This window comes from Homalodisca vitripennis, chromosome 4 (assembly GCF_021130785.1).
Source record: "Homalodisca vitripennis isolate AUS2020 chromosome 4, UT_GWSS_2.1, whole genome shotgun sequence".
In the NCBI taxonomy this organism is placed as follows: Eukaryota; Metazoa; Arthropoda; class Insecta; order Hemiptera; family Cicadellidae; genus Homalodisca; species Homalodisca vitripennis.
In genome coordinates, this window is record NC_060210.1 from 172,942,224 (window position 1) to 173,014,312 (window position 72,089).

The 72,089-nt window shown below is 33.4% G+C and overlaps 2 protein-coding genes across 6 annotated transcripts; one reads left to right on the plus strand and one right to left on the minus strand.

Moving 5' to 3' along the window:
- Positions 1–1,264: 1,264 nt before the first annotated feature.
- LOC124360657 (dnaJ homolog subfamily C member 21) lies at positions 1,265–3,542 on the minus strand. Its single transcript, XM_046814469.1, has one exon. It carries the CDS (start codon positions 3,252–3,254, stop codon positions 1,488–1,490), a length of 1,767 nt encoding a protein of 588 aa, XP_046670425.1. The 5' UTR covers positions 3,255–3,542; the 3' UTR covers positions 1,265–1,487.
- A 3,442-nt stretch (positions 3,543–6,984) lies between these two features.
- LOC124360658 (baculoviral IAP repeat-containing protein 2) lies at positions 6,985–58,445 on the plus strand. 5 transcript variants are annotated; one of them, XM_046814471.1, is made up of 10 exons: positions 6,985–7,124; positions 7,524–8,024; positions 15,048–15,231; positions 18,017–18,169; positions 18,487–18,665; positions 29,454–29,549; positions 33,177–33,337; positions 37,303–37,437; positions 45,600–45,694; positions 57,416–58,445. In XM_046814471.1, the coding sequence occupies exons 2-10, from the start codon at positions 7,545–7,547 to the stop codon at positions 57,604–57,606; spliced, it is 1,674 nt and encodes a 557-aa protein (XP_046670427.1). In that variant the 5' UTR covers positions 6,985–7,124; positions 7,524–7,544; the 3' UTR covers positions 57,607–58,445. The 5 variants fall into 5 exon arrangements, with proteins under 5 accessions (XP_046670427.1, XP_046670428.1, XP_046670426.1 ...); XM_046814472.1 differs by having other exon boundaries at positions 7,010–7,028; XM_046814473.1 differs by having other exon boundaries at positions 7,100–7,116.
- Positions 58,446–72,089: the final 13,644 nt, after the last annotated feature.

The window sequence follows — 72,089 nt, forward strand, 5'->3', positions numbered from 1 at the left end:
TTAAAAGCGTTTATTTGCGGTATGTGATAGTTCTGGTGCTATAAGTAAGACTGATTTTTACTCCGATCAAGAAAATATGTGCATATGTAAAAGCTCAAAAAGACCAATTAACTCAAAATACATCTATCTCCATTGCTTGTATTCTGCTTTTGATATAAGGAGAAAAGTATGCCATCCCTTTCCTTTTCCTTTAACTACAGTAAAATTGTTGAGGGAGGCTACCAGTTTAGATAACCTTATGTGCAAAACATTCACAGCTTTGGTCATCAAGCTTGGTTTTAGAACACTGTTTTAAATATTATTTTTAATGTATTAGATGGTTTATTCGTCACTGGTGCAATCTAAAATAAAAATTAGGTTCTTGCAATCTGCATAACATTACTGATCAAGCGCTGTATAATTATTCAATATTTACTAAAATGTAAATGTAGACAAATATTTCAGCCACTTGTGTGAACTTCAGCTGAAAGTGTTAACAGCTGTTTAGAGTCAGTTAACTTTGGATAACGTGTTGTAAATATTATAATTATTTTCCAGACTGATTAAATATTCTGAGAAATCTTTCCAATGTTTCTCACCATTTAAACCTTGGACTTCTACAAAAATTTCAAAATAAAATTAGACAAATCAGTCCAGCCGTTCTGGAATTTTAGTGAGACTAACACCACCTCATGTGTCATGTGGTGTTGACCAAATTCAACTCATTGAAAATTACACATTATCACTTTTGGATAGTAGCCTACCTAGCTAAAATATCCTTTAAACTTTTAACTAATATGTAAACACTTGTCTGATACTAATATGCATGAAATTCTTATGATTATTAATGCCCTGTAATAGCAAGGGAACGTTATGCCATCTTTGGTAGTATAGACAAGGGTGGTGAATTTTCCCAGAAGGATCTTATCGGTTGTTTCTGGCAGTTCTGCTGAAACTGGTGGACCTCATGGTATACTTTTAGTGTGTGAAAAAATGCCCTTGTGGCTTAATAATATATACATTAATAGGACCCCCTTAGAAGATTATTAAACATTAGTCTACAATTTAAATATATAAATAATATAGCTCCATTCATAGATTTAAAATATACAAAAATATATAGATATATATTTAAAGAACTATTTCAAGAGATAAACTCAAATTATTTTCAAGGATACAAGTTTTAGAAATTTTAAATTGTAAATTATTTTATTCTAGAACTTTAAAAATAAACATTAATTCAAATGTGAACCAATAATTTCATTGAAATAATTTAATGCACAAATAAAGTTGGATTATTTATTTTATACATGTTAATTTCTACTACTAAAATGCATAACAAACTTCCAGAATGTATTTCATAATTTATGAAAAATTGAAATACCATACCACAGCATGAAGTTCCATAATAAGACTACTTTTTCAATCAATCTTATATAGTTTTATTTCAGTAATAGACAATGGACTATTATTTACAGACTGTAGTGAATTTAAATACACTAAAAGTTTTACTTTTTGCTATTTTTTAACCGTTTCTTTGATTTTGTTGACACTTTCTCTTCACTTTTTGCTAAGCCAACAGCATGTCCTGATTTCTTCAAGTGATCGAATAGTTTGTTTTTAGATTTAAATGAACACCTACATGTGATACATATAGTTTCACTTTTAACCTTGTTTTCACTTTCTTTAAGTTGGTTTATCTTGCTGGCTGCAATATTTGATTTTTGTTCAGAAATACAATTACTTTTAGTGCTGTTTTCATGTTCTTCCAATTGGTTCTTATTTGTAAAATTTGCACATCCTGAGGCTGTCATTTCTCCTTCAATGTTTTCACACTGCATATCACTTTTAATTAAATTCATATTTTCTTCAATGTCTACTTCATTACATTTATTTTCTCTCTTTGAATTTAAAATAGTCTGTTGCTGAAGAATTTTCTTTCTATTTCTTTTGCTGTCATTTTGTATTAAATCTTCTAGATATGTTGCATCACTCAAGTCTTCATCAACATCTAGTAGAGACTGAGAAACCATTCTCTTATTCTTCTTTTTGGTCCTTTTATCTTTTTTCTTAGGAAGTTCTTCATTAATTTGTCTTTCCAGGGACTGTGAATCGCTGGATTCTGAAGTTCTATTTTTTTCCAATGGTGTGTGTTCAATTTCATTTAATACCCTTGAATCTTCATTATGGCTTTGTTCTGAACAACTATCAGATTCACTGAGTAAAATATCTTCATTTCCCTGATATAATTTTAAGATAGCAATGTTTTCTTTGTGTTTTTTTGAATTTTCATGATTTTGGAAAGCTTTTATGGTTTTAAATATTTTATTACATGCAATACAATGTAAGGTTTCATTTTTAATTGTTGGCCTAGGCCTATCTGTTTCTAATTCATCATATTCATCGTTAGATTCTTCAGTATCTGAAATATCACCAAACTGATGTGCTACATTTAATTCTATATTTTCTAATTCCTTTTTTAAATTTGAAAACTTGGACCACTCAGATTCTTGATAGCTAGCCAATTCCTCTTTTCTTTCTTTAAGTCTGTTTTGTCTTTGTTCTTCGGATTTTTTAAGATCACTACTCTTTTTTTCTTGCTTGTACTTCAAATGTGCTTGTACACGCTTATCTCTCTTTTTAACAAACGTAACCAAATTTCTTATTTCTTCATTTCGCTCTTTCTTGGCTTTATCACGAACCTTTTTATTTTCTTTCTCCATAACTTTTACAACTTTTCTATTAGGAGCTTCTGTAATATCATGAACATTTAACCAAGCGTATGATTTTTTAGTAGAATATCCCTGCCAGAAACTATAAAAAGGGTGCACAACTTCTTCATAGCTGCTGTCAGACTTTCCAAAGGTAGGTATTTCAAAATCACTGTCTGAACCAGAGTGAAATCCTGAGTCCTCAGCAGCAATTTTATTGAAAACTTCCCTATAAACACTATAAAAACCTTTTTCATCATCGTTGTAACCAGCAAAACAACTAGATGTAAAATATTGGAAAACATCCAACGCACTATCATCATAATTTGACCCAAGACCGCCTCTTAAAATTGATTCTCTATGTTTATCATACCAAGCCCTCTCATGAGAATCACTTAATACTTCATAAGCTTGTTGAACTAGTTGAAACTGAATTTTAGCTTCTTCAACATTGTTGGGATTTTTATCTGGATGCCATTGCAAAGCTAATTTTCTGTAAGATTTTTTTATCTCATCTTCACTAGAATCACGAGGGATTCCCAAAACATCGTAATAACACTTCATAATCTAGGAATTTTAAGTATTTGTTTAACTAGGCCTATTAGGCTTGTAATGTGACAGTCTGATTACTTACAATCCAGTTGTTCCAAATATTACTTCTTTGCTTTGAATATATAATAATTATGTTCCCATGTTATTTAATAACGAACTTAAGAACACAAATATTGAAATGAATACTAAATTATAGATAATTTCACACTAAATTAATTATATTTAAACTATTAATCACTAAGTTAATGTTTCTTCCTAACCAACAACAACCACACATAATACACATGCAATGGAACTAGTCACTAGTCTTTTTTTCGTCTTCTTTTAGGTTATGTCTTTATATCCATGAAGCCTCGTATTTCACTTCTGTGGTTGCTTCACCCTTAGATTGAATTGTTGATTATGATGATCTACAATTGGATACAACAAACATAAGTTAGTGTTACATAATGGTTATTGACTTATGAATTTTTGTTAATCAGTAGTCAATAGGTTGACTTTTAACATACATATATAACTCAACATAATTCCTAGTGTTTTTTTTTTATCTTTGTAGTGTTGTAAAAGATCAGGATATCTAAGATAAGAAGGGTTTTCAGGATGGAAAAGGTGGGTCACTTTTCTTTGCTAGGGGCCCATCAAGCTTTCCTATCCCAGAAAGACACACACTACATGAAAATAACATTTGACTCTGACGTACTACCAAAAGAAATAAAACTTAATCACGTATTGATGAGGATAGAACCTTACCAAATACCGGTAAGGCAATGCTACCGATGCTTCTCCTATGGGCACGTAGCAAATTCCCTTGTAACAACAAAAGATTATGTCGAAACTGTGCAGAGCCGTTCCATGACGGATATTGTAACAAAATACTGAAATGTGTTCCCTGCAGCGGAGAACACAGCAGTAATTCCAGAAACTGCCCAGAATTCATCCGGCAAAAAAACATTAAGAATCGCATGAGCCTACATAAAGAATCTTATTTTACAGCGATCCAGTTCTTCCCTATTGAATAGTTACTAGTCAAATAGTGATGCTGATCTGATGCGCGATTGCGAGAGGTTACAATCGAAAAGTATCGATTGTCAGAACCGTTCAAACGGTAAATAATTAATTGTTAAATGCAATGACTGAATTGATACGTTTGGTTATAAATTAAACACGGTAATTTTACAATAAAACTTTTAATGATAATATATCAGAAATTGCTTAAATACTTTTACACAATGTAAAAGCATAATAAGCATTTTTAATTCGGATAAAATTCGTAACATTTTTCTGTACTTTTAGTCTGCAATACAAAAGAATATCCCTACAGAATTAAGCCATATGAGATGCGTGATTGGAACAGTCCAAAGTATCATTTTATTAAATAAGATTATGTCTATCAATTTCTACAACTAAACACTTATTCTATAGATTTCCATTAGTAGTTTTTCAATTTGTTCTGACTAGATCAACTTAGAAATAATCTAGATTTTCAAAGGTTTTACTGACTGCACATCATTCATGGAAAAGCTCTATATGATCAGGGCCGAATTAAGCATAGGTGACATAAGCGCGCTTAGGGGCCTGCATCACAATACAATTACAAAATATTGTCATTGGTCACATATGTTATTATTGTAAATAGTAAGTCGTGCGTACATACTTGATACAAAACCTTGATTGTGAACGTACAAGGCTAGTGTATGGTGACATTAGGAGTAGAGCAGCGTGCGTTTGAAGTATATCACACCGGTGTGAGGAGAGGGTGCCACACCTGCGTGAGTGCGAGCAAGGATTCATGTTGGTACTTGACTGTGACTCACCCCTACACATCACCACTAATCCTCGTCCTCTAAACAAAATGTTAGCGGTAGCGGCGTAGAGCTGCATTGTCATTAAGTTACATTACGTTTATAACCATGTTATAAACACCGGATTAAAATGAAAGCTAGTGAGACTGTGATATAATTGATAATTCTTTTGACAATTTTATTTGATAGGTCAAAGAAACCACTCTCTTGATTACGAATGTTAAGCACGTGCGCCATAGTTCTTAAACAGCCACGTCTGTGATTTTGGCAAACTTCTATACCAGAAGACAGGTTAAACGTTTTGGCCTTGCTTAGTATAGACCACGATATTCTGAGACAAATCAACCATGACAACATCGTTGCGGAAACCAATCAGCAAGAGTGACTGAAGTGAATATGATTTGCAGTTCATTTAATTATGACTAAAGATTTATTTATAAGTACTTAAAATGTACTTGTACTTTACTTTTCTTGTTCGCTTACCAATGTGCATTATAGTCTTAAAGTTAATTTTACCTTCTTTTGTAGCTTATCTTTACCTAAAATAACCTGAGTTGTAAATTAAAGATTTTAAAGTTATCTAAAGCCTTACATTTTCTCATTCATATGGATAAAACATGTTATAACTGACGAAGCATTAATATTTTCAGGCTAAACAACACAAAATATACCATTCAAATTCCCTTAAAAACCACAATTTTGAACCTAATTTTTCAAATTTTCAGGGGGAGAACCCCCGGACTCCCTTTTATTGTAGGGTACCCCCCAAACCACGAACCCAGGGCCTGCACCACTGGTGGAGAATAGCCTGTATTTTCTAAATACGGCCCTGAATAGGAGGTTTTGGGATTTATCTGAACTAAAGCGCAACTTTTTAGAAGTAAACCAAGTCGTTGCTTCTAGTTGTACAGATTCAGATGGTGCATGTAAACCTAATGTGTTCCTCCCACTAGCAAACATTGAAGTATCATTTACAAAGAGGACTAAGTTTATGGTTAAATCCTAGGCAGATAATTTATTATTATAGAAAAGAAAATGGACCTAGTACGGCCTTTGAGGGATACAAATTTTAACACAAATAAAAGGGAGTTTTCCATATAAACATTTTGCTGCTTGCTTCCAAGATAAGACAAACCTATACTACAATCACTTTTAGAAATACCGTAAAGACTTAGTATGATGAAACTATAACTGATTGTATCAAACGCTTTCGTCAGATCTAGAAGTGACAAAGCAACTGATTCCCTATTATAAAAAGCTTTAAGGATATGGTTAAAAGCTTCTATGACAATATCAGTTGTAGAGCTTCCAACTCGTAAACCAAATTGTGAATCTGGTTTATCTAAGTATTGGGTATCTAAGTATTACAAAATACTACTACACACCACACCAAAACATTACTCTGCTTCTTGAGAGAGCTGGACAAAACTGCATAAATTTATATTCAATAAGTATTCTTTATGTTATTAAGTTAAATAGCAATGGCAAACATTTATTTATGCATAGTCCTTTATAATTAATTGTATAAATGCATTATAACAGATTTGTTGAATGACTACACATAAAAAGTTAAATGTTTAATGTAACATATAGCAATGTAGTACATTACTTTGTTAAAATACAAATATGTTTGATACAAACACCATATGACTAAGCTGGCATGTCAGTTCTCACTTCTCAGTTGGCTTGGCCAATGAAATGTGTACTGTTTTAGATACTGGCACCAATTCTGCATACACATTAGTATTATATTACATAATGGGCTAACCGAGGAATTTTCTTTAAATTGAATCAAAGCATTTGCAAAACTAAAACAATGCTATATCATAAACAAATTATTAGCTTTCAGAACTTTTTTTTGGAGTACTTTCTGTAAAAAAATTAGATTTAATACAGAAATATGTAATAGTTATGAAAAAAAATAGTAATACTGTAGTTCAAAAAAACAAAATATTTCAAAGCAAGAGCAGTAGGCGTAATCAAGGTTTGCGTATGTTTGTTATGTTCAATTGTTCAATGTTGATGATGATGATAGTATAGTGTTGTTAATTGAAGAGGAAAACAATACCGAAGTGCCTGGGTTAATTATTGTCTTTGGTTTAAGTGTTAAAGATCAGATTATTTATCAATCTATTATTTTAATTACAACATATTTATAATTCTGTAATTCGCTTTATATGTTCAAAATACGAACTAGTGTTTTATTATCATATCCTATAGATTAACTTAGAAGTAGGGTACGATAACCCAAATAACAAATTAATGTGTTGGTAATTTAGAATTTTTGATAAATTATCTCTTAATCATTTTCTAATTAATCAGTAATGTGTCTTAGCTTGCTTATGTTTTGTTAATATTGATTGACAGGGTATGTAAATGTTCATACTTATCCAATAATATACATCTGGCTTTTCAAAACTGCTAGGTATTACTTTCTTTAGATTTAACTAGTGATGAAGAGTGCAAAATTTTGATTTAGTTTTTAAATGGGCTGTCCAAAATGAATTATGAAGAAAGTCGTTTACGAACATTTAGAAGTTGGCCAACAAATGCTCCTGTGGATGCAAGAAGAATTGCTAAAGCTGGATTTTATTACATGGGGCAAGATTTAGAAGTACAGTGCTTCAGCTGTGGTGGAAGAATATCGGAATGGAATTATAATGATAAAGTTATGACCCGGCATAGAGCTTTGGATCCCAATTGTCCTTTTGTTTTAAGTCCTGCCCTTTCAGGAAATGTACCATTTACAAGTAGACCTAATGAAGGTCACAGTTCAAATACAGAAGAAATTACTTTGCACAATAGACCAGCAGGAGATGGTGTTCTTAATGCTGGAAGTATTGATGTAGAGTCTAACCAAGACCAAATGTATGATGAAGCAGCTCGTTTGAATACATATGTGAACTGGCCTATATCATTTATCGTCTCTCCTCAGAGTTTGTCTAAAGCGGGCTTTTATTACCTTCAGCAAGGAGATAAGGTAAGAATACCAATTAGGCTTTGAAAAAGAGATTTTTTTACGATAATAAAAGAATTTTAAATAAATGTATATTTTAGATACTTCACAATATTTGTTATTTTTTATAAAGGAAATTACAAGAAATTATATTAAAACAAGTCAGATGACAAGTACATTTTGGAAAGACCGAAAAATGTTTTCTATCACGTAAAATGCACTAGGCCTAGTACCTAGTTGAACAAGCTAACATTAATGCTTCCGGCCATCTCAGTCCCTACCTTGAGATACTACTGTTCAGTAAAATATAAAATTTCAAAGGACTGATCATTAATGTTCATTAAATATTACATTTACCTATCTATATTAAACCCATCTAAAAAAAAAAAAAACTAAACAACAGTGTATCCTAGAGGATATAATTTGTTGCACAAAGAAAAGAAATTTTGGTACTTTGGGATTATACCGACCACACCAGTATGAAGAACACAAAAATAGAAATTTATAGAAACAAACATGATAGAACGAAAAAACAACTCTTCAATTACAAAATTACAAACTTACAAGCATTTCCAGGTATTGTGATCGGTATTGTTGTCGCTGTTATCTTATCTTTCTCGAGAATCCTGATTACGGCAGGCCGCGCGGGCATCACGTGATTTGCACGGTACATCATTGCCTTTCCATTACAATTCAATTTATATTTCTGATTAGCCCCTCTAGAATTTGATATTTTACTGATAGGTACTATCTCGAGGGATGTTTTTCTTTCGTCGACATCAGCGCGAGGCAGCACCGAAGGTGCTGCCGAAGCCCGCGCTGATGGCCGGAGGCACTCGCATTTTGGGTGGCGGAATGTGATCAAGAATAAAAACAAGTTTTGAGTGTTTTTTTAATAAAAAGTTTAGTTTGGTAAATGTTTGTTTTTGTTGAATTTTTGTGTTTGGAGAAATGTAGAGGTAAAACACGGAAGTACAACAAAGCGATGCACCAGCTGAACGGGCGGCGAGACTCTGCAATCACGTTATCTACTAGACGCTCGACTTTGACCTCTGTCTGAGGATGGGGAGGTGTTTGCGATAAGACAATTCCTGTTTTATATTGACGAAATATTGTTCTACGCTAATCTAGTAATCAGTAGAAACGAAATGTGAAATAACGATTCATGTCTGGGTGTGGTCGGTATAATCCCAAAGTACCGAAATTTTAAAATTCCATGTCAAACTAAAAACACAATATAACATAACTTGATATAGCATCCACTACACATATTGTTCATAGATAAAACATTTTCTTCACATGTAGAAGGTAAATCCCTTCTCCAAGGTTCAAGAAGTTTACTACCAAACACAACACAACTTAAATACAAAATTAATGGTGACGAAAACACTCAAAAACAACACCTTTATTTATATAATGTACTAACTTAAGCAGCAAAATCTAACTAACTTAATCAAGAAACAGGGAAAAATAATTTAGTAACAAGATGTGTGAATAATATGCGTATTGGTAAACAAAGACTGAAAGCACATAGGAAAAAACGACAATCAAACCACTATAGAGGTAGAAACTGTTGCAAAATGATGAAAAGCACCAAAAAACTCATTAATCATGTAAAGTACATAGCCCTACTCTGACCTCTATAATTCCTTGTACTTTTATTGTGTGAATATTGGTACTCCAATTATACGCCCCACCTATACCTACCCCTCCTTAGCGTGTTATCTCTCCCACCCAGAAATACTGATTCCCACAGTTCCCTTATTTGGGATGTAACCTAACCTAATTTCAAATATGTTATCAGATACTTTGCAATATTGCGACCTCCTAATAATTCTTTCACGATATAGAAACATACTATTTTAGGAGAAGTGATTTTAGATTGTTATAGCTAACATAGCTAATGTAAATATTATAAGTACCGAAATACCTTTTAAATGATGACATTGCACAATAAAACCTAAAGGAAATAGATTAGAAAAATAAATAGGAAGATTTATTTACTCTTAAAACTAGAATCAAAGCATTACAAATTTGATGGATGACCTATAAAAAACAATGTCCTACTTTTAAATTAAGGCTAAACGTACCACTATTAGTTATTAGTTTAGTTCCTAACTGAGTCTTCACAGAGCAGCACCAAAATGAAGCAAAATTAATTTTTTTTGTTTTTCGTTCGATTTTTAACCGATATTAATTTTGAAAGCTGAATTGTAAACTAGATGATCAGAGAATTTGATGTATGAAGCAGAACAATTATTTTATTTATAATAACAAAATTACAGAATGAAACTCCTATATAAATTTTAAAATCATAATTTGTAGGACATTTTACGAGCAATATTTTTGTATGAATTTTGAAATTTTGACTTCTAAAGTTGGTTGAATAGTTAAATCTAAATCTTTTTTCCAGTATTTATCTCTATTTATTTACCGCTGGCCCGCTACGCCGCAGACCCTACCTGCCTTATAGCATCAACAGTCATAGACTCTCGCTCAAAAACTCAACTGCTAATAACTTCCATTGTACACCTGTCCAAGAAACTGGAAACTATCTCATTATTGCAATTACATTATTCATGTCATAATTATTTATTTTTAGCTATGGTGATTGAAACATTGCATGCTTACTGTGACATTTCTAAATAAAACTCTTCTATTAGATTAGTAAAGTTCCTGAAAACTGTTAGATGAACATATAAATGCCAATACTACTCTAACCATTTATGCAATGTTGTTTCTGCAACCAGCTTCTGATAATACGAGTCTCATCATCTTTGCCTCCAGCCTCTTTAGTAGTTAATGTATAAACCAAAATGTTATTTTAATAAAAAAAAATTCAAGAGTAAAAATTAAATAATAATAAATTTTAGTGTTTTTTATTTATACATTTTTGTTTAACCCTTAGAGTGCCACTGGCATTTTCCATTCTCATAGAATTTCGTTATTCAACCAAAGTTAACATTTGACTTCAAACTGCAAGAATTTAGGAAAAACATTATTTTAAAAAAGCTATTCATCAAATGATATATATATATATATATATATATATATATATATATATATATATATATACATTAAATTGTATAAATGGCAATAGCCTTATTTAATTTCAATAAACATTGAATCGCAAAAAGTACTTACTCCCGGCGGAGCAAGTACTTTTTGCGATTCAATGTTTATTGAAATTATATATATATATATATATATATATATATGTATATGATACTAGTAAACCAGGCAGTATTTTTGTGACCCCACTGTCAGTTGTTTTGATTTATCTTTATTGAGCACAAGGTTATTGTTTATGCAATTCATATACCATATGCATAGTAGGGTGGAACATTGGTATAGGGCACAAAATAGTTTTCTGTTTAACACATTCTAATAGTGAAAAAATTTGTCTTTTTATGTAAGATACCTACAAAGTTTTATTTTGTTAGAAACACATCTTGAGAGGTTGCAAAGACCTTAAAAATAGTTTTTTTGTCTATACATTTTTTATGGTAGGCCTATTTTATATTTATTATTTCAATGTAATTATTTAAAACTGAGCAATTTGCTGCTATCATTATTTTATAGGCCCACTTAGTAGGTGTTAATACTTAAAAAAACTAAGTTTATTTAAAAAATGTATTTTGGCTTTGCTTTAAGAAGATATTGGTAGATATAATATTGTAAAGGTCTTTGCCTAAAATTTATTAAAGAATATAACGAAATGAAAGAGTAGAAAAGGTATTAACCTCTGTAATAAAGTCACATTCTATTCATTAAACACATTTATATTCATAAAATACAAATAATAGGCAAATGAAACATTGTAACAAAGCTAAATCAATATTTAATGTTCTCAATTATACATTTTAGGTAAAGTGTCTCTTTGTTTCAAATTTTACCATCATCTTGTGTGAAGCAATTCTGGCTTTGACAATCCATTTCTTTCTTCGAGACCGCAAACAAAGAGTGATGATTCTGTTACAAGCTTGATTACTCTTTCCACTGCTTGGTGTGACAGGGAAAACGTGAAAAATCAATAGAATGCACAGGCCATTTTCTCTTGATTCACTTATGTACTTGGCTAAGTTCTCATCAGTCACGTGCTTTGTCATTGGTGGTTCTGTTATTGTTACGTCAGCCCAGTTGACAATGTCGATGTAATCTTCAGCTTAGTTTAGGTATCACAAACTTCCGTACCTTATTCTTCTGTTCTGACCTTGTCTTCAAAAGTCGTCAGAGGCCTTACTCTCTAATGTGTTTTCTCTCATCACTTAACATGTAGAGCAGCATGTTATCAGGGTGAGAGTAGTAGTCGTTTCTTTGAATAGCTGAGTTGATTATTTTGAGGTTCTCGTCGGAAAGGTAACGTGAACATGAAATCAGTCTCCATAAGTGTTTGGCTTCATTTACACAAAAGGGCTTCAGCTTAATGTGACACCAAATAGGAACGCACACCTTATCTGTTAAAGTTTTCAGGTTTTCTGAAGGATTCTCTGTTCCAACATATAACCGGAGAATGCGACTAGCAACCATCAGCCATCGTGAATGTCTAACTTTCCTGGTTTCTTCATAGCTAGATCAGGGAGGCAGATTCCACTTGAGATTGATATACACATTTCAAGTAAATACTTTTGATCGGTACTTAGATCTTGTTTCACTTCTAGGTCCGGAAGGTTGTCCTCAATTAGTGAGTACGTAACTACTGAAGCATAGCCCAATACTCCTCCGAACTCATTAGGTCCTTTTGTTTTTCTATCTAATGCACAAAACAGGTGGTGCAGTGTCAACTAGTTGCAATGAAACATATTATCCACTTTATTACACATTAACATATTATGCAAAGACTTGAGAATGTTCTTTTCTAATTAAGCGATAACACCATTTTTAGCTCCAGTGTTTGTAGCAGTGCCTTCACATCCAATTACAGTTACACTGTTGTTCCAGTTCAAATCATAGTTACATAGTACTCAATAATACTTTCTTTGATGCCTTCACCTGTACTGGAGGTAGGAGCAATGTGCGCCAATAAAGAACCAGGATCTTCAACTAACAAAACGTGTTCTTCGACAGTCTTTCTGTAAAATTTGTTCCCTTTTTTCTCTTTAACGTTTGTCTTATCCTTTCTGCCATCAAAAAAACAACCCTTTATTCTCTCCAACTTTATTGTTGACACTGGTTGCAACTGCCTTTTTTTTATTACTGGCTCTAGCTCTTCGAATTTTCATCCTGTCAATGATGTTACTATTGTTCTCTTCATAAATCATTCCCACATCTTTAAGAACCATACTTGCTAGAGAAGCCCTGAAATAGGAAAATACAGCAATTTTTAGTTCAGATAAGAATGTATTGAAATTCGATAAATTTCACGAAAAAAGTCACAATTTCTAACCCTTTGCGGTACCTCTTACCCTACTCCAATCATGTTTAAACTTTAAAATTGATTAAATAATAGCAAAAGGCAACTTTTTATCATTATTATATATTGAAATAAAAACTATATTTTTACGTTCTACACTAATGCATAGCTATGTAAGTCGATATCTCCAGTGCTTCAACTGATCTGTTATTGGAGATAACAGTGCCATCCACATGCATGGTAGGATGACAAAAAGCCTCTGTATTTACTAAAATCTTCAGTGTGTAGCACAAATATCACTGGATCCAGTACCAAACCCTGAGGAATGCCTTTATTTTTCATCAAGGGTGATAACCTGGTAGTTTTTTTATGAGTATTCTTTTATTGTTTCAGCTCCACTACTTATGTATGACCGTGCAAGTAGTCTAAAAGACAACACAGAGCAGTGTCTGTGATTCCCAGGGATATCACAGCCAGGCCATGATCAAGGCAATCTAAAACCTTGCTGAGATCGTGGAATACATTGGCCAAAACTTTTCCAGCTTCTAAATTGTCAATAATGCATTCAACTAGCTTTGTGAGCGCCGTTGTTGTTAAACTCCAACAGTATGCTCCATTTAGTAGATGGCTCTGAAGTCTAGATAGGACTACAGCTTCAAAGATTAATTTTACACACACCACAAGTATAATAGGAAGGTGATTCAGTTGAATTTAGCTCCATTTCATCTTCATCTAAGTGCAGCAAAGTATGGTTTCTAGGATTTTGATGGATGTTATTGTCAATATTTTCTAGTTTTAAAAAATGTTTCTGCAGCTCTCTCTAGGTCCTATTCAAGCCCACCTTATTGCTTTTTTACATTACCAGAATATTTTGGAGATTGCCACATGAAGAAGCACCCCAGACCGCTATTCCTTAACGGAGGTGGCTTTATGAAATAATTGTTACTGAAAAAAAAATATTTTTTAATAAATAAAAAGCAGAAGCGTTTTGATTAATTGGTTGATCATCAGTGAAGCCTATCAATCGTTATGTGGTAATTTCATTTTTGTATGTCTGCCTATGTGTCCTATGGATGATTTGAAAGGATAATATGATTACAGATGGTTGCAATCGTTATGTATACAACAGTACTGTACACATAATGTATACAACTCAACAGTAACATGAAGGTTTAAGAATTGATTTATATCCTCCTAAGGATGCTAAAACTGAAAAAAAACATGATGTTGAATCGTGGGTGTATGTAATGGAAGGTTCAGGGGGCTCAAGCCCAAAATTTTGAAAGAGCTTAAAAAGTTCTTAAGGAAATTAAATTTGTTTGCTGCAATACAATAAAAATACAGTTTATTTCCCAGTAATGGTACTAATCTGTCAATAATATGTCACCATTCAGCAGATCAAAAACAGAAAGAATTAGTTATTGTACTGATTGAATACTAAAGTTTGTGAATGGAAATAGTGTAAAATACTAAAAAAGCTGCAATATTTTATTTTTACTTATTCTAATAAATGTTGAGTAAATAAAAGAAATTCAATATTGTATTTTTAAACTTGTTCTTTTTATTATTATAACAAACATTGTTACTAATATAATCAGAAAAGGAACAGGATATTATCTTTTATTCACTCATGACTGTACCAGATCTGTATTTATTTAACTAGAACTACAGTGATTGTGAAAGGTCTGTTGTAGGTGAGCTGCCCATTTTGTTCTGTAATTATCGGTCGCTGGGAAACTGGAGACAACCCACTGGAGGAGCACAAACGCCACTCCCCAGGCTGCAGCTTTTTACAATCATATTCATGTAGAAGTGTACCAGACAGTGTAAATTCTTTAGGAATAACTTTCCGAGAAGGTTTAGGTGCTTGTTCAGATAGTAAGTATTGATAATATGTGTTCTTTTCAATGTTCATAATTTTGTTATATGACTAATATAATAACAGTTACATGACATCTTGTGATAAGTTTAGACATCCCAGCAATAATTAAATCAATAATGTCAATATAACGACTTGGATTGTAGATGTTAATATTCAGACTTCCAAGACGATACTAAATATTTTTTTATTAGTAAGCTCTGAGTGAATATTCAGTAAAATTTATTACTAAATTGTTAACTATTAAATATTACCTGGTTTGTCTAAAATAAAAATCACAGTTCTAAATAAAATAATGGATTTATTTTAAACTGGCAAATGTTTCAGAATTGTTTCATCATTCTATTTTCCACAAAGAATTGACAAACCGATTATTAGTACTAAAAAGGTCCTTTGGCAAGAAATATAAATTTCAGTCTAATATATCAAACTAAAAAAATCAGAGCTCTCTTCTGAAATAAAATAATAAAGCTTTCAAATAAAAATCAAATGCCACTTGGAAATAACTAAAATAAAAATGTTCACTTCTAAGTTCACTCAAAATTCAAAAATAAAAAAATCAAACTTCTCTTTCTACTAGTTCTACCTTAACTTTCATGTCTGCAATTCAGATACAACTCTCTCAAACAATTATTAAAGTTCAATTAATTTCCAATTAATAATTCACAATAAAACAGTTCCAATTAAATATTAAATTTCAATCAAAGTTATTAACAAAGTTCAATTTTAATTCACTTTTCTTGCAAGTTTGAACCAAATGTACCTTGTTTGATTCTATTGTGCTTTATTGTTCATCAAGAATCAGTTATGCAGATTGCTCTGTAGTTTCTATAAATTTAATTTTTCCTCAAAATCCCTCACGGAAAAAAATTTAGAAACATGGCGCACTGTAATCAACTTAATTCACGATAATAACAAAAAGAAGGGCGAAAATTATGAGCTGGTGGTTTTTATAGTTCCCCTTCCTCCCCTTCTGATGGACATACGCGACGTTCTCTCATTGGCCCAGCCGTATCCAACTTGAGAACAATAGCCTTCTCAGATCTAATGTAACTGCAGTACAAGACAAGTTCTGATCAATTCAAGGCAGTGAACCACCTTCCTAATAATTTAAAGTTACCAGAACTAACTTGCCAAAGGATTACATATTCGTTTTTATCCTAACTTCTCACAATCTAATTAAAATTAAATCCCAATATTTCTTTCCCAAAATGCTCATTTAATTTAAGTTTTAATTAAAAATAATCAACCAATGTAGCTTTAAAAACGCTACAGTTATCTAGTACACTAGGGACACGATTATTTGAAGTGGATTCTTTTTCTAAGGGTAGCCTATTGCCATGCACATGAGTCTCAAGGGCCTTTTGCATACCCCGGAAATATACCACGAGGTCAACTAGTTTACAGTTTCAGTAGTTCTACAAACTACCGAAAACACCTGATCAGGTCCTTCTGGGGAAATCCTGCACCTTTGTCCATACTATCAAAGATGGCGTAGCACTCCCTTGCTATTGAAGGAAAGTCAAAAAGCAGGTATTCAATAGTTTCTTCTTGCCCATCACATATTCTACTAAGGAAATCCTTCCAAAGAATGCCAACTCTGTGAAATTGGTTCCTCACGTGACCATGTCCTGTAATTAGACTGTGAGTAGATCCGTCACGGATCTACTTAAGGATAGAAGGTTAGATGCAACTGTGGGGGAAGGCGACTGTAAGACCATTCTGCTCATCCTCATACCTGGATGCAGTCTCCACCTTTTCTCATGTTTGGTGTGAACCCACTTTGAGACAGCCCCAAAGGATTCACATCTAGAAATACCAAACAACGGGTTAGGCTCCGTCATGTTGGACCCTGAGCCCAAGTTAGACAGTGCATCAGCTCTTTCGTTTCCAAAGACCTCTTCATGACCAGGAACCCAACAAACAGTTACATTGTTGATTCTGCTTAGGGAAGAGACAACTTGTCAGCAATCACAGACAAGTTTAGAGTTGAGCACACACGAGTAAACTCCTTTAATACTGCCTGGTTATTTGTGAAAATGCTAATCGTCCTACTTCTATACACAAATTCTCACAAGTACGTTCAAATAGTGGCTGTGACTTCTGCTTGAAAGACTGTGGACCCATAGGGACCATCAGCTCCCTACATGGTCTCATCCCCACCATTCCGGTGCCTGAGCCATTTTTTTGTTTTAGAGCCGTACTTTTAAACCAATCAAACTCTGCCAGTGGAATAGATTTCTTTCCCTCTGACCAAACCTCCCTAGAAGATGTCACAGTTCTGAAGGATTTGCTGAAGGAATATATTTTAAGCATCAGATCCGAGATTATGTGTAAAGTATTCTCCTGATTTATGTTGCTAATTTTGCAGCCTACTGAAGACAATAGGCACTCCTCCTGGCTTTAGCTCGAATGACAATGCTGAGGGGCAAGGTTGAGGCAGGAGTCTAAAGCTGCGCCTGGCATACTTGGAAAGGCCTCAGTGGTAGCAAGGCAAGCCATCCTTTGGATGCTAACCAGACTAGCTACCCCATCTTGGCCTCTGTTTTTGGCCAATTCAGACGACAGCCCCAAACATTAGTGCAGGTCTAACCACGGAGACATAAAGCCAATACAAATGCTATTAAATTATTTTGCATAACTTTTAAATGATAAAAATCATTTTTTAATGTAACTAAATAAATTATTATGTTACATTTCATTTATCCTTTGACATTATTATGAGATAAGAATTAATCATATTAAGGTAAATATGTGATTTTGTTATCCTTTGTTTATTTGCAGGTATCATGAAATCTTTGGGAGTTCAAAATCATAGAGTAGCAAAACATCCCAAATACACCAACAAAGATGCCAGACTGGCCACTTATCAGTCATGGCCACAGGACACTAAGCAGACTCCTGATGATTTAGCTGAGGCTGGATTTTACTATTTAGGTTCAGTACAAGTTCACATTAATTTTAAGTGTAATAAAGGTTTCTTTAGCTTCTTGTCCTAGAAAAATTTCTTTGTTGTTATGGACTTTGAAAGCATGCTACATTTCGTCTTGCTGAATAACAGATAATGGTTGTTGTGAATAAAAGCTGACAAATCTAATTTATAAAAATAATCCATTTGCACAATTTTAAAAGATTGTTGTGAATAAAAGCTGACAAATCTAATTTATAAAAATAATCCATTTGCACAATTTTAAAAGATCATGTTTTTTGGTCCCCCAACTCTGGATAGCTAATTATAGTAAATGTTTCTGCAGGCAGTGGTGATCAGGTGCGTTGTTTCCATTGTGATGGAGGGCTGGGCAAATGGGACCCAAATGATGATCCATGGGTAGAGCACGCTCGTTGGTTCCCTGATTGTGGTTTTGTTATGCTCATTAAGGGAGAGACTTTCATCAATGATTCTATCCACCAGCGTCCACCAGTGTTTCCTGAGGTACTTAACTTTATAATTACTGGAGTAGTTTGGCCTTTTATTTTTTTTTCGATCATAGGTTTATCTGCTGTAATCCTGTTAAATAGATGTGTAAATTGACTCTGTTAGTTAATTTTGGTTTTAAAAATAGGTAGACTAGTTATTGAAAATTATTCTGAACGAAAGTTTGGCACACTGCTATAATCTAAATATTTAGAGGCCGAATTTGAGTTGGTGATATTTGAATACATCATTCTCACATTGCCCAAACGTCTTCATGCTGTTCTCTATCAGAATGGGGAATAACTAAGAAGCATGTTTAGGTTGAGTACAGGATGTGTCAGTTCTATAATGTAAGAAACACCTATAGTTTGCTATGTCACTCATTTAATACAATTAGTCTAAGTAATTTGGAGCTCACATTAAATTTAACATACACTACACTGGGCTGACCAGGTGGCCTTCATCATTTTTTTGTAAAAGACCATGGACTAAATCGTAGGCCCAATGTAGTTTTCATGTATAAGACCTAGAATTTGTACAAACCGCCCAATTTGATTAAACAAGTTGAAAAAGATTAAACAATGACTTAAGATCTCTTTATTAAATTAGACTATTAAAAAAAATGTTATAAGTTACATATCCAAATTAAATAAAAACATTGTATCTTTAAGACTAGGTCCAATGCTCACAGTTTAGTGATAACTACCAGCAGAGAAACTAATGTGTTGCCGCCTTACAATGTTTTTGTAGTTGTTTCCAATTAAGATTGTGATACCCTATGGTAGGATAAGATTTAGATCAGGAAACAGGAAATGTATGGAAAGTAATCACCCACTTTGCTTTCCACATTACATGTGCTGTACTTAAAATAGATTAAACTCTTGTAATTGGTGTACTATTAAGTCAAGCCATTTCAACAAATAATTAAAGTTTTTTCAAACCTAGCTTGATATAACTGATTTTTAAAATATAGTATTGTAAAATATGAAATAATTGAAGTGATAACTTTTTTGGGTTAATTGTTCTTGTTTGATGTTCAAATTTTCAAAATAAGATGTTTTTGAACATTTTTATATCATAATATAAGAAATAAAAAGTTAAAATAGAACTTAATTTCAAGCCTAATAATAATTTTAATATAATCTGTAATTATTTTTTGAGATTTATATTAATAAATAAAGTTAGCAAGTAGAGTAACGGTTAAATCAGGTAGGGATAGTTTATAATATTATATAACCCTAAGACACCAGGTAGAACAGTCGATAGGGGTAAAACCAGGGTTCGAAAGGGAGAGGGAGTTTCCAAGTTCAGCTCAGACCCGTGCTTGGAAACTCCAGACTCAAAACTTGGAAAACCAGATAAGTGCTCTAAGCTCAACTCTGTATTGTTTTCCTTAAGGTGTCTTTCCAATTTCCTGAAAAGTAGTGCACTGAAAATGGTATATGATGGTTACTTTTCCTCTGTGATGTCATATGGCATAATGTCATGGGGAACTGCTTCATCTTCTCTGTTACAAAGAGTATTCAAATTGCAAAAGAGGGCTATTCGTTTAGTGTTTGGGTTGAGGGGCCTGGAGAGCTGTAGGCAAGTGTTTCACCAAGAACGTATACTAACCCTCTCCTCCATTTTTATTTATTCCGTTTCAATTTACACTTTTAAACACATTACTGATTTTCCTACCCACAATCATTATTTATCCCACCAGAAATAAAAATAGTTTAACAGTACCCCACCATAGTAATAATATGTTCCGCAAATCAATAGAATATTTAGGACCTACAATTTATAATAGATTGCCAGATTATTTAAAAGCCAGCACTTCACTTGAATCTTTCAAAAACAAGCTAAAAGACTTTCTTGTAAAAAACTGTTTTTACTCACTCTCTGAATTTTTGTGCCCCACCCAACCTTACAAGTAAAAATATCAATAGTACTGTTTTTCAATAATATATTTCTTAATTTGTAGTTTTACCAGATATAACAATAACTTTGACAAGAATATTTTTAGTATTTAGTTATTTATACTTATTGACCATTCTCGATACATGTTAATGTCAATGAGAAATAAATTATTTTGATTTGATTTTTTTATTTTGACCCGAATTAATATAAAAACAAAAGCCGAAGCAAATATAACACCGATGATCAACGGATCAACAGGCATTCATCATCTCAGACTCAGAAATGAAAGGAAACAAAGGGAAGGTGTCGGCAATTTCTTTAGGATGACTGTCCTCCTACATAAATGTTCCCTAAAACGATAGTTGCTAGTTAAACTCAAGCTTGAAACTAAGGAACACTGGTGCCAACTTGCGAAAAGAAACGATAAGATAAATAAAAACTAAACTAAATCCAAACTCCTCGTTACTAGTAATAAAATTTAACCCTATTCGTACTGATTTATTTTCTTGCTATATTTTATTAGCAGTTTAAGTACATAATCTTATTTTCTGATCATATCATTAGTGACTAGGAAAGTATAGGCAAAAGCGTGTAGCGGCAAGCAAAATATGTACCAACTATGGCTAGGACTTACTTGCACCTATCGCGTTGTATTGTGATGCGGTGATTCGATGACTGCTCGAGTTAGCCAGGCACAACGTACTTACATACTGTAGTACCTGAACCGTCCGCTTTAAGGCACTACAGCCCTTGAAGCGATCTCCAGTAGACTTATTCCGAAACTCCATGGTGATCGCCACTTGATCAAGCCGGACCCTGCGAGCCGTCATCTTTTGCGTTGATGTTGTGCTACCATAGTATAATTGTAGGTGGAAGAAATAAAGATCTTAACATGTCATTAAACTAAAAATATTTTCCTTTCCAAATAAAAAAAATTCATCCTTATTTAAGCCACTGTAAAAAATGACATGTTACAGTGCATATATTTATGCAACCTTTTCATATGAGATATTAAATATTTTTTATACAAGGGTCACTTGAAGGTTTTGAAATACCGGTAGGCAGTGGATATTTCAATAATCTTCTCATTCTTATCTATGCCATGATGCAAGAGGAAAGACACTGGTACTTTTTAATAATTGTAGCTTCCGTAGGTATTGGATCCACAGCAGTGTGAATAATCTTACATGGGTTTTTTATTAAAAGGCAGGAAATTGTTTCTTGATAGATACCTCATAATTTAACTCATGAGTAAAAAGCTGAGCATGTGAGAATCAGGTAGCAGATCTTCCAACTGATAAAAAATGGTGATCATTGAATTATTTCCAAAATAGTCTCTGTTGATGAGACGTACATACCAGTTTATAATGTTAGATCTCGAAGAGAGAGTCGCGTGTGGGTGTCTAAATGTTTTATGCCTTTTTCGTAAATTGGAATAATAGAAAATGTACACTTTACTTTTTACAAAACAAAACATTTTTAACCAATCATTAAAGTTTATTGATTCAAAAAGTAATTTTTGTTTTACACAATTCTGATATATTGTGTACTAAGAAACCACATGTTTTGGCTACAGAATAATTTTGATGGAATCAAGCAATATTTCTGACAAGAAAATCAAAATTAAAGAAACACTTTAATGCACAGAAATCTAGTGTAATCAGTACAGTAATTGGGGACCATAAAATACTTTTGTGCAAATAAATAGCCAATGTTGATAGGAACAAACATACTACAGTAGTTAATGAAAGAAAGATAGGCTTGGTTAACACCTGTGTAAACTTGTAGTGTACATTAAGTAAGTTGATGTAACTTAACTTATCATGGTTGGACTGACTTTGGAACATAGATGATATATAGTATTATAGATAATAGTTTTCTTCTCAATTGTAAACTGCCTGAAAACTTCAGTTTTATTTTGTGAATTTGAGAATGACTGTTTCGTTATATTATATGGCTAAAAAATAAATTGTTTTCTGTTACAAGCATATACCAAAAAGATTTAAGAAATTATCTAAATAGGAAATAAGTTTAATAAGAGATCATGGCAAACAAAATTAACACAGGCGCTTATGTGCTTCCATTCATTTGTGGATATCCTTCTTGGCCTGCTATAATAAACGACATTGAAAACAAAAACAAAACTAAGTTGTTTAATGTTACTTTTACGGTAAAAATAAAACAGAAAAAATCTAGACAAGGTAATATTTTCCCTTATAAGGAATTTTAAAATAAACTTGGAAATCCAAGAGAAAAAAATCAAACTGAGTCCTAGAAGAAATCGAAAAAGCTATTAAAATAAGTGAGAAGTCTACTCCTAAAAAGGCCCCAAAAACTAAAGTAACTTATAAACTCTGTTACCGAGATTCAACAAACTCCAGAATTGGGCCGTCTGTCCATCAGTGTTCTGGACACTTCAAACAAAACCTCTACTCTAAAAATGGGTGAACACTGCTCCATGTTATCAGAAAACTCTCTTCCTAGGAATAACTCAGTAGACCTGTCTAATGATCTATGGCAGATGTGTCAAATAACATGCCATTGATCACTTTAAATGAGAAATCAAAGGAAACTGGAGCTCATATTCTAAACGCAGATGTGAAAGAAAATATACCAATATCTCTTATGGAAACAGAGTGTGTTACAGATTATACAGTTGTTGATGTTTATTCTTACATCTTGAATAATAAAGTACTCCATAAAGATGTTTGTTTCCTGAACCCCGTTATCCCACTGGCAATAAAGATAATTGGTGACTATGACAGTATTATCAAACCCTTACTGCTACATAATAAAAAAGTAATATTTTTCCCAGTCAATGACTCATCTGAATTTTAAAAAATTGGAGGCTCTGGATCCCACTGGAGTTTGTTGTTGTGGGATAAAATTGACAACAAAATTTGTCATTTTGATTCCCTAGGCGTCTACAACCTGCAACATGCAGAGAGCATTGCCTTTAAAATACAAAAATATTTTAATTTTGCTACAGAAACACCAGTAATCAATATTAAGACCCCAAAACAAAACGATAGTAATGACTGTCATTTACATGCTCTTAATAACTTATGTTATCATTTCAAAAACATCTGATGGATTCATTTTTTTGTCAGCAAGCCTCTTCGAGGACATTCTCTATCCTCTGTCTGAAGCTGATATATTACAAAAAGGGCACAGCTGGCCTTATTGGTCTGTAAAAATCAGTATGTAAATTTCAATGCAAACACAATAAAACAACTTATTAGCTATAACAGGACAGTGAATCATGCAACAACTTCAGACAAACAGGAATGGACAAAATGTGGTGAAATTAGAAAACAGAGTGCAAACCATCCTATTAAAAAACCTAATAATATTGGCCAACTTCCTCCAAAAATCAACCATCTATGGTAATATCAAATCAGTACATTGTGCTATCTGGCAATCAATTAGAGCAACAAGAATCTGAAGATAAAGTGTAGTTGCCTAATTTGCGGAAACCCTGTGAAAATAAAAAAATCTACCAGTAAAAGGCTATTCAATCCCAAACAAAAAATGGGAAGGAAACTGAAACTTGCATTATACAGAGATAATCAGGGTGGGGGACTGTCACGGAAAATTGAGTGGATTAATTAATCAAAACGATCTCCTTGTAGTAGGCTCAGCCATGCCAAATGCCTGGCTCCTTCAAATAGCTGAGGCTGCTTCACAATCAAGGTATGATGTCATCTGTGTGATGGGTGAAACTAATGACATTCTACGTGGAAACCTATTTCCAATATATTCATCTTTGGAAAAAGAATTAGTTCAGTTAAGCAAGAAAATGGCTGTACTGTTAACGGCAGTCCCAATGAGATGTGACTTATCTATCACAGACAATTACCACATCGTCATAGACAAAGCTAATAACTACATAAGAGAGTTGGTAAGTCGTCTTTAGTCTGTGTATTTGGTGGACCTGGATTCGGTACTCAAGCGTTTTCACTTCACTCAACCAGGGTTGCACATAAACAATAGAGGAAAAACCAAGTTATCATTTTTAATTACTGATAAATTAAGTGCTATCTTTCAGCAGTGTGCAGAAAAGAAAAAAAGGTATTGATCTACCAATTTGTGTTGTTGAAAGAAGTATGGTTTCATTGCATTTCAGCTGACTTACAAAGTGCAAAGAACATGAGTCAGGGGGTGGCAGTGATTTTTAGACAAAAGTTTAATAGACCGCAACTCAAAGGACTTTGTTAACTGTCACCTGACTTGTCAAAATAGCAACCATCTATGGTCTAGTGACTAAAAACAAGTACTACCAAAAGCTTAACTTGGTGGACTATGATGCAAGCTTTGACAGTTTCTACAAGATTTAAAATAAAAAAATCTGAAAAATCTCATTTGCTTGCCAATGGGTTGTGTGCGGGACAATGTTCCAATTGAACATATTGCATATGATTTTTGGAGGAAGTTGGCCAATATTATTAGGTTTTTTAATAGGATGGTTTGCACTCTGCTTTCTAATTGCTCAAAATTTTGTCCATTCCTGTTTGTCTGAAGATGTTGCATTATTCACTGTCCTGTTATAGCCAATAAGAGTTTTAGATTTTCAACACCATACTGGAGCATCAATTAAGGTCATATCTGTTGACAGAAAAGCATAAAGAAATTTAAGGAAATCGTATACTATATCCCGAGTTTTTAAAACAGCTAGAACTGTCAATCCCTCTACAATATCGGAATCTGCAAGGATCATTGGGAAGCCAGGTTAAGGGCTCATCCACACGGGGGACACCAGCGATGGCACTGATTTACCTTTCCTCAGCCTCCATCAACATCAACAACTATGCCATGAATGTGATGTTTTTGAATATTCAGGGGATAAAAAATAAGGTTTTTGTTTTGGAAAGTTTCCTGACATATTTAAATCTGTCAGTGGTCTGCCTAACTGAACATTGGTTGTTGGGAGATGAGATCAGTTGTTCATATCTGAATGGGTTTTACTGTGCTGTTGATTTTTCTAGAGTGAACTGAATAAGAGGTGGAATCTGTGTATTCGTTAACAATAAATACAATTCTAGAGATTGCAATATATCAAAACTTTGCGAAGAAATGAACTTTGAAGCAGCGGCTATAATTTTGGATGAATTTAGAACTGTTGTGGTTTCAGTTTATCATTTTCTTAATGGTAATCCACAGCAATTTTTGTGTGTGCTGAAAAACTGTTTGGCATTCATTATGAATTAGAAATTTTACAATATTATCATAGGGAGGGGATTTTAATAGTAAATTTGATATTACAAAAAATAGTAAAACAGCAAAATATTTTCTTAATGTTTGAAGAGAGTTTAACTTTTTTCCATGAACAAAAACACAACTAGATAAAAATTGTTTGGATAATGTGTATATTGTCAATCATTGTTTGAATGTTTCTTTGGTAACAATTTTCTCATTCCCCTACTCGGATTATGATGGGATATTAGTTAAGACATTCTTAAAAAGTACCTGTGTTGACTCAAGAGATGTATCTTGGTGTAATAATCAAAGCAAACTGATATTGCCTAAAAAGAATTTTGAACCTCTTACCTTATTGTTGGCTTCGTACAATTGGTCATCCTTGTTAAACGAGTGTAGCAAAAAAGTTCTCCTTAGGGTTAATCTTCTCCTTCATAATAAAAAGGACACTTCAGATAGACAAATAAAAATTATGGGACTGAGGAAAAAAAAATTTTACTACACACTAAAAGAAGTCCTTTGTTTTGCTAAATGAATTTGAGAACTTCAAAACAGCGTGAATATTTTTACTGAACAGCTTAAAACCTAGAATGTTACACACATTTTTAACAGAAACTGTAAAAAAAATATAATTGTTTAGATCCAACAGAACTAAGTTTATTTTCAAATCGGAGCACTTAATTTTTCACAAAAAATTAACTGTACATACTTTGCAGTAAATAAAATAAAAATATGTAAAGGAATTGCATATAAAAAATGTTTTACAAATGAAGTAAGTGATAACATTCTACAACATACAAAATACCAAATAAATAAATATTTTTTATTTGACTTGATGTAACAGATTTAAAAAAAAACTTTTAATTATATATTGTAATTAACTGTCGCTTTTAGTCATAAGTGATTCTACATTTGTTGAATTCATCACCATGTTAAGATTGTAGATATTAGTACAATCACAGAACTTATTGCTAAAACAAATAATCAGGTTTACATGTATTCTTCAACTAGTAAATGAAATTAAATTTGCACACATTTTACTATATACAGTCTATCTTTTGCTTTAACATAGATCATTAACATGGTTAATAAAACATGTTTTCTAACTCAATTGGAGTGTGTTCCAGTTCATGTTTCAATATCAGGAATTAATCACATATGCATTCAGTCTACTTTGTTAAAACAATACAGAGCCGTGTATTGCAATTGTTTGAATCTACCACAAAGAAGTTGAATACACATGAATACAGCCATTTTTCTAAGTTGGAAGTCCATACTCCACTGTGTTGTCTTCAAATAAGTAGATTGGAAATACCTGGAAAATCTGCTCAAATATGTTAGAAAAATGTATATTTTATTTACTTGCACCTAGAGCAAGATCTCATATCAATAGTCGAATCATCACTAAAATTGCTTGTTTAAATAGAGCACATCAAAACAAAAACCCAAACACTTCATGAATTCCTCAAGGAAAAATTATGTGCCCAGTTTTTATTCACTCCATTCAATGAATCTTATACTTTCTGGAAAGTTTAATCTTTTAGAGTGAGCTGAGATATTCATCAACAGAATTTAAGTTAAATTAACTAATAGTCCTTTATATCGATTATTGTATGTTTAGCTAATGCACGAGTGCTGTTCAAAAAGTATAGGACTTTTGTTAATTAAAAGTGCATTTATTGAACTAGAACTACAAACTTCTAATCCCCTTCAAAGTAGTCTCCTTGGTGATGCACACACTTCTCCCAGCGTTTCTGCCACTTTAATGTCTTCTATTTCTTGAAATCGATTTCCTTTCAGGGGCATTTTAAGCTTAGAAAATAGCCAGAAGTCAGGGAGCCATGTTGGGGGAGTACAGAGCTTGGCGAACCAGAGATGTTTTGATAGCGAGAAAACTCTGAACTAAATGTGGAGAGTGGGCAGGTGCATTGTCGTGATCGAGCTGCCAAGTTTTTGTTTCCCACAGATTCGGTCGTTTGCGCCGCACAGCATCACGTAGGCGATAAAGAACCTCAAGATAGTATTCTTTTGTGATGGTTTGGCCGTGTGGTGCATACTCATGATGCACCACTCTAATGGAGTCAAAGAAGGCTGTCAACATGACCTTGACTTTGCTGTGAACTTGCCATGCTTTTTTGGTCTTGGAGATGTTATGTTTCCACTGCGATGGTTGCATCTTGGTTTCCTGGTTGTATCCATAAATACAGGATTCATCACCAGTGATCACTGTGTTCAGGAAGTCAGGGTTACTGTTTGCACTGTCCATCATGTCTTTTGCAATTTCAAGGTGAAGTTGTTGTTTTTGCTCCATTGTCAGCAACTTTGGAACACATTTTGCAGGCACTCTTCTTATTTTCAAATCCTACAAATGAGGACAAAAGGAGTAAAAGTACTTTGATACTATCTGATAGTCAGGCTGCACTAAAGGCACTTGATACCTGTTCGTTTGACTCAAAAGCAGTCTGTGAATGTAAGAATGCTCTAGCTGAGCTGGCTACGAATATCAGGGTAACACTCAGTTGAGTGCCAGGTCATGAGGGCATTCATGGAAATGAAAAAGCAAACATCCTTGCCAAAAAGAGAACGGAGTCCATAATGTTGGGGCCTGAGCCAGGCTGCGGGATAACTTTCTCCAACAGCAAAGCTCTTGTAAAAGATTGGAATAAGAGGATAAGAAACATTAATTGGAGTAGAGCCTCAGGATTAAGACTATCCAAAATGTTTATCTTTCCTTACGCTAAAGGGTGGGCAGCTCTCCTAGATCAGAGTAAGGAGGGTATTAGACTGATATTAGGAATATTGAAAGGACTTGGCCCCTTTAGGAAACATCTTATGAGGGGGGCCTTAGCCAAACTGACGAATGTAGACTCTGTGGAGTAGAGAAGGAATCAGTAGAGCATATTTGGTTAGATTGTCCTGCCATCTCCAAAATTTGGAAAAGATTCCTGGGAGCAAATCTTCTCAGCCTCAAGGATATCAGAGAACAGGAGCCCTCAAATCTTCTCCAAATCTTCTCAAATCTTAGGCTTCTGTAAAAGCCTCGGACTTTGAGAACACAAATTTAAGTAAGGGAGGCGCAAAGGTCCTTTTAGGACTAAGCGCGGGGGCAAACTGTCCTTTTTCCTCAGGACAAAATCTGTTAAAATTGATTGTACTGAACCAATGCTGACTCCCAATTTCTTTTGCCAGTTCTTGGACTGTAAGACAATGGTCCTCATTGACTAAATTTTGCAATTGTTCAATAACATTCTCATTCTGGTTACTTGATGGTCTGCCTGAACACAATTCACTTTCCACTTTGACCAGTTTTGAATCGATTATACCACTCTTTTATTCGAATACTGTTCATGGCAGTCTGTTGAATCTTGCCAACTGTTTCCACACTTGTGAATCAACAAGCTTTTGGAAAAACTTAATGCAGTAACACTGCTCAAGTTTTTCTGTCATTTTATAACTTTATAAAAACCGCTGAGCACAACAGAGAAGTCTACACTACTAGGCTGACTGCTGGCGACTGAAGCTTTGTCGTGATAAAAAACAGTGCATGCGCACGCATGACAGTCCCCTCCACATCCACGCTTAGCTTGGCCGCTAGCGCTGAAGCGGGATGACAGAAGGTCCGATACTTTTTGAACAGCCCTCGTATGCTGGTTATGTTCTATTATTTAATGCTTGTGATAAGGTTGTATAAGACTGTGAACATTTCAGTTTTCAAGCTCAACGGATAACAAGGTGACAAGGACTAGAAGCACACGAGTCTCTGAAGACGAGCTGTCGGCTCTCATGAGCAGCCCTATAGCCACTGTATGTATATAGCTTCTTGTATTACTATTTAACATTATTTGCTAACATTCATGTTATTATATACGTATATTATGTTTTCTATATAATGGGTACAAGTTTAAAACCTTAAAATACAATTAAAAGAAACAGTCAGTCACATGCACTGTGCTGTGTATGTTTTTAAGCCGGTGACATTTAATGCTAGAGTTTAGTAATCATAATTTCAACATTTGTTTGGAAATTTTTAACTTTGATAATATTCTGGGTGCCATTTCTTGTCATTTGTTCCTTGGTCAACTAGTATCAATACTCTTAATTAATTCATGTGTTTTAGGTTAATTTTAACTGTAAGAGGTTGGACAACTCTTTTAAACTACAAAAATGTGTTTGGTTTTCTTTAAACTGTTATAAAAATAGTATATAATAAGAAATGTTTACCTATGTTGAAAGCCCTTTTTACAGAGAACGAATTATTTTGTGATTAATGAATGACCTTTTTCAGAATGAGGGCTTTCAGTTATAACTTCAATATTTACAGTTGTACATTAATAAAACTAAAAAATAATGACATAGGCCTCTTCGTAATTAAGTTAGTTAAATGTTAGGGTAGTGCTAGGAAAGGTAAGGTCAAAATATAATAATTATATTCATTTTGAACATGTAATTAAAACTTATAAAAAAGGAAAACATAATAGATAATAGGCTTAACAGTTTACAAGGTTTTGTTTATTACAGTATAAAATTAGGTACACAGTAATAAAAAGGTTAATAACACTGAGTCTTGTAAAAATGCACTAAGAATGGAATCAACACAAATCTGCTTCAAATCTTTGAATATTCTCCACTTAAACTGTCATTGTCATTATCAGCTTCAGCTGCTTCTCCTGCTCTAAAGAAATCTCCACAAAAAGCTACACTTTCTTCTTAAATCTTAATAATGATCTTAAGTCTCTGATTTTTGCAGGGTTTCGTTGCATTTTTTTTTTTTTGCTTGATCTAGAGTTATGTCATTAGGCAAAGTTGTCATGAATTGAATGTGTCTGCTAATAAAAAGTTGTAAGCTTTGTGGCTTATAATATTTCCTGTGCTCTGATACTTAAGAATTACATATTTCTGGAGTGTGAATTTAATTTTACATTCATTTGTTGTGGCTTTCAAAAAGTATTCTTTTAACCCATTTTCCCAATTATGAATCAAAGCATTTTCTTTCAGTTCAAAAGGTGTTGGTGTCTTTGTGCATTGAACTATTTTTTTGTGATAGACACTGGCAGCTCAATTTCCTCCCGTTTATTTAGAGATGATTTAAAAATACTAAAGTTTCAGTCACATTGGCAGAAGGAATGTCTGCGAACAGGGAACATCTGTATAACCTGTACAGAAAGTGCATTTTAAAGCCACGATGAAAACATCATCCTTTGTTTTTTATTTTGACCTCCTGTAGCATCAGAAATCATTACCACTTTCTTTATATTCAGAATTTTCTCAATCTTCCTGTGAACTGCATCAAATATAAAAGAAGCAATAGAGTTTAGTCCTTTCTTAGCATGTGATCCCAAAAAGGTATAAAAGTATGCTGTTTCATCATTAAGTATGTGGCAGTTGAAAAAGTAAAGCCATAATAGTTGTTTATAAAACTGTTTTGTCACTGTGAGTTTTGTAAGAGGGACGTTTTGGCAGTAGACAAACTCGACAACTAAAACAAAATAGCAGATATCCCCGCCTAAATAGGTACGGAAATCCTTAAGGGCCAAAACCACGCTGTGGAGTAGCTTTCTCCTACAGCAAAGCTCTAGTGAAAGATTGGGGAATTTATTGTTTATTGAGTTGAGTTTATTGAGTAGGCTTAATACAAGATCTTCAAGATCTGAATTGGTGTCAAACAGTATAGGATATGTAGCATTTGAATAATTTGTCAGAGGACACTAAGCAGTGGATATTAAGTGGTCAATGTTCATGTTCTCTCCAGGTCAAGAATTCTTCAAGGCTGTAGAACGATCTCCCTAGCAGCCAGGCAGTTAGCTTCTTCTTGAGCAGGTTACGGCTGGTACTCTTGAGTGCTTCTGGTAGGCAGTTGAAGAATTTTGCTCCAGCATAGGTTGGCTTCGTCTCGTAGCGTGCTGTCTTGTGTGGAGGTAACGCATAGTTTGCAGCATTTCTGGTAAGATAGGCATGTCTGTCTTGGTGACTAGGCAGGTCTTGTGTAGAGGCATACATTATTGTCTCCAGGATGTAGAGTGAGGGTGCAGTGAGGATACCTAGGTCTTTAAAAGATTGTCTACAGCTGTCTCTTGTGCCCAGGCCAGATATTGCTCTTACAGCTTTCTTTTGCAGGATCAGTACGCGCTGCATATTTCTTGCTGTTGAGCCTCCCCATAGCACAATGCCATACCGCAGGTGCGCCTCAAACAGTGCATGATATGAGGTTTTGCTGGCTGCTTGAGTGCTTATTGTCTTGATCCTCTTTATAACGAAGATAGCTGAGCTAAGTTTTTTACAGAGCTTGTTTACTTGCCCCTCCCAGGACAGCTTTTCGTCTATCACGATCCCTAAGTGATTTACTTCGTTGGTTGCTGTAATACTGGGGAGCTCTGAAATTTTCTCTCTATTTATTCCTAGAGCTATCTGCTTTGTCTTAGATTCGTTAAGGACGAGGTCATTTACAGAAGAGTACTCAGCTGCTACGTTTAATGCAATATATGAAGCAATTTCAAGGTCTTCTGTACTTTTCTTTCCAGTGAGCAGCACTGTGTCATCTGCGTACAAAATACTGTAGGCATAGTCTTGGAGATGTTGTGGCATATCATTTGTAAAGAGTACAAATAAGGCTGGTCCAAGAACAGATCCCTGTGGGACTCCTCTTTGGATGGAAGAGGATTAGATCCTTAACTTGGGAAAAGGGCCTCTAGACTTAGACAATCTAAAATTCGTGTCTTTCTTATGCAAAAGGGTGGTCAGCTCTCCTAGAAAAGGGTAAGGAGGATACATGACTATTATTAGGGAAGTTGGCAGGACATGGCCCTCTTAGGAAACATCTGATGAAGGTGGGTCAAAGCCAGACTAATGAATGCAGACTCTGTGGAGAAGCAGAAATATCAGTTAAACACTCCTAGATTAGATATTAGATTTGTGGCTAAACTGTCCTGCCATATGTAACATTAGAACAAAAATTCCCAAGGGCATATCTTCTCAGTCCTAAGGATGTCAGAGAACAGGAGCCCTCAAACCTGATAAGCTTCTGCAAAAGTCTCAGATTCTGAGGGCCTAAACTTATAGTAAGGGAGGTGCAAAAGTCCTTTTAGGACTATGAGCGGAGACATGTCTCTTTTCCTCCTGACAAAAAAAATTGATACATCTCTAGTTATATTATCTGTTGTTAACACCTTCACTGTAACACAATTTATGTACCAACTCTGGGACAGTAGGGATAGTATCATTGTGTATATGCCATAATCAAAGTGTTAAACACAGTTTTCTTATGAATTGATTCATAAAAATTGATGTAATTTCGAGTAAAAATATGTATAAATACACCATTGTTAATTTTAATTCTAGAAAAGGGATTCAAATGTATTTTTAGTACAAAAATAATCATTTACAGTGTGAGATAGTGTTCTACATACATTGTTTTGTATTTATTTATTCTTTTAGACTGCTCTCCAGATTGGCTTGGATTTATCAAGAGTTAAAATGGCTATTCGTCAAAAACTGGAACAAACAGGATTACCTTTTTCTACTGCAGATGACCTCATTGAAGCCACCCTCGACATACAGCTTGACGAAGTACCTTATCAAGATACTGAAGAAACTTGGTATGCTGTTATTTTTTATTTTTGTTGGTTCATACCAATGAATGTATTTTTTTTAAATTATATGTGTAGTGTATTCTAAATACAAATAAAATATTTATTGAACTTCTAGATGTTGCCCATGGCTTCACACACAATTTTCAAAATCAAAGTCCTTATACTACTCAGTAAAAGTACTTATGATGTGGTATGATCCTATGAAATTGTTCAAACTTAACCCTGGAACTGGCGGTCATATTTCTCTCAGTGGCGGAGTGTTTTTAGTATTTCATACATTGACTTATATTTATTTTATTATTACATGTTTACTATAAAGTACCTATGTCATATTATATATTTTTTTATTCAGCATTGTTCAAGGAACATTTTTCACATAATATAATTAAAACAAAAAAAAAATGTCCTTACTCCACCTCTTCATGAAAAAAATTTGTTTAGAAAAAAGAAAAGTTTGTTCAAAGTTTTTGATTTGTAAAATTGTTGTTGGTAGATATATTATTTAAATGTTCATGGTGAAGAGTATCAGAGTTTAACCTGACTCTTATATAATGTTTTGTACATGTTGGAGTATTTTTAGTTCAAAGTAGTTAATTTACTTAATATTGCTTTAAATTTTTTTTACATCATAAATCTAACCAACTTTGTGACAAAATTCCTTTTTGACCAAAAATATTGTTCCTCTTGTAAATGTTCAATTCAACCCATTTTAAATATATTAAACTATTTAAAAGTATAATTTGATTTAAAAAGCGTACTACTACTTAACTAAATTTAATCAAACAAAAATTAGCCACAAAATATGGAGACACTTTTTTATTATTTGTCTTTACATAATTTGATTACTACTAAAATTTTGTTACAAGGGTTGTCCAGAAAGTAAAACATTTTGAATTAGCTCAGCAGTGGGATAAGAGCTTCAATCTTGGGTTTAAAAGATTCCTAAGTCCAGTATGCATTGAGCTGTGGTAGCTGGCAGTCTGTGTATTACCTATTTATCTCATTGTAACTAGTTAAAATGTTAACTGTAATTTAAAATCCTGCCACTTGTGAAGTGTATTTAGTAATATTAGATTTTTGTTGGCCAAAAACTGCAAACCGATTTAATTCCATCACAATTTTTTTTATGTTTAAAGTAATGTGATAATGAGTGAAAGCAGAGTAAGGCAGTAGTATATTGCCTTTATAAATGGCTGTATTAGTGTTCATGATTAGAATCACAGTGGTTGGCCTAACCTAGTTACTGAAGACTTGTTGAAGACAATCAATGAAGATTTGTGTTAATCATGATTGTTAGGCTACATAATCACTGAACTTAGAGAACATTTCTCCAAATTTCAAAAAGTTTAGTTCATTAATTTTTTTGTGGAGAAGCTTGGCTACTACAAAATTCTGTCCCAGGTGGGTTCCAAAAATCCGTACAGAAGACTATAAAAAACATAGTGTTGCAGCATCGCTGAATTTCTTTAAAGATTACAATGAAAATAGTAATGAACTTCTTGATCGTATTGTAACTGATGATGAATCATGAGTGAAGCATGTTAATTGTGAGATGAGAAGACAGTCTATGGAATGGAAACACATTCTCCCAAAAAACCAAAAAAATCTTCAAACTCTGTCAGCTAGAAAGGTCATGGTAACTGTTTTTTGGGACAATAAGGGTTTGATTCTGATTGATTTCCTTGTTTACGAGGCTCAATAACGAATGCAGTAAAGTATTGTTAAACACTGCAGACAAAAACTGGTGATAGAAAACAAGTGTCGGAGAAAGTTGAGCTCAAAACCTTTGTTTCATCCACACACAGTCAATCGTACCCAACCGCTCTTGGATGATTTTGGATGGGAGATGTTCAGTTATCCTCCATACAGCCCAGACCTTGCACCAAGTGACATACCTCTTTTTAGCCATGAAGACCTGTCTCGCAACACATTGATAGTAACGCCGAACTTCACCTCAGTATTAACCAATGGTTAAGTTCTCATGTGGCACATAACGAGGTGTGATCAAAAAGTTCCAGGACTGAATTTTTATTCATTTATTCATACAACATACAGGTTAATCGAATTTGTCTCCTTCAAAGTACTCCCCTTGGGAAGCTACACACTTTTCCCATCGGTGTTTCCACTGATCAAAGGTCCCAGAAAACTCTTCTTTTGTAAAGGTGTTTAGCAGCTCCGTCGTTTTTTCTTTAATTTCGTCAACTGTTTGAAATCTTTGTCCTTTTAGGGGTCTCTTGAGCTTCGGGAAGAGAAAAAAGTCTGCTGGAGCCAGGTCAGGTGAGTAGGGGGGGCTGAGGAATGACAGTCATTGCGTTTTTTACACAAAAGTCACGGATAACTAATGCAGAGTGAACAGGAGCATTGTCTTGGTGAAGGACCCAATCACCACTTTGCCACAGCTCAGGTCTCTTTCTTCTCACAGCATTACGCAACTTTCTGAGGGTTTCAAAATAAACAAAACGATTAATTGTTTGACCTTGTGGAAGGAATTCTTAGTAGACGACACATTTACAGTCAAAGAAAACCGTACGCATGACCTTCATATTTGATTTGACTTGACGTGCTTTCTTGGGTCTTGGAGAGCCTTTTGATGTCCATTGTGATGATTGGGCTTTTGTTTCCACATCGTAACCAAAAACCCATGTCTCGTCTCCCGTAATGACATGATCCAAGAAGCTTTCATCGTCATTTGCCTTTAGAAGAAGTTCCTCAGAAACATGAATTCGGTGTTGTTTTTGGTCTTCAGTCAACAGTTTTGGCACAAACTTTGCTGCAACACGACGCATTTGAAGTTTTTCAGTTAAAATTTCCTGACATGACCCAAATGAAATGTTACACTCTTCTGCCATTTCACGGATTGTTAGTCGACGGCGTACGAGAGCGTTCACTTTAGCAACATTGTCATCATTGATTGACGTTGAAGGGCCTCCGGAACGAGCATCATCGTCTGTGGATTTCGGCCATCTTTAAACCTCTTGAACCACTGATGGCAGCATGATCGGCTTAAACATTCTTCACCAAAAGCCTTTTGTAACATCAAAAAGGTTTCAGAAAACGTTTTGTTCAGTTTCACACAAAACTTCACACAAACATGTTGCTCTTCTTTCACATTCATTTTCATTAAACAAAAAAATATCCAAACTATAAAACTAATCTCAAACTGTGCTAATGTTACTTTCAGTGATGTTATGATTGATCTGCAAACACAGCTGTGTTACTGTTGAGTCAGGGAATACAGTGCTGCCAACCGCATCGCTGAGATACATTGCATTCCCATAGTATATAAAAAGTCCTGGAACTTTTTGATCACACCTTGTATCTTTAAAGTTGGAGTTGAAAAATCAGTATTAAGCTTAGTATTTTCCAAGAAAAAACATTAATAAAAAAGTATTTAAATCTCCAGGATTGGCAGGATCAGAAATTAAGTAAAGAGAAACAAAAGTTGTATGAAAAATTATAGAAACCCAAGAGAATTTGAGTGTGGATCTGACTATCACATAGTTAAATCAATGAATATCACTGTAAAAAAGAGAAGTAAAAATAAGGCAGAGAATATAGAAATGGACAAATCTAATTACAAGTACAAAATAGAGGGATTTCAGATTAACCCCTAAAATAGATTATAGTTTTTGAGTGACTTAGTTGAAGAAGAAGAAAGTAAATACCGATAGAAAAGATGGAGTAATTTTAAGAAGACATGGTAGACATTATGACAAATTTTTGTGGTAACAAATCAAAGAAGAAAACTTTTGTTTGACTAAGATTGAGGCTGGTTCTGCAGATCGGAGGCCAAATAAAAAGGAAGTGACTCAACATTAATTCAGTAGAGTCACTATTAGTGTCATTGTCACTAATCCTTTTTCCTTCTGTTTTCACTTAATTCTCTAATTTAGTATTTGTATCATTTAGTGTTTGGCAATATAAGAAAATAACTATCACCGTTTATTGCTACGTTTGCTATTTGTTGACAGGAGTACTCCACTAAATTCACCAGTTCGACAAAGACCAGTGAATGTAACGACTGTGTTGCAACTGCTTAGTCAACAAGCTTCATTGCACGATGCTTCAGACTCTTCAGAGGCAGAAAATTCTAAAATCCAGAGATTGTAAGTCTAGCTTAATATTAAAGTGCACATGTTGATTACATAGGTTATACCATTTCAGGTTCTAGTTTGAGCTGAGCAATTTACATAGGTGAACCGCTAACAAAGAAACCTGCGCAGAAGCAAATATTTGAGCAGCACAGCGCAGGAGGGGCCCCCCTCCGGCGGGGGGGAGTGGCGAGTGGGCGAAGCATCTTCTTGTCAGCTGTTTAAATCTTGTCTTGCTCGCGCCATATTGTTTATACTGCAGTTACTTACTTGGACCGTTCAATTCGAACGAGTCAGTCAGGTGAACGGAGTGATCCGGATCGGAGTGTTTCAAAAGACCCGTTCACTTTGAAAGTTTTGTTCAATTTGGCCTGGCAAACTGAATAAATTTGATACTTTTTTCCAAATCAGGTGAAATGAAAAATGAAATGAAAATGGTTTATTTTCTTAAAAATTGTTCAATAACACACATATACACGTTTTGCAACAAACGTAAGCAAATATATACAATGTCTGAAATCATGTATCAGAGTGTAGGACGGTACTTATACGTAGTTAATTATTTCTTATTATAATAAACCTTGCATTAATTCTATTCATTTCAATTAAAATTTGAAATAAGAAGAATAGTATAACCGGGATGAGCCTACATGGGCCTAGGACCTGTGCGTAGGCTCTGGTCGTGAATATTGGAACTCAAAACTAATAATAGAACAAATGATTTTATAAATAAAACATAGTAGTTTAGTAATTTTTGATATTATTAAATGGTTTTAGAATTTATTTTTAATCCAGTTTTTTAAACCAGTAAAAGATTTGGTAATTGCAACACAGAAACGAAGTTGTAACTCAAACACACGTTACGGTACAAAACTTGAGAAATATAATACAAATTTGTTACGCTGAATGTTTTTTTTTTAATATAGAAACTGTAATGACGACTTGTTGCGAGTAGGCTACCGTGTGTTATGAGTTCTTAACGCTAAAAAAAATTATGGTTGCCTGTAAAGTCGGTTTTTACGGGCGAAGATTTTATGTGACAACGTCTTTTTCTCGTAGAATATTTATTGATATGAATATTATTAAATTGCACAATAGGAACAAGGAATTGAATGAAAATAAGAATTGCACAAATTTTAACTATAGAAATATATTTTGTTTACTAAAAACATTGTACATAATTTGAAATTAATTAAAATTTGTTATTGTAAATGGTAAAGTTGAATAAAACATTTACTAAAATTGGAATTTGAAATTCTTGCTAAACACAGTTAAATTCTAACTCCGCGCGTGGTGATTGGTCGGTTTAGTTCGTTTGTTTGGTCGCACTGTTATGACAGGTTAGAGGTTATAATTTGTTATTTTAAATGTTTGACTAGCAATACGCGCTGTTTCTTCTCAATCGACTGAATTACGATTGATTGCAGAGTGATTTAAACTAATAATTTACTTAACACTATCAACATTTGTCAATAGTATGACATAACCTATAAACTCAGTTTCTCAACTTTTGTGTCAATCTAACAATTAATCAATCAATCATAGTTTTACAATAATGAAATATCAGTGTACAATTATTTACCTTTATTGTTGTAGTTGTTGTAAATGACGAATCTAAGCACTCCACATTTTCACGAATAAACATAGTTATCTGCTTTATCCCGTGCAGCGGACCACACGTTATCTGCTTTATCCCGTGCGGATCCCGTGCGGCGGACCCACTGGACGGGCATCGTAACGTTACCGTGCGTTACACTTTTTTCATGAGTGACTCCGAGCCGCAACCTAATTTAAGACGTTGTCACGTCAACAGTATGAAAATTAATGTATAAGTAAGTAAGAATGGTTTTGATTAACAAATTTCTTATAGTCATTAGTTCTTTCCTCGAAGAAAATTATTAATTCTAAAGAATATGTTGTACTCTTAAAGAACATTATTTTGTAAAGCAAAAATGTACTTGCGGATTTTATTTGTCAAAAAATGAATGTGTCAAAAAATGAAGCTCCACATTAAATGGTTGCTTTTTCACTAATTTACATAATTTATCTCTTTGTCTTATAGCACTTATAGCATAAACTAAATCTGAAGTAATCCATGGTTTTTAGCTTTTTTTGACCTCGTTTTAAATTTATTCGATTGTCTATTGAAATTGTAATAATATTCTGAAGTTGTAATGTAAAAACATTTAACATTAGTGCTGTTAAAAGTTGATTGCCAATTAGCATTTAAAAAGGTTATCATATGGTAACACATGGTCGATATAGGTGCGTATGTGCAGGGTCGATCTGAGTGGAGGCGTTCTGTGTAGTAGTGTGCGTAATATTATTTTAATGACTCAGCCTGGGTATTATGAAAAGTGGTGGTATCTTAATCGATTAAATGTTTTAAAATGTGTTGTTATTTATAAAAATAAATTATTTTCAAACAATGCAATGTGTCTGTTTGATGATTAGTAATTTATTTAAACTTTGTAGTGAAATAATCTTATGATAAATCAAAGGCATATTAATCAACCAAGTCCATTGTTCTTAAGTATTAACGTTTAAAATATTTAGTAATGCATATAGTAACATACAGTTAATTTTTGTTAGTAATTTCTATTAGTAATATATATTTAAATTTACTAGATTCCTGAAACAATACATTTATTGTTATATATCTTTCCATTCACTGTAAAATATGTTTGTTTCTTTCTCTATCCGAACACATTTTTTCAAGCAGATCCTTTCGTTCACATTGGTCATTACAACCAGTCGTTCATCATTCGTTCATTTTGTTCAGTCACGACGATGACCGTTAAAACACGCTCTAGCGGAAGGCTTAGTAACTCTGTAATGACCGGTTTCAACTGAACGGGTCGCAGCAGTGAACGATACCGAATGAGCCGGATTAGTCAGCTGATTTTTATTAGATTGAAAAATAGTTAGGCGCGCCGAGCAGTGGTGGGGATGCTTGGAGGGGCGGTGGAGGGATATTTACCCCACCCTGCGTGAACTTCAAATCAACCAAGGTTTTTTTTTTGTTAGCGGTTTACCTATAGATTCCATCTAGGATAAGGTTTATGTATCTTTTATAATAATATTTGGCTTGGCAATGTGCCGCCTTCTTTGATTCTGAAACAAGAGTTAGTACTATTGCAATCTCAACACATTTAAATACAAACAACATTGCCATTACCACACTGTGTTAATCTAGTGAATCAAATTAAGTCTTGTTCAATAAAACCTCTTAGTGAAACTTAATAATACATAATCAGATGTTTCCAGCGAAGTCTACCTAATCCATTATGTGTGGTAACCTACATTTTTTAATAAACTGTTGAATAAAAAAAGTAGTATATCCTTTATTCTCTCATTTTAGAAGAAATCAGTATTTTTATTCACAGATGATTGTTTTTAATTTCAGCAAAGGATTTTTGTATATATCCTCCATTATATTCATAAATTAATGGTTTTAAATTATAAAACGCAATGAAATATTTTACTTGCTCAATATCAAAATGATCGCAAAGAATCAATCTTTCTAATACAGTAATGAGCTGATCTTTTATACAATTTATTTTTCAAGTAATTATGGTGTAGCCCACAGCGCTCGGCATGTGGGAGATAGTGCAAGAAGAGTTAGTGAATATCCCCTACCGATTCCCTCACATTAATTTGTGTTCACTATGTTTTAAAATATAACTTTGCTATTCAACTTACATCTTATTTTCATCAAATAAAAATGTAAACAATGCAAAAATCATCAAAACACATGTTTTAGATGAAAACAAATACTTATGATTGTGTTTGTACAAGATGTTTAATTTCATATAATGACTGTATTATGTCCATAACATAGCTATGGTGGGAAGAGTTGATTCAATGTGAATGTTGAATTTAGCTCCAGCTTACCTTCCTCTCTAGTATAGCATCTGGAATCTGACACTGTCACTGACATGACTCCTGTTGGTCTGAAGAGATCCAAAAATGTTGTTAGCATAGAAGCTCAAAATGAACGCTCTACATCATTTTGGCATCAGACACACCTTGAATACAAAATAAAGTTTTAATATAGGTAAAGAAATATTCTAATTTTCTCTTCTGGTGCTCAGTTTGACACTTGGTTGGTTCACCGTGCTTAGAGATTCTGTCTAAAACATCGTAGAGCACTTAGTTGTGTACCTGATGATGAGACAATGAGAATATCTCTCCACCTATATTATACTAAATTTTGTAGTCTAATTTTGAGCTTCTTTCGTTAACGACTTTTTTTGGATCTCCAGAACATGAATCCAGACTTCAGGAGATTCCAGATGCTGCACTAAGCTAAACGATGAGCTGAAGCTAAACTCGACATTCACATTGTATTGTGCCATTTGGAAGGAGAAAGTGATTAATGTCCATGTGCACACAACAGACCGAGCATCATGACCCTCATTGTATTACTTTGTTGTTTGACTTGATTACTTTTAGTTATTGGTTATTTTTGTATTATTTTTTACTGCATTTGTTATTTAACCCTAGATCTGGGGTGGCCACATACATGTGACCATGATCGCCTTTGAATTTTGGTATGCCTAAACATAACTTGAATGAAAAAAAGCTATGTTTTTGGTACCAGTGGAAAGAGAGACTGTGTAGAAATCAATAGGTTTTGCCCCCCATTCAAAGTTTGAAAGAACTGTTTGAATAAAAGAAGACAAACAATGTTTTTGCTGAAGTTTCACTAGTCTAGAATGATAAAACATCAAAATATTTGGTTGGTTTTCAAAAACATTGACAGTATTGACTTGTCTGTACCTATAAAGGAACATTTTTTTTTTTCATTTTATATTTTACCAAACTAATTGCTTCTACTCTGGATATGTTTTGTTTTATATCGTAAACCCCTACAATCGATATATTGTGCTAATATGCCCATATGTTGACACTTTCAGATGACCAATACCTCTTCACTTTCAAATTTGTTTATTGAGCAATTGTCATGAAAAAATCAATAGTTAAATATTGAAACAATGAATCCACTGATGTATGGCAGAAGTACAGAAGTATTTGGTCAAGACACACCATTTTCTCATTTAGTTTGGTCATGCTGTAATTAATGTTCTTTTCCAGTTTGTAAATGAATTATTATTAGTTTATTTTGCGTAAACAGTGTGATAAATATCATATAAAAAATTCAATTTTTATGACAACATTTTAAATTTTGGTATTGTTCCTTAAATGCTTTATTTTTATTTTTGCCACTTTATTTTTACGATTGTAAAATTTTTTATATTAATATTTTACTAGTGATATATTGTATGAAATAAATATTTAGAAATAATATTTCTATTTTATTTCAGGTCAGAATGCATTTCATGAATGAAGTTTTCAAATAGACAAAAAATCAATAGATTTTCATTTACTTATATTTTTATTTTAGTTGTGTCAATTTTCTGTTATAAACCCGTATACTTAAAAGATTTTGAAAGTTTATAGAACAAAAAAGTATTACAAATACCAAAATAAAAGAGTATAAACCTAAAAAATAAATAACGTCTTTTGTGATGTTATTTTAAATTATTACAGTAGAAGAGTTTGTTGTTTTAGTACTATTTGGTTTTTCAAAATAAAAATTTTGTTATGACTATTTTCTTGAAATTATTCCCTCAAAAAGTATACTTCTCATTACAAGAAAACAAATACATATACTTATTCCATAAAATTGTGGTTATTTTGTATATTTTGGTTTTTACAAACATTTTTATTTTACCAATCCACGTAATGGGGTTGAAGTTAGAAAATTTTTAGTGCAACTTCCTACAAATGTTTATTTATCTCATAAAAACTTCTTTTGCAATAATTATTTACTATTTCTCGCATTACAAACTAAAATCTACAGTATATGACCAAAATAAAACTGCTAAACACAAGGTGATAATTGTAAAACGTTTTCTGTGGCACCAGATCTAGGGTTAATGTTAGGCCTATTTAGTTTGACTTTTTATAGTAGTATTTAATAGATTTGCAATTTCTGTAGAATTTTATAATTTTTAAATAAATTATATTTGATTTATTTGTTTTTATATTGATATGAAATTTAGTGTGGTTATGTATTTTTAAGTATATGTTTTTTTTATAAAGTGATGTTATAAGTAACAATTATTAATTTATATACCTATCATGAAGATCAAATCTTGAAAATATAAGATATTTTTGTATTATGTATAATTATTGCATGAATATTAACCATTCACATTAATTAAAATTTAGAATATGATGGGGACCCAAAATAACCAAATTTAGAGATTTAGAGATAACCAAATAATTGGCAACAGAAGCTTACCAAATGTTGCAGCAGGCTTTGGACTCACAAGAAGATGCTATGAGCCTCACACAAGTTTTTTGTGTGGTCTGGGCACTCTGAGCATGGTGAGATGGGTGTTGAAGACATGCTTGTTCTGGAGCACACTTTGACATCTCAAAACAATAAAATCATTGAAATAATTCCCCAAACAGTAAACAAAGATCATTGTTTTAGAATCTACCAAAATATCAGAACAGGTATGTGTTGGTGGTCATACCAACGAATTTTGATTAAACTTTAGAGTTCCTGAGAGTTTTGGCAACAGGTGTCAGATTCCTTCATTACTACAATTACTACATTACTACTGCCTTTCAAGTGACCAATAATTTGACCCTTCAGGGATGAACCTGTTGTTCCCTATCCTTCATATTCACAAGACCTAAATCCCAAGTAACATATTTCTGTTTTCTATCAATTCTTATCAGTCAGTCAATTTGTGAACATCTCTTATCCGGCCAATCATTTGATAACCAGTTTTATCTGCTGCCCTGCATGTCAGTTCAGGATTACAACAACGATAGTTTCCACAGGATTATATAAATTTATATTTTTATAGTCAGTTTTTTATCATATTATTTTGTTCAATTCACATTATTTTTACATTTTCTATTCAGAGATGTCGAGAATGGCGGGTAGGGTAAAAAGTGTGTTTGTGAAATTGTACAGCCATAAGACTATATAAGGATTGTGCTGGATTGTTTCACCAACAGTACATAGGTGAGGTGTCTAACAGGAGGTTACTCTGAGTAACAGGAGGTGTGGTCGAGAGTTCATTTACAGGCTGCTTAAGCGAGACTGCCCAGTCTGATGTTCTGCAGGCAAAAGCTGCCTTTCAAAAAGAAAATAACAAGTGCTGAGATATGCAGGTGGAAAAATTGCAGACATAGCGAGTATTACGATGGAGGTCAGTAGTCGTAGGGTTCAGTGTGATGAGTTAAAAGTTGTGATGGATTAGTTTCAAGATAGTGGAAAATCTACTCGGCGAATGCTTTAATGAATATTGAAATGAGAAATCTCAAGGGAGAAGTGTCAGAGCTTCAACATCAGATGTGAAAGAATAATATTCTGATTACATTTGTGCCAGTTATTGTTAGTGAGAGTATTTTTGAAAATTTGTACTCTTATCATGTAAATTTTCAATGAAGTAATGTTTCAGCTGCCCACAGACTCTTGAGACTCAAATCTATATCCTAAAATAATTGTTAAATTTTGTATCGAGAACCATGAAATCAGTGGACCAGTGCAAGGAGATTTTTAAGGAAGAATGTACTATTAATCTTTGCAATAAAATTTATGTATGTTTTTTATTTTTTATATTACATTGTTAAATAGATTTTAATTTGATCACATTTATGACAAAGCTTTTGTAAATTACTCAAAATGCGATATTGGGGAATGTAGGCTTTATTTTGTTGACTCCAATTTGCCGCAAACATCCACTTGTTTGAATTTTGTTGTTCTTTTTTTGCTGTAAAAAAATTTGTCACAAGGAGTCTGGTAGTCACAAGCCACGTGATGAAACAATCTATGGATGATGAGTTACTGATTCTCTTTTTATTATTCTTAGATTTTGCAAAATTAATAAAGTAATTTTAATAAAATCAGTAACTAAACAAAACTGTGTTCATTTTATCCCCATACAATAGTTTTTGTCAAGCTACATGTTGTAGTATGAATAAAGGTTCTCATTTAATAAAATGGTAAATTCTCCCCATTATTATAATCTTATTGATGTTTTCAATGACATTTTCGTATTGCATCATTGAGTCAATCCAAAAAAGCCTGACTTTCAGATCCACTTGACCAAACAATATTAACTGAAACTAATTTGTTCTTATTCTTGCAGAGACCAGAGTATAAAACCAGTGAACGAGGTATCTGTCGCACCAACCCTAACAGACAATGATACTGAATTTTGTGATAAAAAAGGTACAAAAACATGTAAGTCTATACTGTTTATTGTATTACAAATTAATTATATATAACACTATAGTATAGACTGTAATTGCTTATTGCTGTTGTAGGGTTACACATAAAATAACACGAATGTGACGTCTATATCTCATTCTTTAAAATAATGATAATAATCTTCTTCGATAATTCCTTAATCATAATCTAAACTTGTTTGAATAAAGTTCTTTGTATATAATTATACAAATTCCAAATTTTTAGAAATATTTCCCTAAGTCAACATATGATGAAACTGTTAATGAGCTATTCTGGATAAAGCCTATCATAGTATTATGAAATTTTAAATTATAATTTCAATTAATTCTGTAGTAAATATATCAATAAGATTTTAACTACTGACTAAGTAATGTCAATTTTGTTATTTTATCTAGCTTTTAATGTTGTATATAATGTGATTTTTACGTAACTAATGTAATAATTATTTTCTGTCTTCTAATGTTTTTTATCGTTTTATTGTTATATCAGGATACAAAATACTACGACTATCCATTAGTACAGGGTGGAGCGCGGTAATTTGCTTTTTTGCACTGCAGGCTGTGGCAGCACTGTTTGTCGAAGAGAGGGGAGAGTGGGTGACGTGGCTTATGTGGCTGACGGGAGATTTGTATTCCTCCGCGTTCCAGTTGCCATCATGCAGTGGACACGAGAGGAGAGGTTGTTTTGTGTTGAAGCGTATCAAATGCCCACTCGATCATTGCAATGCAGCGTGCTTTTCGTTTACGATTCGCTGTTCCCCCACGCGGACGTGTTCCTGGTCGGCAATCAATTGTAAATTGGGTAACTGCATTCAGAACAGCAGGGAATGTGTCATGTGTATGAAGGGAACCTCAGAGAAGGATTACAACACCGGAAAACATCGATAGAGTTAGAGCAGCAGTACTGCAATCTCCAAAACGCTCTGCTCGGAAGCAATCACTTGCTCTTGGCATTTCAAGACGTTCTCTTCACCGGATTTTTCATGATGAACTGAGATTTCACCCGTATAAAATGTGCGTGGTCCATCAATTGTCAGCACGGGACTATTTGACACGGCGTACTTCTTGTGAAGACATGCTTGCAACTATACCGCGTGACGCAATTGTGTTCTTTTCTGATGAGGCACATTTTCACCTCAGTGGGTGTGTCAACAAGCAAAATATGCGCTACTGGAGTGAAACAAACCCCAGAGAAGTCCACCAGAGACCTCTGCATTCGGACCGCGTCACTGTGTGGTGCACCATATCACGAGTAGGCATCATTGGCCCTTACTTTTTTCAGGATAACCGTCGTGCCATAACTGTGAACTCCGAACGGTACTTGACTCTGATACAGGATTTTTTTCAGCCGGCTCTTGAGGCAATGCAATTAGAGGATACATGGTTCCAACAGGATGGTGCCACTGCACACACAGCGAGGGTTACCATGAATTGTTTGAGGCAAACGTTTCCTGGACGGCTTATCTCTTTGAGGGATGATGTCCAACTGGCCGGCAAGCTCACCAGACTTAGCCCCACAGATTTTTTTCCTTTGGGGTTACCTGAAGTCGAAGGTGTATATCAACCGTCCCAACACCTTGGAAGACCTAAGGAACAATGTTGAGGCTGAAATTGGCAGAATACAAGTCGACATGCTTGTTAGAGTTAATGAAAACTTCAGAAAACGTGTGCAGCAGTGTGTGGATGCCGAAGGTCGACATTTGCCAGATACATTATTTAAAACCATGTAATTTAAAAATTCCCTTACTGTTCAATATAATTAAAATAAAAAATAATTTTTTCTAAGGTTCATAATTTTTTTATTTCATTTCCAAATCAGCAAATTACCACACTCCACCCTGTATATGGTTACTTTTATAAAATTCTGTACAAATGACGTGTAATAAATAATTTAATTTGATTTGATCACTTAGACTAGTTTATAAAATACCTCTTGTCTTCTTGCAAACTCCACATGTTACATCCAACTTCAATCAATTTTATTCCTTGATCTGACACCATAGTAAAAGTTAAGAATTATAACCCTGTTCTCACAAACTCATCGCAATATTTTTTAAGATCACTAAAAATAAGCATTATTATGGACCCAACAGGGCCTTCTTAAAATCATGTCATCTGACCGACTGTCCATCTGTGATAACTCTTCATAGAAAGGTCATAGAGAATTGCAATAACTTGTTCTTCTTGGTCCAAGGAAGAACCCTGTTGATTTTAGGGACAAAAGGTCAAGGCAATACTTCCGTTTCTCTGTCTATTTGAGCTGTAACTCTATTACGTTCTGTTGGTCCTTTGATACTCCATTGTATCGATTTACTCATCATCATCATCATCATCTGACGTTTCCGTTATCATATCGATTTACTATATATCTTTATTTTTCAGGAAATGTAGATTACTGTAGTAATGTGGTAAATGATCAATGTTACTTAAAAACTGTTTAATGAAAGAAATTCGCTTTAAACTAATTCACTGAATTTATAACTTTAACTTCCCTTTAGGAATAGTGGAAATATTTAATTATAATAAATTCATTATTATTTTCATAAACATATAAAACAAGATTTGATAAGAAAAGAGCAAGTGTAGATAAGATTATGTTTTTATGGAAATACTTTAAGAATATTTTTATGATGACTCAGAGGAACCATTTCTGTTTAAAAAATTACTTTTTTTGTGCAAATTACTTAATTTGTACATTTAAAAGAAGTTTCTAACATAATTATAAAATAAAACATATTTTCACTCTGAATATTTTTATTATCACAGAATTATGTAAAAAAAACATGTAAAATTTTTTGGAATAGTCCAAAATATAGTGAAAGGGTAAAAATAAATAACCACCTTACAAATCATTATTTTTTAAAGATTGTGTTATAAACTTTGTAATACATGTATCTCACATGATTTTTATTTGTAGATTCTTAGACTTTTGTGCATTTTATAGTTTAAAAAGATGTACATTTTGTAAGATTCAATCAAGAAATAAATAAGTTATGAACAATAAACATATCCAATAAGAAATATGTACCAACATTTTCTCTTCTACAAATAATTTTAGTAGACATAATGTTCCAATGTTGCAATGTTCCAATGTTCCAAATTATTTACTTTGAAAATAACATGTAATAATTGGTTAGAAGTTATTACAATTGTGATAATTCAAATAAAATATTTATTATCTGATTACAAAAAATACTACAAGAGTTTTCACCAATTACCTGAAGAAATAGAAAAATAATGCACTTATGTACAGATTGTCCCATGAAGAGGTTTAAAAGTTTGATTTGATATAACTTGCCCATTTATGCACCAAACATTTTCAAACTACATAATTAATAAAGTGGGTTTTAAAAATATTCTTTGAAAATTAAAGCTACCTAACAATTGTGGAAAAAAATGGGTACATATTGAAAATTTTACCATTTTGCTTCCTACAAAAATTAATTTCTTGAATTACCTGATTTGATTACTGCGTTGCAATTTTAAAGAACAGCTGTTTAATAACGCTCGTTGTTGAAAGCATAACCTAACCTCCTCCATTACAGTTTTACTGATATTAAAGTTTGAGAAATGGCTTTTAATATTGATCAAAACGTGAAGTGTTTTACGTGGGCTATTGCTTTTGGCAACATTACAGAAGCAATTAGACAATTTCAGGTTGCTTACCCAGTAGTTGAACCACTTAGCAATCCAAAAATAACTAAATGGAAAAAATCTTTTGTTAGAAACTGGAAGTGTTGTAAAAAAGTACTCTAGAGTATCAGATGAGGAAAGAGAAGTACTAGTATGCGCATGAATGCTCCGCTCTCCAGATAAACCGTTTGAAGAGGTACTTCTCCGGATACTACAGTATTTCCTTGTAATAGCTTACGATTCATTTGTTAAGCGCTGTTATCAGTGTGTTGCTGTGGATGGATTACAGTTTGAATAGTTGTGGACTGTAATTGTAGGTTTTTGAATAGGCTATGTTCTAATTTACTTATTGAACTGCTTTATTTCTCTAGAATATGACAATAAATAATTTTCCAAAACCAAAAATGCTGTTTTTAAGTATAGTTTTTCAAAATTCCACCATTTTGTTACAACAATTGGTAGAGAACTGAAATTTTCACAGCATATTTTTGAAACCTATTTAATGAATTGTGTAGAGTTGGAAAATGTTCAGTGCATAAATGGGCGAGTAATATAAAATCAAATGTTTAAACCTCTTTGTGGGACACCTGTTATGTAAAAATTGACAAATTAACACAGCAATCACATTTGGAAGCCAAAAGAATAACAAATTTATTTGGTTTCAATAAAGCTGTCATTTTCATTTCCTAGGAAATGCCAGCTGTCCGTTGCCACCAACCTGTAAACCATAGTAACTGAATATAATAAGGAGTTGCGTTATAGTCCTCAATAATAAAAGGGGGTTGAAATAGTTTTCACTACTAAAGCTGGCCTGCACCTCTTGGGTGAGCATAAATCTTATGATCCCTTTAGTTTTTCTACTTAAAACTATGGATGGATTGGTGATAGATGCATTAGGAGCGAATTTCGTGTTAACTTACTTTATATCATGAACAGTATGCATATCACCTGTCAAGTCCATAACTCAGACCCTCAGTAGCTTGGTTTCCTGGTTTTCAATATTAAGAGGTTGCGTTGGTGGACAAAAGAGTAGGTCTTTGTGCATTATGGAATAAAGATAGAGAGCCCTTGATAACACCTCTGTATAGTCAATTTATGGAGCGGTGCTTAATTAACAATTCATTAATAAATAATCAATATTAATCGCACAAACAGTGACCCAGTAAGTATATACAACATTACATTCTAATGGTACAGGTACAGGTTATAATTCATATTAAAATTAAATAAAGATAGATGTAGCTATTGTTACGCTAAAATAAAATAATTTACAAAACAAAAAACACATTTAAAAATAATTAGTGATCAAATAAATACGGTGTAATTAATATATATACATCAAAATGTTTTGATGTTGTGGGGGGGTTATTTAATTAATGACGGTTGCATCATTTAGAAAATCAGTTTCTGAATAATATTCTTTCTCTATTAAAATATGTTTTAATTTTATAGAGAACTTTTCTGGAGGCAAAGAGAATAGAGATATTGGAATTTTATTGTAAAATTTTAGTCCTTTGTAATAAGGGGACATTTCAAATAATTTAGTTCTATGGATTTGGTATGTAAGTCTGTCTCTCTGTCTTGTATTATAATCATGATCTTTTGTGGTGATATTATTAAGTAAGTTTTTATGGGTATACATTAAGACCTCATATAATATATAAAGTGACGGAATGGTCAATAAATTTAGCTGTTTAAATATAGACCTACAGGATGATCTAAAATTTAATTTTGTTATGATTCTCAAAGCTCTTTTTTGCAATTTAAAAATGGAAATTGCTTTGGAGGAAGAACCCCATGCCAATATACCGTATTTCATGTGAGGAAAAAAATAACCATAATACACTGTCATCATCACTTGAAAACTCACAATATTTTGTAAAACTTTTAAGGCAAAACATGCAGAGCTCAGCTTATTTTCTAATTTTTCAATATGATGTTTCCAATTAATGTTTTCGTCAATGTATAATCCTAAAAACTTTACTGTATTAGAAACACCTACCGATTCATCATTGAAATTCACGGTCTGAAGAATAGATTTATTTTGGTGTATTTTAAAATGAACAATTTCTGATTTTTTGCTGTTTAAAAATAAACCATTTAGATTGAACCAATTATTTAATTTTAAGATAAGTGATGAGATTTTACAATGCAAACTTACAGTGTTTAGGTCTTTTACTATTGCTGTTGTATCCGTCAGCATACAATATCAAACCTTCATCTGTTACTTCCTGTAGGTCATTTATATAAATTAAAAATAATGTTGGGCCTAAAATGGATTCCGGAGGCACCCCCTTACTTACAGACTTCCATTCAGATTCATATTTTATGCTTCCAATTTTAATCAAAGTTTTCTGTTTCCTATATTGGAAATAAGACCTAAACCAGTTTAATTCTCTCACACCATAAAATTCCAATTTTTTAATAAGATTGTAATGTATAACGCAATCAAAAGCGCTAGATAAATCGCAGAACACACCAGCAGTGGGCGACTCATCCAAGGCTTGAGAAACCTCATTTAACAAATGAGCCAGGGCCCCTTCAGTGCCATGACCTCTCCTAAAGCCAAATTGATTTTTATGAAATAAGTAATATTGTTCCAAATATCCAATAAAATGAGAATTTACAACACTTTCAAAAATCTTTGAAAAAAACTATGGGAACTGAAATTGGGCGATAGTTTTCAATGTGAGCTCTGTTTCCTTTTTTAAAGATAGGTGTTATCACAGAATATTTCAGTCTGTCAGAATATATGTTCTCAGAGAGGAGTCTCATCGCCTCTTCTGTGATGCCTGGTTGTTGATTATGTATTGATTAGAATCAGCAATGAAGGTTTTGAAGTACAGAATTATACAGATAACCTTGTAATTATAAAGGGTAGGCATGAGATTGTACTAATCGAATTCATGCAGGAAGTGTTGAATCTTACGTGCGGAGGTGGGAATGAGTGTCAAACCCTTTAAAACTACTATAGGTCCTTTTCATCAACGGAGAAGCTCAATTTACAACCTCTGTCCTTAGAGGGTACTAGTGTAGCCTTCACCAGTTAAATAATATCTGTTAAGTGAAATATCTTGAGTGAGGTGGTCTATAAAATATTAATTTGGAACCCATACTTGAAGTTGCTACTGCAATGAGCAACATTTTGGAAAACCCGCATATGCTCTTATATTGCTCGTATATTATGCTGAAACAATTCTGCTTTGGTCACACTTCCCAGGTGATTGTTGGAAAGAAAAGCTATTTATGGACTCAGTAGACCAAACATCACATTGTTGCCTAGTCTGTTAAATAGACATTGCCCACTTAACTACAACCTGTTTGAATTGGACATAATATGTCGCTTCTGCCCCTGCTATACACATCATTTATCTCTTTGAAGATGACATCTGTACAGGGCATTTCTAAAACCTGTTGAGGTGGGACCTTTAGCTCCTATGTACATCTTGAGCTTTATGAGATTCAAAAAACACTCCACCACTGAGAACAATTTGACCGCCAGTTCTAGGGTTACATAGCAAATGCACTATCAATGTTGCAGTTTGATTTTTAAGGTTATCCATAATTGGTAACTTTTAAATTTAACTAATGCACTGGAGGCTTTTAGTTTGTCATTATGTATGTAAAATAAAACATAATTCAAAATGATATAAATAATACAAGTTTATTTTTGACAAAAATGAATCATTCAGTAATGAACAATGTTTAACACAAGAACTGGCAACTAAATTACCTCTATTGGCAGGCTACTTTTCCAGGTTTTACAAGGATATTAAAAAAATATAAGAAATACTAAAAGTTATTGGATTATGTATTGTCATATCATTTTCTTTTTTTAATTAAAATCTGTATTTTTAACTATGCATACTTTTATGAGTAAAAGTCTTTTTGTTTTTTTTATTTGAAATTTTTTCTTATATATTTTTGTTTTAGGGAGGTGAGACCATACCTACAGAAGTGGTATATTTGTACTAAATCAAAATGCCAAAATATAAAAACTATTTATACATTTCTCTAGTTTCATAAAATGTATTGTTTGATGGAATTATTTAATAAATACATATTTTTATATTGATATAACTTGCAATAGAGCATTTTTGTGAAAATTGACAATAATCCTGGTAACATATTTTATTACAACAATAATAGTTATTCCTTACACGAAACAGTATTATAACACATCAAGAGTTTGAAATAACATATAATTTATCAATAACAAGTTCAACTAAAAAGTTATGTAGCATAACTTATATTTATGTATCCGCAAAGCATACAATTTATTACATGTCAAATTATATCTTTAAATTTAGAAGGAATAATCATATTCTTCTCATTTGAAAAAATAAATTTTTATTTATCTACTAAACACATTCTGTATTTTGAACACATATCCCTAATTGTTATGAAAATGTATTTACAAAAAATGTACAATTATAAACCTATTTTTGGTTGGGACACAGATCTTACATTAGGCCTAATCAGATTTACCATCACGATCATGATCTACTGGTTCACTTTCTAACAACTCTCTGATATCACTAGATTGATCTAAATAATTCCTATCCATTTCAAATGCATAAAATTTTAGTAACATTTAACATACAAAATAAATAAAAACTGCTAAAATACAAACTTGACACTTCTAACCTAGGCCTACATATACAGGGTGTATATTATGTCTGGAAACTGGAAACACCCAAATATATCCTTTAATAATTTAAATATAAATTTGAAACCTCTTACAATCGTGATAGAGATTGGGCATCTACTTTTTGGAACAATGTTTTGTTATGTCACACCAACGGGGGACGTCCTGCCGAGGGTATCGTGAATATTCTTAATGGAAGCCTATACCTTGTGATACATAATTTTAAATGTAATAGCTTACTGAATTGAATGCCACAAACCGCATCTCAAAGGAATTATTCTATCAGAAAATAGAGCATTTTTAGTATTGAAAATTTACTGATGTTCAACAATGTAATTTTAACATGGTTCTTGCCACAAAATGTGTTACACTAATTTTTTAGCATTTTTTTTTTAAATGTTCAATTAAATAAAACAAAAATTTCATTTTAAGCTGATTCTATTAGCACAAATTTGCCAGTTTTTATTACAGTACAATTATGGAAATACTTATGTTATTGATTTCTTATTACAAATAAAAAATAATGTATGCTGTTAGAAAAGTCTTACAACAAACGTTTTATCTGCATTTGGTGTCAAAGCAATTGTTCGAACTGTGTTCCTTCTACGGTTTGACAATGAGCCAATCTTGTGTAAAATGATTCGACAGAGTTGCCTAACATTTCTTCAGTTATCAAAGCAATCTCCTCTATAATCCTGTTTCTTAGGTCTTCCAAATTATGAGGCTTTCTTCTATAAACATTGGATTTTAAATGACCCCATAGGAAATAATCGATTGGTGACAAATCCGGAGATCTTGGAGGCCATTCGATTTCTCCTCTTCGGCCAATCCATTTATGAGGAAACCTTAAATCCAAATACGCTCTTACCTGTCTCCCATAATGGGGTGGAGCACCATCCTGCTGAAACCATACATTATCAAAGTATTCTCCTGATGCAATTTGAATAGCTGGGATTATTTCATTTTGGAGCATATTGTAGTAAAGTTCGGCATTTAAATTTCCATTGATGAAAAAGGGTCCAACAATTTTGTTACCTAAAATTCCACACCATATACGTTCAGTTTTTGTGGTTGCTGTGAATGGGACTCAGTAATCCAATGTGGGTTTTCACTAGCCCAGTAACGGCAATTGTGCCTGTTAACATTGCCATTTAGGAAAAAAAGTTGCCTCATCAGAAAATAGTATGTTGGTCAGAAAATCTCTTATTGTCATCACATTTGCGCATCACAAGTTCACAAAACTCAACTCTTCTGTCGTAATCATCCTCACTTAACTGTTGGACTAAATGAACTTTAAATGGTTTGTATTTATTAATTTTCAAAATCTTACTCACAGACATAGGGTGCATATCATGTTGCTGTGCAGCTTTTCTGAGCGATGTATGTGGGTCTTCAATAATAAATGTTTGCAAAAACATCTAGTGCATGTTCTTCATCTGTTTGCAGATTGTATCCTACCCGACTTTTGCCGATTACGTACACTCCCTGTCATTTCAAAACGCTCAATAGTTTTTGATATTGTTGAAACACTTTGGGATTCCTTTCTGGGAAAGTGTCATTAAACAAATTACAAACTTCCCGATAAGATCTTTGACGATCGCCATATCCTCGCATCATCAACAGAGTAATTCGTTCTCTTTCAGACAATTCCATTAAATGCCAAATAAAAACTGAACTACTGTAATTAGATAACTTGTTGACAGCAATGCTTCAGAGACACTGATTAACTCGACAGGAATGATATGACCTTTGTCCATTTGTAATTCCCAAGCTTAGACCTGTCTAGTGAAAGCTCCATGCTCAACAAACTGAAACCTGTAGACCAGATGATTAATAACACAATAATGTTTCTCATAGGCTAGTGACCTTTGTCTCTTTAAACCTTCCTGCTGACTGGAAAACACCAAGTACAGATTCATAAGTAATCAGAGAAAGTGACTCATAAGTTTTATTCATTGTAATAAAAACTGGTAAATTTGTACTAATGAAACCAGCTTAAAAATAAATTGTTTATTTTATTTTAATTGAACATTTAAAAAATGCTAAAAAATTAGTGTAACACATTTTGTGGCAAGAACCATGTTTTTAAAAATTACATTGTTGAACATCAGTAAATTTTCAATACTAAAAATGCTCTATTTTCTGATAGAATAATTCCTTTGAGATGCGGTTTGTGGCATTCAATTCAGTAAGCTATTACCATTAAAATTATGTATCACAAGTTATAGGCTTCCATTAAGAATATTCACGATACCCTCGGCCAGGACCGTCCCCCGTTGGTGTGACATAACAAAACATTGTTCCAAAAAAGTAGATGTGCCCAATCTCTATCACGATTGTAAGAGGTTTCAAATTTATATTTAAAATTATTAAAGGATATATTTGGGTGTTTCCAGACATAATATACACCCTGTATTATGAAACTTGTTATTTTGAAACAAAACACTAATTATTTGTTTCAGTACATCACTCCTGAAAGAGAAATACGTTTCAAAACATGCTTATACCACTTGACTAAATAATAACTTAAAATAATATTACATACTTACAACAAGAAACATAAACAAACGAACTTACCAATACATAAACAACAGCAAAGAAATAACAAGAATGAAAATTAAATACAGTATTGTGCTTCTCCCTGACTTGTATAGAAAAGTACTGAACTCAACACTAATTTATGGGTACATTGATTTATCCGCTATCGAATGCTACCTTTACTTTCGTCGAAAAGCATTTTAGTTACTTTATAAAGTGGATTTTTGCAGTGATGTTTGACTGTAGCTGCAGTGAATGTCACCAGTTGTTGAGAGTAATAGATCGTCGCTGCAGCAAACGTCACCAGTATCTGGGTTAAAATTCAGATCTTATTGAAAAAGAAACATAACTATCCCACTACTATGACACACCGTAATGTACATGCAAAAGCTGACACAACAGCACTGTTACCACAGTTTCGCCAAGGTAATTTTTTCCCATCCATCTCCCCACCGGGCGATATTTGGGAGAAAGAGATCGAACTTGCCCATGTAGCATTCTTTCCTCACAAAGCTTGCAGTTACAAAACGTTTTACTGTTTGTCATCAGGTCGGATATAATATGTTTGACTGTATATCTATTTATAAATCAGTATTGACTTTTTAGTTGTATTTCATAAGTTATGAAAGATTTAACTTTCAGGAAAACGTAATAAAATTAACTAATACGCAACTTTTACGATTGAAATCATTCAACAATAGCATACAGTATGCAAATGTTGTTGTTCAAACTCTATAACTGTGTCTGATTCATTCAAGTGACTATGAAAAGAGGAGAACCACTGGCTAGGAAGCCTGCTTGTGTAAAATCTGCAGCTGATGACTTATGTGAGGTATGTCTCCTAAGTTTTGTCTCCAATCAAATTATATTTTAAGTGTTGCCTGAATTGTGTTTCAGTAACTCTGGAAGAGGAGAACCGCCGGCTTAGAGAAGCTCGCTTGTGTAAAATCTGCATGGACAGTGAAGTTTGTATAGTGTTCCTACCTTGTAGTCATCTGGTGACTTGTGTAAGCTGTGCACAAAGTCTGGCTGCCTGTCCAGTTTGTCGTCACAATATAAAAGCTACAGTACGCACATTTCTCTCATGACCTTTTTGTATTTCCGTCTGTATTTTAAATATGTATGAAAGTGATCAATTTCGTAATCATTTAATTATAATAATTGTAACAAATATAAATATAAGAATGAGATTTAGTGTGACCAATAAGAGATAATTTAGAAGAAATAATATATTTTTATAACTTGAATCCTTTTATCAATGTACTACTTACAATTTGTTTAACAGCGATTTTGAGTTAAATTATGGAGGCTTGTCATGTTAATCACAATTTTTTCACTATTTGTAATGCATTATTTTAATTCTTAATTTTATTACTGTTTTATTCATTGCAATATTTTGTTAAATAAATTTTTTAATCGGTTTAATAGTATAGTATAAAAAATCTGTGTTAAATAAAACAATACAAAATCATGTTATTTCAAATAACTCATTTAAAAACTATTACCTTTTAATGACTTCTCTCTTTACTCTCATTTAAATCTGGCTCTCTTATTTTTCCTATGCTGGCAGGCCTATTTTTCGTGATCGTAAAGGTTTCTTTGAACTGCTTTGGGATATGTTGTTTTCACTCAAAAAGTATACCTATCATGTATACTTTTCTTTGTATCAAGAAAATATTACAATGTATATTTATTCTTGTAAAAAGTTTTATAAACAAATTTAACACTTCTTAATTGCCCAAAAAAATTATTTTGTCCATTGTGAACCCCAACCTTGTTATAATGTATTACAGATGTATTTTTTTACTGGATATTTAATATTTGCATTTTACTGTATTAAAAAAAGTAGAAATTAATTTGGATAATCTATAAAATTACTTATAAAACATGTAACTAGTCTTCAAATAAAATCTATTGACTATATATATTTGTTGGCTGTGAATCTATTTTTTTATAGATGTAGAACACTTGAAAAATACTTCTTTATTTGTGTACCAAGGTTCAAATACTTTGATAATATCAAATTGGTGGTCAAAACCAACTACACATTAACTTTTACACTTCATTCAAATCCACCGACATTTTTTTAGATAACAAATTTATTGGGATTAATATTTGAATTGATGTTTAATACATGCTAACAACAAACATGTAACTTCAATAGATTGGAGTTAGTGGCCAGTGCAGAACAACTCAAATCAACAATATTCTAGTCAATGGGCAGTAGGTGGGATAAAAACAAATAAATTATAGATTGATAATAAATTATTAAGTAATAATTATTACTATTGATTTAAATGCACTGGTGATTATAAAATGTATATCGTATGTATAATTTAAAAATGTATAAAGTTAAAAAACAGGATAGCACATTGAATAGGATTTTCAATAAACAGAATCTAGATCATCTAAAAATGGAACTTGCCACAGAGAGCTGGGACAGAGTATACAATGCCGAAGAAGCATAACTCATTTCAGGCTATGATAAGGAGAGATTTAGATGTTACAAATCCCTCTCTCAATGTCAAGGCCAAGAGGCAAGCAATACTTAAGTTCCAGTATGATCCGAAGTAAACACACTAAGAAAAGATTCCACACCTGCTTACACATATATGAACTGATAGGAAATGAAATCTATAAGGACACAAACGAAAAAAGAAAGCTTATGATTTAAAACTAAGAGAACTTATACAAGCAGCTGCAAATGAACACATAAATAACTGCCAAAATCAAGGGTGCCCTGGGACACCAACTCAGAAAAACAATAGAGAAAGTTCAATAATGTATCTTCACAGCTAGAAATACTAGAGAGAAATAGGGCAGCCCAATTGTTATTGTAGAATACTTCATCAGCTATTCCTGGTAAATTGCGGATGTCATTCTGGATAGAAATCGAAATCCTCTCCAAATTAATACTGTACTTTAACAACCTGATGTAAACGTCCATCACAATCCGTAACTAACTGGCCCCCACTACAGAATATGAAGTAGTCTGTAATACTGTCATTAAAACCTAAACTATCATGTGGTATTGATGAAATCCCATCAAAAGCAAAAGCATTGTACAAACCAACTAGTAGCTCCACCTAATGTAATAATCAATAAGTCCTATGATCTGGTCAATTCCCTTCCAAACTGAAATTCTCAAAAAAGTTACCCAAAGCACAAGAGGGGGTCTATATCCAAAGTGGAGAATTATCAATCACTCTCTTTGATCTCTCCTTTTTCTAAAATTATTGCAAACATTTGTGCTAAAATGGATGGTTCCACAATTGAAAGGGCAAGGAATCGCTAACAAAAACCACCATGGATACCTGAAAGGAAGACCTTATCATCACTACCATAACAAGCTTAGTAGAATATGTTACAGACCAACTGGAAGGTAACAAATTTGTCTCGACCATACCTTTAGGCTACAACAATGCGTTTGATTGCTTGCTTGGAGCATGATTAAATATTGAAGAAACTTTCAATTCTGGGCTTTCAAGGCAAATTGAAGAATTGGGTGGCAAGATATCTTGAAGGTAACAGCCAGATTGTGGAAGTCCATAGAACAGCATGCATTTTTAGATCACACCTCAGTCAGTAACTTGAGGAGTACCCCAAGGCTTGGTTATGAGTTTTAATTATGTGTGATTTACCAATTTATTACAACAGATCTACTATTTTTACAAAGGATAACAACAAAATAATGAATATGACATAATTTAGTGACAACAAGAACACATTAATTCTTGGAAAGAAATTTTAAAGTTTAAACATTTACATTAGTAAGCTACCTTGGTAATAATGGAAAACCAAACAATAACAGCATATACTAATAACAACAACAATATAATTTTAGCAACTCGTAATGTATGTATGTATAAACCTAATTGATTTTAGTTGGAGTTAGTGTAATCTTGGGTAGAATTCTTCAACAGGGAATGTGTTGTTTTTGCAAAGAAATCAACGAGAGAAGTTTCACTTCCTAATCTCATAAGTCTAGAAATATCATGGTGAAAGTCATCACTTGTTGGTATGAATGTGAAGAGTATGAATCTTCTCTGGAAGAGTGATTTTGGTTAAGATTTTCTTGGTATAAACAAATCTGTCTGACAACAGTGAGTGGCAGTCCAAGAAATCATTAACCACCTTATACAAGAATAGGAGATCCATGTATTTCCTTCTTTCATGGAGAGGCTCTGAACAAAGTAACTTGTAAATCTCTGCTCTCTAAAACTCCAAAAAGTCTAACAAAATGCATCTGAATTTTGTTCAAATGCTCAATGTGGCCTGCCTAGTATAGGGACCAAATAACTCAAGAGTACTCTAGCAAGGGGAGCATGAGAGACTTATAGACTAGTGCAATGGAGATCTGAAAACTTAACTTGTTCAATCACTAAACCCAAGCAGGGAAGAAGCCTTATTTTCTATGTGAAGAAGTTTGTATGAATTTAGTGGTGTCATTATAACTCCAAGATCCCGAACTTTGTCTACTGCCTTAAGAAAAGAATCATTAATGTGGTAATCAGAAGCCCAAACTGTATTGCCTTGACTGTTAGGACACTTAGATGCATTAAGTTCCATGGAATTGCCAATGCACCATAATCTGCCAATGTTTGTAATGTTGTGAAGGAAATGTTAAAGTTCTTCTTGGCCTTGTGGAAACATCAATGTACTGAAAACCTTTACATCAGCAAATAGAAATAAACTGAAAATGAAAAATGCTTTATTAAAGAGGCGGAGTTAGGACTGTCAAGTCCTCTCTACCACTCAACCTCATATTGTATGCAGTAAATTTACAATAATTTGATGCAATCGTGGAATTAACTTATTCTTTAAATGGAAATCACAAAAATGTGTAACATATACAAAATTAAATGAACTTAAAGTTAAAATCTAGATATTGAAATTAATTCAGAACTTAAAATATCAAAGAAACACTTTATACATATTATGATAAATACAAAAAAATTCAAAATGAAGAGTAAGAAGCAAGAAACATTCAATCACTCTAACACATTGATTGACCACATGGCCGCAACAAGCAGCACCAACCGTCACTCCCACAGGCCCCAAACCCCGAAGCGAGCACAGTCCTCATAGTTGTTACGGATTGTATTTATAGTTTTTATTATAGTATAGTATCTTGGTTGTAGTTTATTTCCACAAATTGCTTTCTTCCTCTGAGTTAGCTTTTAAACCATTCTGCTTCTTTCCCTCCTATGCCTAAGGATCTCAGTTTTTGTAGTAGCTGGTTATACATAGTTTAGAAAGTTGAAAGCTTTACTGAAGTCTAGAAAGAGACTAGTTGTTGAACATCTTTCCTCTAGTTGGTCTATAATGTGTTCTATCAGCTGGATCAAGGCTGCTGTTGTTGACCTACCCCTAAGAAATCCATGTTGATAGTTTATCAGTAGATTGTGCTATTCAAAATGGTTTAGGAGTCTTGCAAAGACCATTTTATCAATTATTTTGGAGAATGCCAGGATAAGGGAGATTGGTATATAGCTGCCAAGTTCATTTTGTGGTCTTTTATTTGTCTAGGGTATATTTTGGAGGTTGTCAAAAGAGCTGGAAATAATCTTTTTGTGGGATTTACTAATTATATTAGTAAGTGGCATTGTTAGTTCTTTTATGAATTTTTTGCTGATATTTCATCAATGTCAGAGGAAGTTTTTGGCTTAAAAAGTTATTGCTTTTTTTCATCTTTACATATTGTAGGTTGGAACTGCAGCTTTACATTTGTGACTGGGACTAGATCTGGGTATATGGGGTAAGTGTTGTTAATGTCTGTTTGGAGGGTGTTTTCGACTGTTGTTTCAAAGTATACATTGAAGGAGTTTGCTATTTAGAACAGGTAGATAATGTTTAGTTTCATCCAGAGGCAAATTCAGGGATAGAAACCACAGCATTATTAAAGACAGATGCAAAATTGGGAACGTTGAGTTTAGCTCCAGTTCACCTTCCTTTTACGTGCAGCATCTAAAATCTGATGCTGTTGCAGACTTGATTCCTAAAATCATGTTCGTCAGAAGGGATTCAAAAATAGTCGGCGACAAAGAACGAAGAAGTTTAAAATGAACCCCCCTGCATCGATTCAACATCAGAGACATCCAGACACAAAAAAACAGTGCAACCTAGCTGGAGAGGTTGTCTCATCAGGTGCACAAAGAGTTCAGGAGTCAAGTCTGCAACTGCATCAGATTTTGGATGCTGCACTTAAGAGGAAGGTGGACTGGAGCTAAACTCAACATTCGCAACTTTGCATCTGTCTTAAATAATGTTTGGTTTCTATCCCTGAATTTGACTCAACATTTACATCGAATCAGCCTTTCCCACCATAACTGCATTATGTGTAGATTCAAAGTATTGAGCAAAGAGATAACACCTGCCAGATGAGTCATTAGCTTTCTTCCTGTCAAAAACCATTTGCACAGGAAAGCCTGGAGAACCTTTAAGGCCATTAACATGCAATTAGAAGGACTGTGTTATGCTAACAATTCAGAGATATACTGTTTTCACCATTAATAATGTAATCAGAGTGGCACCTTTGAGTGAGATTCTTACATTCTGGTCTTGCTCTCTGGAAGTTATCAAAATCAATTAGAGATTGTGATAAGTTATAGATTTGATGCAACCTTTTCTTCCTGATGACTAGTTTAATTCACTTGAGAACCAAGTGGAAAATCTGACTTTACCAGTCCTCTTAACCAGAGTATTAGCTTTTACCAAGGAAACAAAGTAGTCACTATTAAAAACAAGTTATTAAATGCCTGTGCAAGAGTTAACATATCATTTGGTGTGGGGTAGTATAGAGACTGAAGACTGTTATATAGTCCCAATGTCACAGTTGCGAAATACGAGTACAAGTATATTTCTCCGGCTGCCAGACTTTATCTCCTTTGAAACTACTACTAAGTAATACAGAGTGGACTAGTAAATAATGATCTGTCATACCTGAAAGTATGAACTCTGCAAGGCCAACTGAGCATCATTTAATCCTGGCATTAGATTGGTTTCAATATATGATAAATTGTCGTAAGATGAAGAATTAACAACGTGAGACAAAGAATTTAATTTACTCCTTAAACCATTTAAATTCTTAAAATAAAAAGATTGTACAATGAGAACCATTACATTTTACTAGTATTTTGAGTTCTTGACTGTTGAGGGAACATTATTTATATACCTTAAGGTTAGATTGAGTTCGCCATTTTATTTTTTGTCCTCCAATTATGCAATCACAGACTTGAGGTACTTGTTCTTGTGGTACGATCTCTAGCAATACTCATAGCCGAAAATTATTGATCCGAGTTTGTTACAGCCTCAAGTGAGAGATCCGCTACTATAAGGTGTGCTTCTTGCCCACTGTGTAGGATTAATTTCTAGATCTACAGGTATATTTATCATTGGTTTTTTATGAACATGAGAAGTTTTAACTCCCTTACTTCTGAAGTTTGATTGTAATGATGTAAACAACATTGTGACTTGGTCAAGATTATGACTTATTCTATGCTTAACATCAGGGCTTTTAAATTTTGGAAGTCCGTTTATCATGGGATTAGATGCCACGCACACCGAGCGTGCTTGTTGACCTCTACCACCACTCCTTCGTTACTAGCTAAAGTACATTTATCTTGAGAATATCATTAACTGATTTTACAAGAAGATCAATAGTCATCTCATTATCAGTTGCACGGTATTTCAGTGAAGAAAGATTTTTGTTTGGACTGTCAATTTGGAATATCATTTGATCTATCTTAGCTAGAAGAGATGTAAGAGTATCAATTTTATCTGTAAAGTTCGTAATTCTAGACTCTGCGGTTTTTTTACCTGTTTAATGTACTCTGTTTGTGATACATTAACACAGTCATGAGGCATGAAACCATTTGTTTTTAGCATACAGTCACTGTGCAAATTCTAAATAATGAAATTTAACTTGGTAAAATAAGTGTGTGCAATTCAAATCGGCCATGTTGATTTCATTCACTTCATTAACCATAAACATATCCTCATGTACGCAGATCACACAACACTCCTTCAACATGACACAGCACAGGGACTACACTCAGCAATCATTAATTCAACTAAAAAAAGCTTCACATCACCCCAAAAGGACCTAGCATTAATTCATTAAAAAGAACTCAACTAAATTTTTAGCAGACAACATAAGCGAATCCCAGAAGCTCCCAATATCATTGTAGAAGTCCATTAAAAATGACTAGGCAACAATACAAAGACATATAGAAGGAATCTCTTCTGTACTGAAAATGTTAATACTCTAAGCAAAAAGCTTGGATCTGGAATGTTTGCAGTGTGAAGAATTAGTAGTAGCTGGGCAAGAGTCTGTAAAAGATGCATATAATGCACTGGTAGAATCACACATAAGATGTGACCTTGGTATTTGGGGAGGAACGTTACAGTAGAACCTCATCAGAATACTGATTGTCCAGAAAAAAGCAATCAAGGAACTGGCTAACTTTACTCCAACAGAGAGTTGTAGAGAGGCCTTTAAATCACTTAGGATTATTAATGTCATTGTCCTTTACATTTACACAGTAGTTGTCTATATAGATCAGGCAGAGCTCACAACATGGGAAAACTATCCACTCCTACAACACACAGAGACCAGCGGACTACCATTCTCCAGCATACCACACCACACAATATATTAGAGAAACTCTTCTACATTGCGCGGAAAGTCTTCAACTCGCTTCACATAATCTGTAAACATTCAAAGGCCAACAACTGAAATAACACCTTTCAAGACTACCTGATGGAGTAACCATTTTACTCAATAAAGGAATACTCTGAATCAAAATGATTGACACTGTCAAGCAGGACTAGAACTTCAAAAACTTTTGTAACTAAATAAATAGTAATACATATCTTTTTATTTGATTGTTATTGTATAAATCTATTAGTGTTGTGTTGGTTTCAACACAAATCGTTAATATATTTCAAAAAATTTAATACATCATATAATTATACAAAAAAATTATAGATGGGGAAACAAAGAGTTTTGTTTTTGATCATATACATTTTAAAAGCTAGTATACAATATTAAAAATTGTATTAAGTCTTAACTATAAAAAGTTTATTTCTCTGTGCAGGAATAAAGAGTTTTTAATCACTCAAAAGTACTGTAATGTTACAGTGTAAAACAGCTATAAATGTAAAATATCATAAAAATGACATATACTTATATTTCAAGTGTTTCAAAGATTTAGAGTAGTAAATGACTGTATAAAATTACTAGAATATGGAGGAAGTGTGTATGTTGAAATGGACAAATAAAAATTGTATTGTAATAGAAATGGAATAATAAGTATTTCATGTACAAATTGTCTATTAATTGTTTATTTTAAATTATGCAGAAAAGTATCAACATAGATTTTTATCCTTATTCAATGTAACATTTTAGATATACTAAGTATTTCAAATTGATTGTGAGAGAATGGATCATCATAGAACTAAACTGTTTCCCCACAAAATTATTCTTTCGTATTTATAATTGCATTTGTAAAATATAGGATCTAACAGAATCGGATTGTTCTATGGCCAGTTACTTTAATATGTTTTGGACGCAATTGTGAAATATTACTTTTTATGTAGACATGTGTTCGTCTAACATGAGCCAGGATTGAAGGAAAGAAATATAAGTTTGGATGCATGGTTAAGCCAAAAATTATGGGATAAATATTTATATTTCTCTCAAAATTTCGGGAGGGGGAGGAACTTGTGCCAGCTGAGCCCCTCCCTGATATACGCCCATGTAGAGAATTTGTTAAAAAATCCCACGTTTAATATGTGTATGACTAGCCACTCGTAGGGTTTTATTTGAAGTACCGACACTTGAAAAGTAATTGTTTATAAGCCAAGTTCAACAGTACTGTACAATGGACATCCTGTCTTATAGTTTAATCTTAAATGGAAGAAATAGCTCTACCATCGGTCGCCATTGCTGAGCTGAGGACAAGCAAGGCCGTCTAGACTCCCACCACTGGGCACTGAGGCGGGAAGTGGTGAGTCACTAGGCGTGGGAATACACCAAACCCGCTGACCGTGACAAACTTATATCCCAGTTACAGCTAGTAAAGAATTTGGCTGTGGGCGTTGGATTGGTGGGGAAGAGTTGGTGGCTTTCTTTACAGTTTGTGTTTTGTTTGTCTAAAGAAAAGTTTGACGACGTAAAAGTATAACCATTCTTTTAAAACGTATGTTAGGGGAAAAACTTAAAATATAAACAGGCAACTCCAAGAATGTAGTATTTAAAATTAGCGTTAATTGTATGATATATTCCTACGATTTTTTCAGTTGAATACTTATTTATTCGCAATCTACCCATAAACCAAAGTTAGTAACGCAGTTAGGTCTCTGTATCTTGGAATGGACACAATTGATGGATAGTGAAGATTCCTCCCTGTAACAACTTCTTATGTTGGAAGTTATTGGCACTTTGGGTATTATCATGCTACCAATGGAAACCTCAATTAAGCTTTAAGTGCAAAAACTGAAAACGTTATTAGAAATGCAACCTCATTACTTTTGGGTCTTAATTTACAAAATAATTCAATTTAAACTTTACGCACTTTAGGCTACATACAAATCCAGCGAAATGCGTTATTACAATAATTATTAAAAAAATGTCGACAATAACAGAAATAATTATTTAATTATTAACCTAAGTAATGATCAGTTACGATATTCAAATGAATATTTCATTAGGTACTGTAGATAAGTACAAGGGCTAAAACATTTTAATAGTTTTTAACAGCTAGAACTCATTAAATACTATTAACATTATGAGTAAATGGAAAGAGAACGCAGTACATAAAAATGAACAGGATTTCGGACATTTGCTATCGTTATACACGTAAATAACAAAAAAAAAAAAATAGAACACTACACTTCGAAGATCGGTATCAGCTGTAAAAAAGGCATAAGTTTAATCCTGTATAAAAATATGTGGCGATAACTGACCGAAGTTATGCATAACAACTGAAAGAGTTGTACGTGAACAAACTCAAGCTTAGGCTACTTGAGAGCTGAAGTAACTACGTAACAAGCGCACTGAATCTGAAAGAGAACATTAAAATTGCCATATACAAAAACCAACTAAAGCTTTGACTGAATGCTTACGAAATTGGTCATATGCAACAGCAAAAATATGTACTTATAACTATAATCTAAGTTTTTCTGTTCACATTACATCGAAACTTTGCTTACAAAATTAAACTCTGTGTCACTGTGTAAAGCTATCTTTAGTCAACAGACGTTAAACTGAAACTGCCAAAACTGCCAATGATAAGCGTTCGTCTGTAACATAGACTACTTAAGACCAATAGATGGACTATGGTTATACAGGGTGAGGTTTAAGTCCCTTCCCCCTATTTTTTTAAACCGTATAAGTTAGGAGGTTTAAACTCCGTACATATTCGTTAGACCTAAATATCTTGTTTTTCATGGGTTCATTGACTCTCCACCTCCAATGGGGGACGGTCCACGAGGAGTAAGCCGAGATTCTTAAATGTAGCATAGGTTGATATGCACATCAAATTAAAGGTCTCTGTAAGTAGAATACAATGCCGCAAACCGGACCTCAAAAGGTTCATCCTAATGAAAATTACAGGGTGTTAAAAATGTACAAAATAGTAATGTGCTATTATCTGCGTTTTATCGCGCAACTTTTTAAAAGTACATTTCAAAACAATTTTTTATTGCTGTTTATTCTTTAAAAGAAACTTTATTTTGTTGTGTTTAATGATTTTAAGGGATCACTGGAAGTCCGAGATCTAGGAGTTAACTAAAGGATTTAATAAGAAGTCGATCATGTGATGTGTCGTTTAACATTGCCTTTTAACGCTGGAAACGGTGCTACAATCTGAATTAAAAAAGGATAATTCGTAATTTTGTTAATAATAGTTTTGTACAGAATCTGTGGTCTGCATTTTTAAATGTAATCTTTGACATCTTTGTATAACTGGTACCACAGGATCTGAAGCCATCTTTTCGTATGCAAGTAACATAAAATTACGCTCAGAATGGTCCAAAATGTTCTACAAAACTGTTGTGTGGTACCAGTTATATGTGGTATGTAGGCTATATGAGTGCAGACTTATTGTGACATGTGTTCTGTAAAAGTTATAATTAAGAGCATGTTTTAGAGTTTAGACACGACATGGTTGTGATTCCTGTTATGCGTGTCACAACGCTCCGGTATGATTTGATTATTTTAACCTAAATTGTACTTATGTGTTAGTTTAGACGTTCACCTGAGGAGTATTCATCCGAAAAGTAGTGTTATTGATTTTTCATCAGTGAACGATGGCAAGTATCCGGAAATTTTTGTTTCCTTCACAAAAATACATATGGTTATGGGATTATGCAGATTATATATAAGCATAACATGATAATAAATGTAAAATAAACAATTTTTAGCATACATCTTATCCGTGACAAGATATTAAAATAAATAGTACGTACGGTACTTAATTTCTTATTAAAAGTATACTAACAAATTACAGTTGTAAATTTGTATTTTAGTTTGAGGTACGGCAGTTGTTTACTATATACAAAATTGTTAATTATTATATTACCGCTGGCCACATCGGCAAGAAATCGACGTATCCCGCACAAGTCTCTGTGACTCATGTAGGACTAATTTCGTGTATGTAAAGTGTACTATGTATGTTTGTAAATTCTGGAATAAATTTGATTTTGATATGGTTTGATCTGTAAAGAATTGGCCGATACCCCTGTACTTTTTTACGAGTGTCTTCGATTTGGTTCCTTGTTAAAAGTCTTAAGAGCCACATGATCACAAAACAAACCGAATCACTCCATACCTTCCAGGCCAGCCACGTCAAGGATATATCGACCAAAGAATATTAAAATGGATAAGCAACTAATAATGTATTTTACATAATAAATTAATACAAATATTCATTCCACCAAAGAAAATGTACTAGGTCCACACACATATACGGTGAGTAGTAGGTAGTAAATAGCTATGGGTGCCACCCAATAACATGTTAACAACCACCAGGCTCCCTTTGGACCCATCAACGATATCTCAACTTCGTTTTACCAACTTTTTAAATTCAAACTTAACTGTTTTTACTGGAGTCTGCTGTGAACGTTTGCTTTTTGCTTAAAATAGTGTGAAACTGAATACAACAGTGTTTCAGGAAGGTAAATAAACGATAATTTTAATTTCGAATATTGTGTATTTTTTATCAGCATTGGAAGTGTTATTGGTATTGACATGATGTATGAATCTAGTACGTCTGTAGGTAAAGAATCTTTAGATACAATCTTATCCTTAGTATAATCTTTAGTTAGAACCTAAAGACAGGTTTTATTAGGCACATAGGCAGTGGAGTAGTGCCGAATTTAGCTGTGCCGGAGCGACCATGGTGTAAGTAATGGGTGTAGCCTACTACCGCGCAGATTCCCCCCATCCCCTCGACTAGTCGGGCAAGTGTCGTCAGCTTGGCGTTCCCACGGCGGCGTTACATTAGCAGATTTCCACTTAAACTGTTGTTTTACTCACTTAAACTAGAACGATTGTAATAAATTTTTATATTCTGGTTAATTATTAAATATACTTTATAACAGTAGTCATTTCATGGTGAAAACTGTAATATAAATATATTATACTTACACCATGGGAGCGCCGAGTTGCTGGGTATAGCAATAAAAATATTTTTGATTATTAATAAAGGACATTTTATTTCGTAAAGAAAGCTAACACAATTTGTAATGACAAACAGATAAGCTAGGGATTTAGACATAGGTACTTTGAAAAATTACTGTGCTGTCGTGCTAATACATTATTGTAGCCTGAAAAAGAATACCGTAAAAATGCATTGTACAAACTATTAAATATTGTAAAAGTAATATTTTTACATATTTTAAACGGTAACACGAACATGAATATTGTGCGATAACCTTAAAGTATGTCCCAAAATTCCTCTCTTTTCCATTCCCATTTCCTTTCTTTGGAGGTTCTGCTATTCTTGTTTGGGTGTCGGCTGCTGAACGATGTCTTCTTAGCCATGTCATGACATAGGGGTCAGGCTTCCATCTGCGGGGCGGGGGACCTTGGAGTTTAAAAAACAGTAGGGCTGAGACATGACTTACTGTCAATGAGTTCCTTAATGGTGTGAGTACGTTATTCATACTGCTGAACCCTCTTTCACAGTCAGCGGAACTACAGGGTATTATTTTAGTGCAGTTTATAAGCACTTGCATTCCATCAGGTACTGTTGTCCAAGTAATCCCTGTAAGCAGTCACAGCTCTGTTGATTTTCAACTTGAAGCTTTTGCATAGCTGCTCCACTTGAGTTTGGCCAAACCCAGGTTGAATATCAGTAGGCCAGTATTCGGGTTCCAAAACTTTTAGTTGCTCTACAAACTCCTCGTTCTTGACAATTTCTTCGCCTAAGCTAACGGTAAACATTCTCTTCTTTAAGTTGCTATTACACTAGAAATCAACTGCTCACCATTAAATGATACGATTTTAGGGTTTTCATTTAACTTTACAGAATCAAAACAGCCTTCCCTCATGGCGACTTGTGCCTCCAGAACTCTTGTCCCAGGTTTTTCTTTCAAAGATTCTAGATATCTGATTGATCTATGAATCAGTTTGTCTGCAAATACAAGGGACGTGCTTCTGTTTTCCAGACTTTCAGAAAGCAAAGCCAATTCAGCAAGAATGTCATACATAAATGCTAAGTTTAACAAAAACTTATGGGAAGTCAGCCTCTTCAATAAACCATTATATTTGCATCTGTCAGTGGATGTTCTCTCAGGATCATCCATTGCTTTAGAGAAGTGGCTGGCTAAGGCTTGGTAACCAAACCACACGGCTGAAACAGTACGAAAACTGCTTGCTACCCACCTCGTGCTTAAAATTCTGCCGATTTTATTCTTTTCAATATCGAGCTCCTGTGCACATTCTTTTAACTCTCGCTTATTCTTTGGATATGTGCTGTGTAATGAATAAAGTTTATCCATGAATGACTACTTCACTTATGGCATCTCCAATAGTCAGTTCCAGTCTGTCATTCACACAGTGCCATATGATAATATTAGGGTAAACAGATCAAATTCTCCTTGCTACACCTGAGTGCTTTTCCAACATGGCGTTCGCCCCGTCGCTGTAAAGGAAACCAAGTTTTGTTTTAAGTACTCGCCATTAAAACATATCCTTCAAGGCACTGGTGAACACTGTTAAAAACTGTCTCAGATTTTTGATCAGAAAGCTCGACTAAGTCCAAAAATAAAGTACTTGGTGGTTTATTCTTGCTAAGTTCACATTTTAAATATACAATGAGGACGGATTTAGAACTAATGCTTGTGGATTCATCAATGATTATTGACAGTTTTCCACAAATTTCCTTTACTTGATTCAAAATGCGCATTTTAATTTCCTTTGAAATATGATCTATTATTTCGACCGCGTTATACCTTGAATGAAGGCCTTCGGCAATATCTACCCCATTTAGTTTTTGTAGCTCAAGCAATCCGAAATGGTCGCTGTACGGACGGTCGTTTTAAGCAATAAAATGTGCCGATCTAA

Coding starts and splice junctions, on each gene's coding strand:
- LOC124360658 (XM_046814471.1), top strand. CDS start 7,545: ATGAATTATGAAGAAAGTCGTTTACGAACATTTAGAAGTTGGCCAACA. Junction 8,025..15,047: donor ACCTTCAGCAAGGAGATAAG/GTAAGAATACCA, acceptor GGTCTGTTGTAG/GTGAGCTGCCCATTTTGTTC. Junction 18,170..18,486: donor GGCTGGATTTTACTATTTAG/GTTCAGTACAAG, acceptor ATGTTTCTGCAG/GCAGTGGTGATCAGGTGCGT.
- LOC124360657 (XM_046814469.1), bottom strand. CDS start 3,254: ATGAAGTGTTATTACGATGTTTTGGGAATCCCTCGTGATTCTAGTGAA.